The sequence below is a fragment of the Silene latifolia genome, chromosome 11, assembly GCF_048544455.1.
Source record: "Silene latifolia isolate original U9 population chromosome 11, ASM4854445v1, whole genome shotgun sequence".
NCBI classification, from domain to species: domain Eukaryota; kingdom Viridiplantae; phylum Streptophyta; class Magnoliopsida; order Caryophyllales; family Caryophyllaceae; genus Silene; species Silene latifolia.
Window position 1 is genome coordinate 205,972,237 of NC_133536.1, and position 55,999 is coordinate 206,028,235.

A 55,999-nucleotide genomic window follows, 5' to 3' on the forward strand; every position below is an offset into this window, starting at 1 on the left:
CCACATCATCTAGAGGTCGAATCGAGCTCGTATTGTAATTATATTATTTTAACTTTTCCCCTCTTTGAATCTAACTAAATATAAATATTTTTAAAAAACAAATAAAATTATAAAATATTAAAAACAAAATTGTATTATAAATATACATATAAATACCTAAATAACATATAATTTGAAATAAAATTCATACTCAAGTATAAAAATTTTTACAAAAGAAAATATAAACGAGCCCAAACGAGTTTCTGAGCCGAGTCTTGCCGAGTTCGGGCTCGGTTTGACCGAGCCGATTACTCGATGAGCCTGCTCATATAGTCATATCATTTGTAGCCCTACGCATGTTTACTAGGCACATGTTAAGAAAACAAAAAAATGAAAAAATTAAATGATGTTTATACGAGAAATTGCAATATTTTATTACTTTTACTTTTCTTTACAAAAAATACATTTATTTCTATTCTTTTTTGTTTTTTCTTCAACATGTGCGTAGTGGGCATAAGTTCGAAAAATCCTTAATTATTCACACTACTATTATTTTGTCATTTTATGAAATTTATGGTTAAGAAAAATTTAATAACCAAATTATGAGATATATATTCATTACCCTCTCTGATATTACTATTGTTACTTTCACTAGTCATGTTGCTACTAGTGTTACTTACACGGGTGCCTTAACTCCTTTTAAGTTTTTGGAGTTGGTCTTTTTTAGAATGAAATGACTCAAATAACACCTGTTGGTGTATGGGATGAGCTTTTTCTGTTAGTTGTAGTGTCTGGACACTGTTTTTTTTTTAATCTCATCTTGTGTTATACTTAATCAATCGAGGCTTTGTTACAGATATTTTCGACTCCGTGTTAAACCAAAATATGTTTGAATTTAGTTCGTTCAGTTATTAGTCTAAATATATTTTAGCTTTGTATGAAAATCATACTCTTTTCGTCCCGGTCATTTGTTTACCTTTGGTTTTGTCTGAAAGATCAAGTTATGGGGAGTGAACTGATTATTAGATTACACGTAGACCAAATTCAAGGTATCTGTAAAAGACATTCCTAAAATAAAAAGGTAAATAATTGACTAAAATATCCTAAAACGGAATAGGTAAAATAACTGGTTGGGAACGAGGGTATATAATTCATAAAGTTGGCATCCAAGGACACGACACGAAAAACCCGACACGAAATTAATGGGTTTGGGTTGAGGTTTAAATGTTTAATGACTCCTTATGTAAGTGGGTCGACACGAACACGACACGACTTTTATTGGGGTGGGTTTGGATTGAGCACTCTAAATACGAACCCAACACGAATAACCTGTTTACTAAATTAATCTTAATTTTTCTTAATCCTCCGTAATATAACTATAAATAAAATAAAATTTCCAAATATAAACATGACAGAAACCCGGCACGAAATTAATAGGTTATGGTCAAAATTTGATGATTCATTTATATAGGTGAGTCGACATGACGACATGAACACAACACGACATTTAATTGGGTCAGATTTGGTATACCTTTGATACGAACACAAACCGGACATAACCCTATCCATTTGTCAGGTCTATAATAATTCATAAAGTCCCTGCCTCTTTTCTCGCGGGAAGAATTTCAATTAGGGTTTCAAAATCCTAACAACAACATAATTGCCTCAGAAACTAATTTCCAGGTTAATCCTTCAATTCAAATTTTATCAAATCAGTACAACTCTTTTACACTTTTAGCTTTGAACTGTAATAATTGATTGACTTCTCTTCTATTTACTTCACCATCTATCTTAATTTTGCACCAAAACCTGTAATAATTATGCACAAATTCTTATTTGTGACGGAAGGTATCCGTCACAAATAAGAGACGGATACCATATCCCCTCACAAATTACCCATTTGCCTTGAGTGGGGAAGCACATGGGGGGACCCTCCTTTGTCCCCTCTACCCATTTCCTCTCACAAACTACCGATATGATGATACCCCATCCGTCTCAATTATTTGTTTACCTTTTTTATTCGTTGCGACTTGCGAGGAGTATTTTAATCAAAGGTATATACACGATTGAGACGTAGGGAATTTTTAATTGTTTTTGTTAAATATTGATGATTTTTTACTTGTATGAAGTTTACGACCTCAAAATTAGATTATTTGTTTCTTATGTTTCAACATTGGTTAATTAATTTGATAGATAAATGCTCGCAATACGGGTTCGATTCTAGGCAATGTAAATGTCTTATGGTCTATTTCTTTTAGCGTTCATCCTGATGTTGAGATTAGTTTAAGTTCAATTTGCCTTGTTATCGTCTTGTGCTGATATTAAGTATCGTTTTGCTGTAAATGATTACAGATAGTTGTTTAGAAGTGTAATTCAGCTGTGACGGAAGTTCAATTTCCGTGTTATTTGAGTAGGCGCGGTTGAGTATTTACTTGCAAATTGCAATTGCGGAATACAGAACTATAATTTATATACATAATCTTGTACGAGATAGTCTCACATGAATAGTTGGTTGTTCTCATGTGTAAAATTGTCTAGTATAAACGTTTCTGTCTAATTTTTAAGTATCTATCGACCGCGGTATTGACTTATCGCAAGAATGTTGGTTTTAGACATGTTCTTGACTCTGTCAACTTAGTGTATAGCCGCAATGTCACTAATTTTATGGATTTAGTGTGCTTTGTTCGTTGAATAGGGGAATAATCTTTCGTTTCTTTTAATGAATTTCTCTCGTCGTTATGAAAATGCAATGCAATAGGCCGGAAACCAGGTTGTTCTGACTTCTGATGATGAAAAGAGCTTTTATGTTATGTGACATTTTCTTAGAACCCTTTAAAGTAGGTAATGTTAGAAGACGACTGTCGTCATCTGATGGTCAGATAGTTTGTCATAACGAAACTGTAGAGATGTTCGATATGCCACATTCACTGCCCATCAACCGATGGTTACAAGATATGCAGCTCTTGCATTTTCAAATGCTTCAGGCAGAGTTTTGAAGATGTATATCTGTTTCTAAAATTGGTGCTTGTGCCTAAATTATAGAGAGATCTTCATTAGTAAATCCTTGCATTTTTCCTTGAATAAGCACTCCATAGTCTCCATTTGAGCTAAAGCTGTAGCGATGCAGGAAAGTTTAATCACGTATCTGCTGATGTGCGCGTTCTGAAACTTGCTAATGTGTGCTGTACTGCTGTTATCATGCTTTTACTTTCTTTCATTTGTCTTTGCTTGCTTATTTGCTTTTACGGGCTAAACCTGAATTTGGTTTTGGAATAATGATGGTTTGTTGGCCACCGTTTTTTCTTTATTCACTTAAAAATCATCGGTGTCAAAAGGTTACAAAAGTACGACGTGATGCAGAAAAAACCGCTGTTCCAAATTTTGCCTCTAGTGAAGAGTAATTCCCCAGTTTCAATGTTTGTTCAATGTCGAATTTTGTTGATTTTAGATGCTCAACTAAGCTGTTATCAATTCATCTCCGAATCTGTAGAAGTTGCATGTTTGCATGTCATATTTGTGTTCTGTCTTATGACTATTTAACATTTTAACTTGGATATGATTTGGTCAATTCTGAAAGCCAAAAACCAAAAAAATCTCAGGTCGCAACATTCACTCACTTAACATATCGTTTGGATACTAGTTTTGGACGTCATATGGGGTACTGGGGTAGTATACTAAAGTGAATATGATTTGGTGAATTCGGAAGTTGCATGTTTGCATGTCATATGGAGTAGTATACTAAAGTGAATATGTTTTATAGGTGTATAGACCCCGAGCGTCCATATAACTATTGCTCCCTCTCGAAATTCTTTGTGGCAACCTTTGATAGAAATTCGTTGCCATGAAACTAGGAGAGCTGTCAAAGAGTCGCATTACGCTCAGGACTCAGGAGACATGGTCATCTACTCGTCATCCTGATCAAATGATCAATGGATTGTCCATGTTTTCTCCTGTCATCCGCTGTCATGTACTGCTGCACAAACACTGCAAACTTTGATGTAAGGATGAGACGATGAGTTTCTTAGCTACTTATAACAAGGTTTTCCACATTCCTCGCCTGGTGATTTTTTTTGCACATCAGTTGTTTTAGTAGTGTCTTCTAAAGATGAGCATGATTATCTGTGCTTTTCGTAGGTGGTGCACCAAGTAGACTGATCGGCAGGAAGAGGGGGAGCATTGAGCTCAGGGATTACAATTAGGCGGTGCTCAGTGCGCAACGACTCCACTAAGCGCAAATATGTATGTTATTGCTTCACTGAGCTGAGCACAACAAAGATGTATACTGTTGAGAGTCCACTTGAATATTTCTGGTCTCCTCAGAAGTGCTGCAATTTATCTGACCAAACATGTAATGATCAGATATTAACTGGTGAACCCTTTTCTCATTTGGCTTTTTACATGGTTACTCACTTACTCATATATGATCTCGATAAAACATGCTTCCTGCTACCCTTGAATGATCAGAGTCTATATAGTTTAAGACGGTCTCAAATGAGATTCTGTGATAACCTTTATGGGTTATGATGCTGTGACTCTTCCATAGCGGACCTTGATAGTTGATGCATGTCCAGACATCCAAGTGGACCCAGTCAGCTGTTTTTTTATAAAAAAAAAAAAACTTGATATGAATGTTTTTAGTCTAAAATAGAGTATCCAGTGTTTGTACCCAACTCCAATGTCCAGTCCAGGCAGCCATACAAAGTAAAATGGTCGAGAAGTACCGGCAACATAGATTTTAAATGGGTGACCGTTATTCTTCTACGCGACACAACTTCTGACTTGTGAGTTGTGAATATGTGATACTTGATAGTTATATGTGCGCAACAACATAGATTTTAAAACGGATGTTGTATCCCTCCCTTCCCCTCCCCTCCCCTCCCTTTCCCTCCAAATCCCCTCATCCAAACAAGGCCTTGGAGCATACAGGTTGTCTTGATACTTGATAGTTATATGTTAAAGCTTATTTTGCCTTTTCTTGTGTGTCATTTGCCTATATGTTCAAGTGGGAGTCGGGTTAGTATCACAAATTTGTCTAAAATTTCACCATGTCGAGTTAGGAAGCAATTAGCTAGCTAGTAGAGCGTGGTCTACCCCTGCAATCTCGATAAAATGATTTGTTGAAATAATCACTGTTTGGGGTAAGTCTATGAAATGTTTCTGTAAGGTCTACCTGGATTCTTTTTGTGAATGTCTTTTTAACAATTTCTGTACATCTGTTAACAGAACGAGTGCCTGCTCTCTCTGGATATTCTCGCGCAAGCCTTGTTGATAGGTTCATTCTTCGTCCTGCTGGAAGTATCAGGTATCATCTTCACTTGATAATCTGAAAGCTTGTTTTTGTGGTTACTGTCTTACCTCAATTTCATTAGTGTCTGTTTGATTTTAATGGCGAAAGGATATCAAATTTGAGATACATCTAGTTACAGCTTTGTAAAAACAGGTGTTTTGATTAATCAAATCTAACAAAAAATTATCTTGTAACTATCCATATATTTAGACAACTTAATGGTCAAAATTGACATCAATTGACCTAAAATAGGATGAGCATCTTATGCCCCATCTCGGGGTTACTTGGCCTTTGACGACAAAACCTTTCGACTCCATTTTCCGCGCTCAACACTGAGTTGCACAAAGATTATAACAATGCATTCTCCAAATTCACAGATATTCAGACATACAGGAGGAACTTTCCACAAGAAGCGCAAAAACGGTAGCCCTACATTGTTTAAACCAGGTTACAACAGCATGTGTAGGGTTTTGTACTCTGTATAACTTACAGAATTTTTTTCTTTTGTGGTACAATAACTTACAGAAATGTAGAGACAGTGAGAGATAGATACCGAAGCTCAGAGTAAGGATGTTCAACGTAATCTGAATCTTCAGGGATCAGAAACTGAGGTAATGTTTTCTGAATTTTTTAAGAACCTGTAGCCGTTAGCTTAACTGCGCACTGGGTAAGGCATAGTCTCAAGCTCCACAAGATTGCTCTTGGAGGGGCTTATACCTAGACCTCTGGGAATCTTACCAAACCTAGACCTCTTGGAATCTCACGAAGTTTTAATCACTAAACTCCACCATTTGGACAATGTTTTTTGATTGTCTTTGATAATCTTTGATAATTTTTTTTTTGTTAGAGATTGAACAATCCTAGAAGTATTCCATCTTTTTGTCTTTGACAATCTTTGCCACCGATTTCAAGGTTGCCCTCGAAATCTTTCGAATATGTTGTTTGAATTACGCGTCCCGAATAAACTCAAAGATTAAGGAACCCTCTTTTTTTTTTCGCTTGAACGTGGGCCCACATTGAAAAATCTTATAATCAACTCCCAATCAAATTAAGTTTTCACATTGAAAAAACTTTCAATCTACTACCACTCAAATAAATGCGGATTACAATAAATGCGGATTTCATCTTCTACTCTTATACAACAACAACAACATCAGAGCCTTAATCCCAAAATGATTTGGGGTCGGCTGACATGAATCATCCTTTAGAACCGTCCATGGGTGAACGAACGCACACCTCAAAATGCGAATAGAAAAGGGAAAATGGAAAACAAAAGGGAGAGCGAAAATGTAATGGAAAGTCAAGGTAAACTTAGAGGTTTTAAAATCGAATTTCGGATTTCTTTTATAAAAACTTAAAATTTAAATCGAGAGAAAAGATTAAAACGATTTTGAAAATCGAATTAGAATTAAGGATCCGGAATGCCTTAAAAGTAAACCAAGTAAAATATATAAGAAAGTGGTTGGTAAAAAAGTGTAATAAAGGAGAGAAGAACAAATAATTTAATTTTTTAAAAATTAAATAAAAACATTAAATATGTAAAAAAAAAACATTAAATACTAAAAATCCACATGTATCATTTCCCTCCATTGTGCCCTCTCCGTCACCATACTCTCCTCAAGCCCCAGAAATCTCATATCGTGCTTTATCACTCTCAACCATGTCTGCCTCGGTCTTCCTCTACCTCTAGGGACCTTTTCTGTTCTCCAAGTCCATAAGTCTTCTTCTCACATGGCCAAACCATCTTAGTCGGTTTTCCATCATCTTGTCCTCTATTGGCGCCACTTTTACCTTTTCCCTAATCACCTCATTCTTTAATCGATCTTTCCTTGTATGTCCGCACACCCATCTCAACATACACATCTCCGCCAACTCATCTTTTGAATATGACAATGTTTCACGGCCCAACACTCGGAACCGTAAAGTAAAGCAGGCCTAATTGCCGTGCGATAAAATTTTCCCTTTAATCTTTGGGGCATATCTTTATCGCATAAAAACCCTAAAGCACCCTTCCATTTCAACCATCCCGCTTTAATTCTGTGAGCCACATCTCCGTCTAACTCCCCATCTTTTTGAATAATAGATCCTAGATATCTGAAAAAATCTGACCCCTCAAGAACATTCCCATCAAAAATAATACTCCCCGCCTCTGTCGATCTCAACCTCGCCACTTTAGTGAACGGACACCTCAAATACCCAGTCTTACTCCTGCTCAACCTAAACCCACGAGTCTCTAAAGTCTGCCTCCACAATTCCAACTTTCTCTCCACCCCCTCCTTCGTCTCATCAATCAACACAATATCATCAGCAAACATCATACACCAAGGGATATCGTCCTGAATATCCCTCGTCAACTCATCCCTCGTCAATTCATCTTCTACTCTTATAAATATATAAAAATACTTAATATTACATATCTTATCTTAAGTATTATAATAAATAAATACGTTTCTCTATATAATCCACGCAACATCTTGACCAAAATTTTGAAAATAAATAAATAAATATATTAATGTAATTTATAGAGTCACATTATTTATATAATTTGATATTGTAGAATACAAAACGAAACCACAAAGACATAATTACGAAATTATCTCCCTAAAATATCTTACAATAATATTTTATAGTTTGATATTTTAAAATAGAAACAAATACAAACAAAGGATACTGCTTTTTGATTTTATAATAAAAAATAAAATACTTTTCTCTGACCATATCCTATAATATACTAGGAAATTATATACTACGAAATTATCTCCCTAAAAATTGATTGATGAACGTTTTCTTGCGGAATATTATATCTTTCCCAAAAATACAAATTCCTACTGCCAATATATATACATACCACAATCCACCATTAATCTCCATGTAAGTAAAGTAGTAAACTACAAACAACACAGTTAATCCCTATGATGGGGCATATTCTGCACCGCTGACCAAGTCAACACACTGAGCAAGGTCAAAGATATCCACAGCAAGTCAACGACTTAGATAGCCTAGCCGATGCATCCCATCGGCCTGCCACCTGGGTCTCGGCGTGACAACCTGCCAGCCGGGACACACATCCGCGTACTCATATCCAAGACCCCTCGGCGGCGAGTCAACTTTGTCCGCCGGCCTGCCATAGGTCCCTCGGCCGAGGGATAGATCAGTCTTTCCACCTGCTAGCCACTTGGCCACTTGGCCACTACGTGACAAAAGGTGAAAGTCTATAAATACTCCTCAACCTTCATTGAGGAAAGGATCTCACAATTATAACCTAAATACACTATTCATCTGGTAATATCTCCTTCTCTCTCTACAATATATACCTAGCCAAGTTACACAAACTTGATCCTTTAAGTTTCCGACTTGAGCGTCGGAGTGAGTACGCTTGGCACACGCCCAAGCCCTCGGTTCGTTCATTGTTGCAGGGGAGGCCGCGAGGGACGATAGAAGCAAGGAGGATTCAGCTCAAGACATTATTCTATGAGCCACGGGTGGTAACTAATCACTGCTCTGGAATTACACCCGGAACAATTTAAAAAAAAGACGCCGGGGGAGCCCAAAGTGGGCGCGGTAGACCTAAGTCCTTCCCGCACTCGCGGAAGGACAGCGTCCCCGCCACACGAACGAGGCATACCCCAAAGGAGCCAGAGGAGTCCGACTCAGCAGAGTTGGAAAAGGAGTCATAGTCGAAGAAGGAGCCCCTCCCGCTACGAGGGGAGAAGCCCGGATAGGGATGCGAGGAGCCGATCGCCACGTGTCATTCAACACGTGGTCAGGCAACCCCTCAACGCCTACGTCCTAGAAGTCCCGGTGCCAAACAAGCTAAAAGCGCCACCCCTATCATACAAGGGGGATAGCGATCCACCGACCACACGGCGAGGCTTTCGAGTCTTACATGTCGGTATGGGAGCGACCCGACGAGGTCCAGTGCCGAATTTTCCCAACAACCCCGCGTGGGATGGCTCGAGCCGGTACAAAGGGCTTCCCGATGGCTCGGTGTACTACTACGCCGACCTGAAGGGCGCTTTCCTAACCCAAGACTCTGCAATAAGAGAAGGGCCGTAGAGACCTCCGACCTCCTAACTATCGACGGGAGGGGGCGAGTCTCTCCGAAGCTACGTGAAGAGGTTTGATGGAAAGGTCCAGCAGATTCGAGAAATTAATCCCGAGCTGGCGGCCTTCACGCTGATGAAGGGCCTCCCAAGGGGAGCCTTAAAAAACGAGCTCATCAAGAGCGGAGGCCAGCCGGGACGCCGCCGGAAGCCGGCCGACTGTGCCATCAAGGTAGAAGACTATCACAAGACACGGGTAGATCCCGGCAAGCCGAGCACTCGAGAAAAGAGGAGTCACGGCGCAGACGGCCCAGACGAAGAACGCCGCGACAACAACGGTTCGCGGTCCGACGGAAAACGCCGTGAGAATAACAGATCACGGTCGGACAGATCCGACCGGCGGCAAGACTCGGGGCGCGGGTGGAATTCGGGAACGTACCACCGAGGCGGTATAGTGAAAAAACCCCCTCGTCGTATCGCCCGCCGAGGTCTTCGCCCGAGCAAAACGAGGGCCGAAGTGGGAGAGACCCCCAAGCCAAAAAGTGACGGTGACACGAGCGCGATCTTGTGAGTACCACGGCCACACCGGCCATTTAACCAACGACCGCCGCCATCCGAAGAATGCCATGAGGAACCGATCCGGAAGGAAGCCTCGGCAAGTACGTCGCAAAAGGCCAAAAGACCGACACCATAGATTCGGATAAAAAGTCCGTTTCGAACGGATAGGAGTGATTCACGTTGTCATCGGGGCAACGAGAACGGGGTCGCTCATGGGCACAAACGACACCTAAACGAGCCGTATCAGGCCATCAACTTTGTGCCCAACTCGGGGATCCCCTCTGCAAGCATCCCCGACATGACTATTGGAAGAAAGGACTACGAAGGGGTCATCGCCCCTCACGGCCGACCCGCTCGTAGTCAATTTAGACATATCCAACCACTGGTCAAGAGGTGCACGATTGACACGGGCGCATACACGAACATCATGTTTAGAGAATGCTTCCTCGGCCTCGGCCTCGGCTTTGAAGATCAAAGACTTAAGCCCCTCGCACCAACCCGCTATCTGACTTTTCCGGGGGGCACTGGTACCACCGGGGTCAATTAGGCTCCGGTGAGATTCGGCGAAAAGACGTCGGCCCAAGAACGTCCTAGCCGAGTTTGTGGTCATCGACGGCTCGTCCGCATACAACGTCCTCATAGGCCGGGTCACCCTAAGCGAGGCCGACGCAGTGATGTCCATCCGGGCCCTAACACCGATGTACGTCTCGGACGGGGAAGCGCATAAGCTCGTCTCCAAAGACGAGAAGGATGAGGTGATCAACGTCCCCGATATTTGCCCGAGGATGCAACATGCAGTCCCTCAAAGAGGCGAGAAAGTCCGAAAAAGGGAAGAGTCCGTCCTTGCAGCAGGAGGACGACCAAATGGATACAACTAGGGGCCGATCGAGGAAGTGCGCCTGTAATGAGCCAGTAGGGCATCGGTAATCTCGTAAGAATTTATGTAGCCGCGGAGGTGTCCAAAATATCTGTGGACACCCCAACGCATGTTTTCACCTAATGAGAAACCATCAAGCCTTCGATCAAAGCGAAATTTTCCCATCGATTATCTATCAAGATACCGATGCCGCACACACTGTCATACCGACAAGAGCGGCGATCGTTGCGAAGACATTAGCGCGTCGTTAGATCACCCCAAGTAGTAGACGCCACAGCTAGATCACCCCAAGAGGTAGACTCGTCGCGATACTCCAAGTGGTAGACGCCACGTAACACGCTATCAAGATACCGATCCGCTCACTTTGTCATACCGACAAGAGCGGCAATCGTTGCGAAGACATTAGCGTCGCAGATCACCCCAAGTAGTAGACGCCACGGCGAGCCACCCCAAGAGGTAGACTCCGTCGTCGCGATCACTCCAAGTGGTAGACGCCACGTAACACGCTATCAAGATACCGATGCCGGCTCACACTGTCATACCGACAAGAGCGGCGGATCGTTGCGAAGACATTAGCGCCGTCGCATCACCCCAAGTAGTAGACGCCACGGCGATCACCCCAAGAGGTAGACTCGTCAGCACTCCAAGTGGTAGACGCCACGTAACACGCTATCAAGATACCGATGCCGGCTCACACTGTCATACCGACAAGAGCGGCAGTCGTTGCGAAGACATTAGCGCCGTCGCAGTCACCCAAAGTAGTAGACGCCACTAGCAGATCACCCCAAGAGGTAGACTCGTCGCAGCTACCCAAGTGGTAGACGCCACGTAACACGCTATCAAGATACCGATCTTGGCTCACACATGTCATACCGACAAGAGCGGCAATCGTTGCGAAGACATTAGCGCCGTCGCATCACCCCAAGTAGTAGACGCCACTAGCCACCCCAAGAGGTAGACTCCGTCGCAATACCCAAGTGGTAGACGCCACGTAACACGCTATCAAGATACCGATGCCGGCCACACCGTCATACCGACAAGAGCGGCAAATCGTTGCGAAGACATTAGCGCGTCGCAGTCACCCCAAGTAGTAGACGCACACTAGCCACCCCAAGAGGTAGACTCGTCGCAGATACTCCAAGTGGTAGACGCCACGTAACACGCTATCAAGATACCGATCTTGCCACACTTTGTCATACCGATAAGAGCGGCGGTCGTTGCGAAGAACTACGACGCCGTCGATCACTCCAAGTGGTAGACGCCACGTAACACGCTATTAAGAACCAACGCCGCTTCCCAGGTGGCCAATCCAACAAGAGCCATCGCACATTACACTCGCAAAAACATTCAAAGTGTCGTGGAAGCGTTGAAACACAGTTGAGATACGTATTAAAAACGGCCCGCCAAGCCGAGGCGAAAACAAGAAGGGCGCTCAATTAAGAATACAGGAAGACACTTTGATGAGATAAAGACCACGGCCGGGCCGCAGCGAAAGAAACGAATTATTATTAGAAGTTACAAGATTTACAAGTGAGAAGAATACGGACGACGACGGTCGTCCCCATGGGATAATCCGAGACACAACCTACTAAAAGTTGTACAAAAAGCAAAGGCTACGATTATACCAAGAGATAGCGGGAAGGAAGAGCTGGGTAGTTGGCCACTGGACGGTGAAATCGATCGGTAGTAAACTTGTTCTCATCAAGCAAAGACATGTTAGTGAGGAGTCGAAACAGTCTCTTGTGAACTTGCTCTCTTAGGCTCTTCTCGCCGCCATCGATATCGGCGGCCGCATCTTCCCGGTAGGCAACCCAATAGCGACTTCTCTAGCGGCCTCGGCCTTGGCCTCGGCATCCTCATTGCCCTCATCTTTTCGGCCTCCTCCTTAGCCGCTCTAGCCCTCTCAAGAAGAGCCGCTCTCTCCGCGGCCGCCTCCCCCTCCATCTTCGCCTTCGCCGCCTCTTTGGCCGCCTCCACCGCGGCTTCCTCCTTAGCCGCGACTCGTCATCAAGCAAAGACGTCGAACTGTCCCACGGGAAGGAGCCATCAAGAGGGAAAAGCTCCACGATAACTTCCCCGGCAAGCATCTTGGCCAAGTCCGGAACTCGGCGCACGGTTTGGGGAGCATGACGGTTTGGAGCATATCGACGTCCGCCTCCTTTTGCTTGATGATGGCCTCTTTGCCACGAATCGGCTCGGCTGGGCCTTAAACATGCCCCCGTATTGATCCTTCGCTGGAGACAGAGGTCGGCACGCTTCGAGCAAGGCTACATTCCTCCAAAGCGACTTCGCAGCCTTCGGTTGCCGCGGCCTCGGCCTTAGCTCTCTCAAGAAGGACCTCCTTTTCGGCGTCCTCCGGAGCTTTCGCTCGACCAAGAGCGCCTTCTCAAAGCATCTCCCGAGCTTCGCTCATTATGGAGACTCGGCTTCGCCGACGCAGACCACCGCTTAGTGGCATTACACTCGAAACAGCTCGAGCAATGACCCTCTCCGCTCCTTCGAGGCGAGCCCCGGTGGCCACGTTCCACCTCGCCGACTCCCTAATCGGCTTTGTGCCTTCCTCTATAAGCCGGGAGACGGAAGCCTTCCGGGGGGAGGAACGGCGGTGGTACTTTGGCCACCTGACTGCCGGGAGAAGAAACCTTCGGGATGAAGAAGTGACGGCGGCGCCACGATCGCGAGCTGCGCAGAGAAGCCCACCGCCCGCCGCCCAACGTGAGCGATGGCCGATCGCGGGCCGATCCGCAAAAATTCAATTAAAGCATCGCATCAAGCGACTTATCGGGAACACCTAATGGTACGGCTAAGTTTAAACCACGGGATAGACAGATACCATGTCCGGCCTTCTTGGCGGAGAAGGCACTTCCTTGCCGGCGACGAAGCCGTCCTTTTCCTCCTACGGATGAGGGGAGATCCCTCCGCATCGAGTCCCCCTCATCGGGAATATCAACAATCTCCACCTTCTTAGGGGAGAGGACGGGAGTTGAAACCGGTTTCGACGCCGTCTTCCGCGTCCGACGCACTACGCCGCTAATCACCCGGGCCTGCGCCTCCTCCTTGCTCAAGCCCTTCAGCCGCTGTTCCATGAGGTCATTCGGCGACGTCCTGCGATCATGGGCCAGAGCCTTGGGATGCAAGTTAGCAACGGTTTTGTCTTTATGCAGCCCCATTCTCCGAAGAAGATCCTCAGATAGGTCCGGTCCGAAGTGGTCTGCAAAAGAAACAAAGAATCAAGAAGAGGAAATAAATCGAAGTCCGAGAAAACAGGAGCATTGAGAGCGGTGACGGGCCTCACACCGACCCCACTCACCCTGCGCCAGGGCCGGTATGAGGCCGACGTAGCAAAGTGGCTCATCCTGGAGAATGATCTGCGTCGGGGGAATCCATCTTTTCGGCACCCCACTCTTGTCCACCTCGAAGAGCCTCATCGCCAACCTCTCATCCTCCTTCAGATGGACCCTGCTGGCATCCATTTTCAGATGTTTCCGGGTGACCCATCTGTCATGCTCCGCCCTAGTCTCACACCGCAAGTTAACCTGGTGCTGGAAGGAGCGGGGCAGCGGATAGTCGTCCGGTACCTTAACGTACACCCACCGACCCCGGTCCTTGCTAGAAGAGAGCTTGTCAACAGAGACGTAACCTTGCTCCGTTTGCACGCTGTACCACCCGACACGGCCAGAGATTGATGGTTTCAGATAATGAAGTCGACGGAATAAATTCACCGTCGGAGCCTCTCCCTTGAAGAGACAAAGCCAGACGAAACCGATTATGGTTCTCATGGCCAACGGGTGCAGTTGGGCAACGGCAACGTTCATAGCCTTAATTATGGCCATAACATACCCATTCGGAGGAAACCAGGAGACCATACTCCAAATGCCGCATGTACACACCGGTGTGGCATGGCGGAGGACAACAGACGGACCGACCCTCCCGGGGATGACAATTTCGTATCCACTACCGAAGAAAAAATGGCCCTCGAAAAGTTTCTCACCAGAACAACCGGCAAGCTTATGGGACCAAACACGGTCAAGGCGAACCTTACAGGCATCACCGTGATCCATGACGTACTGCCTCTCATTAGGACGAGGCCTTTCCTCCTCCTCACCAAAATCATCACCAAAATCACCACAAGAATCTTCATCCTCCCATTCCTCCGAATCCGAGGATCAACCTCCGGAGAAGGAGACCTAGGACCCTCCGACACGGGCCCACTAGGTCCAAAGATCGGCAGAAGACATGTTCACAACAAATTACTAGCAAAGAAAAGAAAAATTCGTTTGTTTACCTTCAAAGGAAAAAGTGCTAGCCGGATCAAAAACTCTAAAGATTGGAAGAAAAAAGAAGCCCTTGATTGAGCAAGATGAAATTTTGAAGAAAATTTGAGAAAATGAAATTAGTGACCAAAATCACGGAAAAAGCGCCTATTTATAGGGAAAAAGCCCATAATAAAGGGCCAATCGAGCACGACCCATGAAGCAACAAACAATCAACGAGCAAACACGTGGCGAGCATGCAACCACGGAATGTCAATCGTCGCAACAGTTAAACGTCAATCAATGCAACAGTGACCAAGCGTCTTCAACACGCCCGTTCACATCCCTTCAACTATTCATTTTCCTCAATAAATTCCTAGGTATCGGTCTCCGCCGCCACCCGATCAACCAAGCTAGGAAGCAGCGGGGGGCAATCAAAATCAACCAAGCACTCTCGGCCTTGGTCACGGCCGGCGTCATATTCTTTTCCACATCGAGTGCCCTTTACGCATCCATGTGGAGGGGGGATATGGTATACGGCACGGCCTAGGATATGGTATACGGCACGGCCTAGCAAGAGCCACGCCGATGCACAAGAAGAAGCCGATGCAGAAAATTTCTAAAAATTACTTGTGCAGAATACATGCTCAACGTACATCGGAGCCCATACCACGGCATAGACTACGCTGGGGGCAAATTGATGGGGCATATTCTCGCACCGCCGACCAAGTCAACACACCGAGCAAGGTCAAAGATATCCACAAAGAAGTCAACGACTTAGATAGCCTAGCCGATGCATCCCATCGGCTCGCCACACTCGGGTCTCGGCGTGACAACCCGCCAAACCGGGACACATCCGCGTACTCATATCCAAGACCCCTCGGCGGCGAGTCAACTTTGTCCGCCGGCCTGCCATAGGTCCCTCGGCCGAGGGATAGATCAGTCTTTCCACCTGCTAGCCACTTGGCCACTTGGCCACTACGTGACAAAAGGTGAAAGTCTATAAATACTCCTCAACCTTCATTGAGGAAAGGATCTCACAATTATAACCTAAATACACTATTCATCTGGTAATATCTCCCTTCTCTCTCTACAATATATACCTAGCCAAGTTACACAGCTTGATCCTTTAAGTTTACTGACTTGAGCGTCGGAGTGAGTACGCTTGGCACACAGCCAAGCCCTCAGTTCGTTCATTGTTGCAGGGGAGGCCGCGAGGGACGATAGAAGCAAGGAGGATTCAGCTCAAGACATTATTCTATGAGCCACGGGTGGTAACTAATCACTGCTCTGGAATTACACCCGGAACACCCTATCTTATACTCAATGACATCATCTTAATCCCGACAGTTTAATTTCATACGTGATCTTGATAGCACCAAGGAAACGTGTGGAGACTAAAAGTAAGAGTGATAAGACTATATTCAGTTCCATCATGGATTAATAAAAATGAGACGAGACGAATCGAGATGTTATTTCTTGATGAAAAGGTAATATATAGTACTTAAGCACTACACATTTTATAGTATTGTAATCTAATGTCTGACGTAGTAATTTTTATATTCGGATATTGTACATTTTCAACTTTTTTTAAGACAAAAAAATTAAAAATTACTATGTTACACATTAGATTAGAGTATTATAAAATGTGTAGATATTACCTTTTCATCGAGAAATACCATCTCGATTTGACTCGTCTCATTTTTATTAATCCATGATGGAACTGAACATAGTCTTATCACTCTCACTTTTAGTCTCCATATTTCCTTGGTGCTATCAAGATCACGTATGAAATTGAATCGTCGGGATTGAGATGCTGCCATTGGATAACTGTGTTTGTTGTTTACATCAATGGAGTTTAATGTGGATTGTGATATGTATATATATTGGCAGTAGGAATTTGTATTTTTGGAAATGATATAATATCACGTAAAAAACGTTTATCAATCAATTTTTAGGGAGATAATTTCATAGTATATTATAGAATATAATCAAAGAATAAAATCTCAAATTAGTATCCTTAATTTTTGTTTTTGTTTCTATTTTAAAATATCAAGCTATAAAATGTTATTATAAAATATTTTAGGGAGATAATATCGTGGTGGGTGTTAGATTATTTGATGGTGGCGAGGAGGAAGCGGGGTTCAACAACAAGCTACTGTGTTGGCGTTTTCAGCTTAGGAGTCACGGTGGTGACTTGATGAGTGATGGTGTGGTGGTCGGATATGTAGGTGAGTTGTAGGGAAAAGAAATCTCATTCCCTTGGGAGGTGAGATCTTCAGGGTAAGAGCATCCACATTGAAGAGAATGAACAATTCTTTTATCATTCTCTTTCATCTAAAAAGATGTCTTATTCAATGTAGAAGCATCCTAGCATCTTCTTTGAAGAGGAAGATGAAGACCTTCTTCATACCCAGCTAGTCTTGCTTGTGACGGGCTAATCCCGTCACAAGCTTGTGACCTCTCACAAAAAGGGAGAGGAGACAAGGTGGGGCACCCCCATGTGCTTCCCACTCACCTCTCAATGAGTATTTTGTGAGAGGAAACGGTATCCGTCACAAGCTTGTGACGGATATCACCCGTCTTCAATGAGATTTTGTGTTTCATTTATAGAGGATGTCCTTCTATTGGACCTTGTGCCAAATAAGAGATAAAAAGAGTAGTGGGGTCTAGTAAAAGGTGAAAAAAAAGTGACCATCTTCTTTGATGTAGCGAACAATAGAGGAAGAGGATGATGAAAATGAAAAGTGGGGTAGATAAAAGAGAGCTTAATGTGTCAACAATTTAGAGGGAAAGAGAAGATATAAGAGGATGAAACCATCCTATAAAGGGAGAGAATTCCATTCCCTTTGGTTGCGTCAAGCCGTCAACCAAACATAAAGAAAGGGAATCATGAACTTTGATTTACTTAAAGCATGTACATTGAAGGTGATGATTTTATCATCTTATTTCCTCTCTTTTATCCTATATTTTTGTCATATCATACCCTCTTTCATCTACCCCACTTTTCACCATCTTCTTCCTCTCCCTCTCTTTTTACCTACATCAAAGAGGATGCTATTTTCCTCTTCTCTTTCACCTTTAAAGTAGACCCTACTACAATTTTTATCTCTTATTTGGGTACAAGGTTCAAGAGAAGGATATCCTCCATAAATAAGGGAGGTCTTCCTATTCAAAGAGGATTATAAGGGGGTGTACTCACATTGAAAAGGACATCCACTTAGATATAAGAGAGTGCTAAGAGGCCCTCTCTTGAATACCCCGAACCAAACATCCCCAAGTATTTTTATATTTTTATAAGAGTAGAAGATGTAATCCGCATTTATTCAGTATAAGAATCTTCCACTTTCACTAAATGTCTAGTAATCTGCATTTATTTGATTCGCATTGGATGGAAATAGTTTTTTAATTAGAAAGCTTAATTTGATTGGCAGTTAATTGAAAGAATTTTCAATGTGGACCAACTTTGTTTATCAATCAATTGAGCGGAAAAAAAAAGAAGGTTGCTTAATTTTTAGTTTATTTTAGATTGTTTTTTAGTTTAAAGGAGACATAAAAACCATTTTAATGTTAATGAGATTTGAACCGAGATCATGAACACTACTTTTCATGACTTTATCAACTACGAGTTGTCATTCCGCAGGTGAATGATTGTAATATGCAAAACCATCGATCGTTCCCCTAGTCACCTGTATGTGCTGTTATTATACTGAAATTTATGAATCATTTGTTTATGTTCAAAAGATGCAACTCGTGACTCTCTCTCTCTAGCTTTCTCTCCTCCATCTCTCTAAACAAAACAAAACCCTAATTTTATTTTTGATCCGCCGCCACCGCATTCCACACACTACCTCCCTTCTCCTTCCCCAACCTTTCGCCGGAGATGGGCTCTTCCTGGGCTTATCTCCGGCGGATTCGGCGCTCCATTTTCTTCTTCCTCCGTGGTTCTCTTTCCTTCGAGTTTTTTTGTTGATCGGCCTTGTTGACTGCCCGATTGGCTGTGAAGTTCAGCCTTGTTGATCCACATTTATCCTCTTCTTCCGGTTCTCCGCCTTGTCTGCGCCAGTCTTACATGCATCCTTGGTCAGGGGGTGTTTCCCCTACCCCTCGCCCCTTTCCCCACCCCCTGGTAAGGCCTCAGTTGTCCTTGGTTTTTTTATGTCTTGGTGGTCGGCTGATGTCAGGCCGTTTTTAATGTTTTGTCGATGTGCTTTACTTTTCGGATCTGTTTTGGGACCGATTGATGATCCCCCCATTTCCCCCCCAATCGGTCCGTTGTCTGGGGTGTCAGTTGCAGTTTGGGACCAATTGGTGATCCCCCCATTTCCCCCACCTATCGGTTCTCTGCATTGTTGTCACTTGTCTGGTTTTCGGTTGTTGTTTGTCGGGTTTATGGTCAGTTTCTTCATTGGACTTTGTTGGTCTTGTTGCATGTGAGGCTGCGGTCTCGGGAGGCTTTTTTGAAAATCGCTTTTGTTTTGGGTTTATTGTGGTCTCTGACCGATCAGTTTCGGTAGTCGTGTTGTGGTCGTTGGGTCCGTCTTTTCGTTTGGAATGAGTATACGGTTGAAGGTTTTTGGGTTTATGAAGTGTCACGGTTGGGTTGAGTTGGGGTATGGTATCTGTGTTGGTTTGGTCGGCTGCGGTGGTCTCTTTTACAAGCTTATGGTGTTTAAAATTTTTGTCAGTCTTTTTATGTTATTCCGAATAATTCTAGCCGTCCATTCAAGGATGTTTTGGGTGTCCTGTCCCTGTATCCTTGGGGTTTTGGCTACCGCTGCCTCTTCATGGAAGTTCGTTGTTTTACATCCGGGGGTGTGTGTTGTGTCCATCTTCCTCTGTCCTGTTGCTATGTTGGTTTTGGTTTGGGGGCTGATTATGTGGTTCTTTCTGTTGCTCCCTATCTTTTTTCTCTCTTTTCTTGGCTACGAGTTTCTTATCCGTAGTGAGTGCTGTTATTCAAAGTGTAGGAGATTTATCTCCTCTGGAGGTAGGCTTTTATGGTCTACATTCCGCCTTTCCTTTCTACGTCCTTGTGATGTAAGTACACTTTGTTCATTCTCGATGGGTCAAGGGTCTCGTTGGTTGGTTAAGATGAGGAAGGTTTGGTTCGATCGTTTGGTCATCTATGTTCGTCGCTCCAAGATTGCTCAGGATGTTGAAGTTGCTTCCCGAATTCAGTCATCTGTTCGCTATCAACACATTTATGTTACCCGATGTAGTTTCCTTGTTCCAGTTTATAGTATTAGTAAAATAAGTACATTTGACCAAATGAGTCAAATGCCATCTGTATAAAACTCGTTTTTAGCGCTGCCAAAAAAAAAAAAAAAAAAAAAAAAAGTGAACTGAGGATAACCTTTCTTTAATTTTTAACGGTCAATAAATGACAAAAACGTATGAATAAGGTCAATAGAGCCGTTTTAGATTACAAGTGAGATCATTAAAAACAAGACGATGAGATATTAAAGGAAACAAAGGATTGGCTGCCGTGTTTCACGTCAACATTTGACGGCATATTTAATTACTTGTTGGTCTTCTGAAGTAATAAGCCTAAATTTTGTAATCATTTTACAGTTTAATGTGATCACTATTGAAAAACAAGTCACCATATGGGCCTGAGGTGGAGGCCTTGTATTGTGTGGTTGGAGATGGGAATGGACGGACTCAAATGGCCTTCTAATCCGTCTCTTGTATGGTGACTTTTTCTTTTTGATATAAACTTACATTTTATCAAAAAAAAAAAAAAAAGCTATACCATTGTGTTTACATTTCATCATAAAATACGAAAAATGGTCGTTTGAAACAAGAATTTGTGTTTGAATAGATGTTAAAGGTTTAGTGGTTAAGACGAAGGTATTGTGGATAATATGTCTAAGGTTCGAAGTTCCCTTCCTTCTATTATAATGCGACTAACTACCGACTAAGTACGCGTTTCGTTAGTTTTAAGCGTGTAGTAATAAAAATCTCACCATAAAATACGACACGACATGCTATGGTCATGCGTTCAAGTACGACACGACATGCTATGGTCATGCGTTGGCTGCCATTTCTATTTTAAAGGCACGACACAACACGAAACCCACCTTCCGTGCTTGGGCCGTGCCAATTTCTCTTCTAGGAATGGTGGTCAGCACGAGGGAGTGTTTGGCACGACCCACTTCCATAACAATTAATCCACATACTCACATGAACTATTCACCGTTTCATAAATATGGGTGACATTAGTAATTTCGGAGTGACGTTTTGCCTTCCCTTTATAGGTATACAATAAGTAGTAATGTATACACTCAATTAATACAGAAATGTTTTTTCCATTAATGAGGATCATATCTTATGTGATATATTGATATGCCTAAGTATGGTAGATATTCAAAAATTAATGCAATAAACTCAATATTGGTAGATATTGGAAAATTAATGCAATAAACTCAATATTGATATATTATTAACATATGGCAGTAATAATAGTACTGAAGATGTCTTAGTCTAGTGGTTAAGATGAACCTATTGTGGATAATAGGTCATAGGTTCGAATCCTCTCTCCCCTCTATTGTAATGCGACTAAATGTACGTTTCGTTAAATAAAAAAACATATATCTTTCCATCCACATCACATGCAGAAGTACATGGACCCACTTTTCTCCTCACAAAAAGTGGGTGGTATTCTACCATTGTGTATATGGATGGAGTAGTAGTAATAATAGTATAATAATCACATAGTCTAATGTTACTCCGATGGTACCATAATAATCACATAATCTAATGTTACTCCAATGGTACCAATCCCGGTATCATCAGATTACATTTTTTTCATAAAATGACCATTTTACGTCCGTTGTAACTTACAACCGTCGCAAAAGAGACCGAGTGTTTCCACTAAGATCTAAAGAACCCACATTATTGTCCTTTAGAAACTTTACTCAAAATTCCAGCATAGAAAGCACTTGGAATAATACTAGCCTCATGTATTACTCATCTCTTTAGATTTCTTTACTCAATTTTCTTCATGGCAACACGGTCATAACGCTACGCCACACAAAATTAGTCAAGTACTTTGTACGTGTGGACCCCACACACTTTCCACTTTATTACCACTGAATATTGAGCTAGTCTTAATATCGAGCTAGTCTTTCCTAAGACGGATATATAGAACAAATCTTTTCCCTTTTCCTATATATTATGCTTTTGTCATTCATCCCATGTGATCTCAATCAATGGGATTCTATACAACGCATAAAATAAAAATTGCAAACGACAACTTTTCTTAAAGACAACTAGATTCATTTACTTACGTTGCTTCTTCCCTGTTTCCCTCTCAACCTTCCTTATCTTTAAGATATAATAATATAACACCACTCTTATTTATACCCGTTATTATTATTACTTGTGTTACAACATTAGCATAACTCGATAATAAATAAATATATAAATAAATTTAGAGGTTTCCGAACTCTCTAACGTTCAAAATAATAATGGGGGCGATAAGGAAAAACCGAGCCCCCCCTTGTAACATCATGTTGTTATTGTTATTAGTCTACATTGTGTCGATATTTCGTGTTGGGTCTGCATGGGGCATAGGCGTTAATTATGGTACGTTGGGCGATAATCTTCCCCCACCGGCTCAAGTAGCGGAATTCCTACGGACTAAGACGTCTATTGATCGGATTAAGTTGTTTGACGCGAACCCTGATATTGTTAGAGCATTTGGTAATAGTGGCATTGCTGTGACTATAACTGTGCCTAATGGTGAGATACCGGGTTTAGTTCAGCTTCCTGGTGCACAACAATGGGTTGCGGCTCATGTTTCGCCGTTTGTTCCTCAGACTAAGATTATTCGAGTTTTGGTTGGTAATGAGGTGCTTCATTGGGGTCCACAGAACCTTATTGATAACCTTGTTCCTGCTATGCGTACACTTTACCTGGCCCTGCAGCAGGCTGGTCACAGGAACATTCAGGTATCACAAATTTCATGTTTTTGTGATTAGTTATTCAGCTAGTCTTTCTTAAGACGGAGGTATCCGTCTTAATACTAAAACGGGTCAAATATCATCCAATATGTGGATATAAGACAAATCTTTTACTTTTCCTTGTGCATTCTGCTTTTGGCTAGATTTCAGCTAGTGTGATTTATGTGTATGAGCTAAATTGTTGTCGGTTTTGGTAAGGGTAGTTGATTGTAGGAGAGGGGGATTCGAATCTGGGACCTAACACAAACAATGCTCGAAATTCTCAATATTAACCATGAGGGTGAGACCCCATTTGTGGATCTAGGATGTGAGAAACCAAATTTAATGATTCTGGATTATGATAACTCAATCAATATTCTCAACGTAATTTTCATTATGGGTCATTTGGAAAGAATCTCTGAATGTTATCAATTCAGAGGCAGAGGGTGTACTGCAGTTACATACTCCCCTGTCACGGTCATTTGTTGTCCTTTTCTATTTTGGGTGTCTCACTCAATTGTTGTCCTTTCTATTTTAAGAATGAGTTTGATAAGCAATTTGATCATTCACCCTCAATTTGTTCCACTTGTTATTTAGTAATTGGTCTCCTCCTCTTTCCTTGGTCTTTGTGCCAAAACTAAAGGACAACAATTGACCGGGACGGAGGGAGTACATCTGATCCCGCTATTTGTTGGTGACTTGGAGCCCTCGAGGCACTTAAGTAATGTTGTCGTTGGATGTAATTTCGATTACCTCTTCGAAGTCTATTACTCTCATAATTGTCAGTCAGACACATTGTTAGACTCCTTTTATTCAATGCAATAGAATTAGTTATGTAATATTCACCACAAGATGAGAATTTTGGGACTTTAATAGAGTTGCATCAGCAGAGTCGGTATTCCTTAGCTTAAATGAATGAGAATTTGTTTTAACATTCGATATTATTTGGTTTCCTAGTTTACGGAGATGTAGGGGTATATACATTGCTTCGTCTGCTATTCAATTTTCTAAGACAGTTGATTCATGAATCTTTGTTACGCTTTGTTATGCAGGTCTCAACTCCTCACTCCTTGGGGATTCTAGGCAGGTCACAGCCCCCAAGCACAGGCCGGTTTAGACCTGGATGGGATGTGGGTGTATTAAAGCCAATGCTCCAATTCCATCGCGAAACTAAGTCACCCTTTGTTGTCAACCCTTACCCATACTTTGACACCGGTCCCAAGAACGTCAACTTCTGCATCTTTAAGATGAACAGAGGAAGGCTTGACAGATGGACAAAGAAGATGTACTTCAATATGTTTGAATCACAAATGGATGCAGTTTTCTCTGCCATGAAGGCATTGGGCTACCCCGATGTGGACATTGTGGTTGGAGAGACAGGATGGCCTACTGTAGCCGAGTCTTTCCAGACTTGGGTCACCCCCGAAACAGCCCAGACTTATAACTCGAGGTTGGTTATGGCGGTTAACTCAGGCAAAGGGACACCATTGATGCCTGGGAGGAAGTTTGAGACTTACATCTTTGGACTGTTTACCGAGAACCAGAAGCCTGGACCTATTGCTGAGCGGAACTTCGGGCTGTTTAGGCCTGACTTCTCGCCCGTTTATGATATTGGCGTTATGAGAAATGGGCCAAGGGTAAGTGACTTAATAGTAGTTATTATGTCAATTTACTGGTTTGCATTTGCATACACGACTTTACGTCTGCAAAACTGCATTGTGCTGTAATCATACCTTTTCTTGCGCGTTCAATCAAAGTTAGTTATGCCAATTGATTAACACTTTGTTACTTCCCTGTTTTCAGCCTCGCCCACAGCCCCATCCTCAGCCTCGCCCTCAGCCAGGCCACGGGAGAAATTGGTGTGTGCCAAAACCAGAGGCCACTGATGCCCAATTACAGGCCAATATCAACTATGTTTGTAGCCAAGGAGTTGATTGTCGCCCCATTCAAGCCGGTGGTGCATGTTTCAACCCCAACAACGTACGGTCCCATGCAGCTTATGCAATGAACTCTTATTATCAGACAAAGGGTCGCCAACCCTTCCAATGTGACTTCTCCCACACCGCCTTCCTTAGCAATCGGGACCCAAGTAAGTCCGTTTAATCTTCTTTTCTCAATATTTTGTACTCTATGTGCAGCTGTACGTTGAGAATGAAGAACTGGTTTTAAGACGGAAATTGCTTTGAGCTTATGAAGTAGACTTTCTGATCTCTTTGTGAATGCGGTCCAGATTTACGTCATGGATTTAACCTTAGCCTCCTCTGATCTTGTTCATAGTTCTAACCTTGTTTTTCTTTCATTGTGTAGGCACCGGAAATTGTAGATATATCTAAAAGGGCGCTCAAAGCGGAGACAAGATTTGGTCGCTGTGGATTAGGATTGGCTTAGAACACTAATATTCATAACCATTAACAAAATCGTCGTAGTTAAATCATCTTCTTCATTAGTTATATGTTAATGGTTCAAATTTGGCGAATTATGCGGCGCATTGTATAAGAATGAGGAGATCTAGGATCAGAGAAACCCTGTTAGTTGATTAAGGGCGATAATGTTGTGATACATGTTACATGTATTTTGCCTTAGACTTGTAAGTTTTTGTCATTCTGATATTTATACAGTCCTTTTTGTTCTCCAATCATCATCGTACTGTGATCTCAAGGTACATGAGTAGCTAAGAGTAAAATTTACGTCTCATATAAAGGCGATCTGTAAATTCTGTGATAAATTCTCAAAAACTGTTGAACATACTGGTGAAGAGTGATACCTTATTTTCAAAACAAATTAGTCTCTTATAATACGAATAAAAAATCATCCAACAATTACAACTTTACACATGCGTTAATCACTAGTTTTGTTTTTCTTTTGGATATTTGAGTCAAAGAACAAGAGTTTTACGAGAGTATTTTCGTAAATCACTTTTAGCGGCTATTGGTAATTCTGAATCATAGTATTGACTTGCCACCTGAAGCGTTATTAAACTAATTTGACCTACTAAAATCTCGAATGTAACCTTTAACACTAATTTGTTAGGAGATAAGCTGAATTGAACTTAATTTAATGGAGCTAAACTGAAGGAACGGTTAATTTGTAAGGAGCTAAACTGAAGGAACGGTTAATTTGTAAAGAGTTGATGTGAACTGAACTGAATGAAAATGAACTGAACTAAACAAAACTGCATACAATCAAACTGAACTGAACTGAAATAAGCTGAAATTAAGTCCAAAAAACTGATCTTCATAACACTAATTTAAAACCCGTCAAGATTCAACTCGCCCGAAAAAACAAAGAAAAAGAGTCAATGTTAAGATACATAGGCGTGCTAACTAGGAACAGAAAGAGATAGAAGGTGGGCTGGTGGTGCGAAAAAATGGGAGAACTATGGACACTCTTCGAATTCTTGATCGCCACACTTTTGCTTCTCTTCATCGCCATTGTTACTCTCATCTTCTTCGAAGTTTATCGACGCCGATTTGATAACTCGTATGTTTATTTTCTAGCTCAATTGTGCAAATCATTGATTCAATTCAATTTCTTTGATTTTACGTGAAATTCCTTAATTTGCTGATGATTTCATTGTTTTTTGATGTGCAGTGATGTTAAAGATGGAGCGAAATTCGAAGATCCGAATTCTATTAAGCCGGTAATACATTTCGGATTATTACTCTTTTTCTCGGTTAATTTATGTATCGATTGATTTAGGATTTGTTAATTATTGTATATGATGATTGATTTTAGGGATTATATGTTTCGGAAATTGTACTGTGAGCAATAATGTCGTTTATGTGAGCACGTTGACTGTAATCTTGCGAAATATAGTACCGAGATCATGTTGTACATTCAGTGATTCAATGCGATAGGGCTTGGCTGCTGTTATCGTATCGATTTTGTTTTAAAATGTTGTTGATTGACTTGTGAGTTTACTTGGATTAGCTTTTGTGATGATATTAAGTTTGTGTAAGAATGTTGTTAATAGAATAGTGAAATTAATTAATTAGCTTGGCTGCTGACTGCTGTGATCGTATTAAGTTTGTTTACGGATGTTGTTGATACACCTGTGAGATAACTTTGCTTGGCTTGTGTGATAATGTCGCGTTTGTTTAAGAATGTTGTTTATAAATTTGTGAGATTCAGGCATTTCGCTTGTGTGATCGTATCAAGTTTGTTTGAGAATGTTGTTTATAGATTTGTGTGATTTAGCTTGTGTGATTATAAGTTTGTTTAAGAATTTTGGTAATAGACTATGTGAGATAACTTGGCTCGGCTTTGCTGGATCATATCGAGTTTGTTTAAGAATGTTGTTAATAGACTTGTGAGTTAACTTGGTTTGTCTCCTGTGTGATAATTTTGAGTTTGCCTAAGAATGCTGTGAAAGATTTGTGGTTTATTTAGTACGGTAACTACATCTTATTGGATGAATGACTTGGTAAACTTAAACAAGCCACGACTCTACATTTTACAATTGAGGTAGAGCTGTATAAAATAACAGCATTTTAAAATAGGTTAATTGGCTTAATTTGGAAAAAAGGATGATGAAGAAATTGAATTAGCACCTTGGTAGTTGCTAAACCTTTTCAAGCTTTTTGCATATTTCGAGTAGCCAATGCTACAGTCACTACCAGCTCATATGAGACCGTCTCACATACCATCTCATATGCTCTATATAATTAGACGAGGAATGTATACACAAATGAGAAATGTACAAGGACTTGGGTTCGTCTCACACGTGAGACTACTGTATCTGCTTGTGAACTGTATTAATTCAATAGCCGAGCTTTTGCAGCTCATGGATAAGTGAGGTTAGTAGTCTTTAAGATTATAGGTTGAGCGACGAGCCCATATAGGCAGCATTGCACACTAACGACTTCTGCCTTTAACAATACTTCTCTTGGCTTCTGCCACTGACATCCACAACCTTGGTTATCCTAAACAAGCTGTAAATTTTATATTGGCCAATTTGAATTCATGAAAGCCTCTGTTGTTGAATGTTTTTCGTTTTTTTACTGGCTTTTGTGATAACATCTGCTCAAGCATGTTTGACAGAATGAGCTTCTGTGTCAATTATTAAGTTATGTCGTGAGTAGAAGTTGTTAACAAGAACCAACTTTTTCAGGTTCCATGCCCATCCATATTTGATCCCGCAGAGAAGTACATATCTTTGATAATTCCTGCATTCAATGAGGAGCTACGAATGCCCAGTGCACTTGATGAAACAATGAAGTGAGTTGATGTAGATCACGGTGATATCTGAACTCTTTTTGATGGGTTGACCCATTTGCACTTTGCAGCATCTGGGTTCTTAAAGCTGTCATGTATTAGATGCCATCTGAATATATGTTATGTTGTGAATCTTTTGTTAGTTTTCCGTATCAGCCTTTGCTTTGGTTATTTGTCTTTCAGATAGTCCATATATGTTGGCTATTGGCTAAATTATTCACTTGCATATAAAATCTTAAAATTTTCGAGGATACTATATTATTTTGAAAGGAAGGTTGATTTTTTATATTACTCACCTTGTTCAACAAATAAAAACATAATAGTTGGAATCGCAGTAAACGCTGGGAGGGGCAGTGATGTATTGGATAATTTTTGTCACAACGAGTGGACCTTTAAAGTAAGACGGTGTTACCCTACACTTTAGGTGTATGCTAGCTTGTCACAATAAGGGGTTTCATTCTACTTACAGCTCTTCTGATACTTCATTCATGCCCTAATGCATCGTCTATTGTGCAGATATTTGCATCAGCGCAGTGAGAAGAATAAATCATTTACCTATGAGGTATAAACCTATAATTATTCGCTGCATTTCTTCTGGGACACATGGTCCATTTGAATACTTGTACTGAATAATTAGGGTCTTATTTTTATTTGAAAAGGGTTGTTTATATATTGATAATAAGGTCAATCACACAGTGGCTTTATAGTTTTGAGTGAGCAGTTGGTCTGGCATTATGCCAGAAAAACAAATGGTGGTCTTCCTAGAAAAAATATGCATTTGTGAAGTTTGGATAAGTCATCTCGATAATGTAATTGTCTGATATGAGCATGTGATATTTATCAAATGACAGCAAATGCAATATAGTGGTGCAAGAATAATTGCTTCATGAACATTGATAGAGTCTCTTAACTGTATATCGTTTTAGATGAAATCAACAGTCTTCACATTTCCCCATATGAACTGATTAGTGCCATAGATGAGCTTGGTTGCAGGAGAAACCTGAAGAGTAGGTTATCTTTCTTGAGGCCACACAACTCTGTACCTTGTTTTTTAAGTTCCGCAGGCTCATATTGTAGTCCTCCCAATTAGTGATTATTAACGACAGCAGTATTTAGTTGATTTGAGGCCTCATATCCCAGAATGACCTTCCTATTTTCTGGTTACCCCAGTTGACTGTCGTCTTCAAATCATATACTTGGAGTTTGGACCAGCTTCACTTTTTCGTTAGTGAATCGCTTTGTTTGTGCAAATTCACCGAGGGCTGTTATTTTTGGACGTAGTGATTATACACGTCCCCAAATCATTTTGGGATTAAGGCTCTAATGTTGTTGTTGTTGTTGTTGTAGTGTTTATACATATGTATAGATGGTGAAGTTTACCCAAGTCATGCAATTATCTTCCATCCCAACTGACGTTCTTTTTATAGGTGGTGATTGTGGATGATGGTAGTGTGGATGGGACAAAAAATGTAGCCTTAGAATTTGTCAAAACGTACAAGGTGGACAATGTCCGGGTACTTCTTCTTGGAAGAAATTGTGGCAAGGGTGAAGCTATAAGAAAAGTGAGTCAACTCAGGCTAGTTATAAACTTATTCTGAAACTGTGTAAGAAAGTCTGCCTTGTGCGTGGCAATTACTGATTAAGCTCTTTGCTTTTGTGAAAGCATTGTAAAACAGGGAATGCTTCATTCACGAGGTGATTTACTTCTCATGCTGGATGCAGATGGAGCAACCAAGGTTGATGACCTAGAGAAACTGGAAACTCAGGTTGGTGCTGTTTATTGTATATCCCATTCCCTTCATTCTATCGATATTATTCTCATCTGACGCGAGTTCATATATAAGATTAGTGATGATTATCATTATTACCCCTTGACTTAAAAGTATTTGCACATAGAGATATCACATTACCCTTGTCATTATGTCACTCCTACTTAATAGGGGACAATATAGGTTAACATCTTCATTTTACTAGATATTAAAAGGGTCCAATTATTTAGGTGGGCCAAATAGTAAACGGAAGCAATATAAATGGGATGGAGGGAGTACATTATGTTATTGGGCGATTATGACTTGTGAGTAATATATGCATACTTACACTTGCGTTATGAGTTATGGCTGATGTTCTACATATCAGATTCGTGCAGTTGTTGAAAAGGAGTTGCATATGGACAATGCTGCTGATGGTAATTCACGTTTGGGGATGTCCGACGTTTCTGTTGTTGCGTTTGGTTCTCGTGCTCATCTCGAGGAGAAGGCTCTTGCCACAGTTCTGTTCTGCAAATTACTCTTTTCAGTTTTTCTTATATATACTGAATTATACTAATTCTAATTATTTTCTATGTCGTGTTGTTGTTCAGAGAAAATGGTACCGTAACTTTTTGATGAAGGGTTTCCATCTTGTGGTTCTCTTGGCTGCTGGTCCTGGCATTCGAGATACCCAGGTAATCTTTTGTGGCAAGACTTGTCTGTTTTCCATTCTTTCTTTCTTTCTTTCTTTCTTTCTTTCTTTCTCAAGGTCTTTAACTTTAGGAAGTAAGCTTGAAATATGTCTTATGTCTTACCATGTTTATTGTATGCCTACAGTGTGGTTTCAAGATGTTCACTAGGGCTGCAGCACGGAAACTTTTCAGCAATGTTCGCTTGAAAAGGTACACATATTATTTTTCTATGCTCTCTTATACTGTTGCTACACCTGCTGCATACAGAATTAGAGTACATATGCTCACTTGGAGCATCCTCTGTTAAGGAGCTTACTGAGTATCTACTCTGTCCGGTTCACCTATACTTTCTGTATTCATTAATGAGTAGTAGTGTACGTGTTCATTTTTTTTTTGTTTTTTTTTGCTGTTTTCGCACCTCAAGAAGAAATATATTTTATTTTGTTCTTGAGGTAGGGGGGAAAAAAAATTATTTAATCGTACTTGTGAATTCTTATATAAATAATTAAATATGAATGTGGAAGGTATTATGACTCGGAGGGAGTATATGTTTTGCCTCTTGGAAACTACTCCCTCTGTCCCGGTCATTTGTTGTCCTATTCCATTTTGGGGTGTCACTGTCAATTGTTGTCCTTTCTATTTTAAGAATGAACTTGATGAGCAATTTCATCATTCACACTCAATTTGTTCCACTTGTCATTTAATAATTGCCCCCCTCCCCGTTCTTGGTCTTTGTACCAAAACCAAAGGACAACAATTGACCGGGACGTAGGGAGTACTATTCTTAATAGATACAGTATCTTGACTCCTGAGACACTAGAAAATATCCGTACAGTAATCAGCTTGTCATTCTTCGTTCTTCTTATGCTCCCCGACTCCCCGTTTACCTTCTGTATGCTGTCTGATCTTTGATATGCTAGTATTTGGTTGGTCTAAGAAATGTGAATTGTATGACTCTGTTGGTGCTAATGCCCATCTAATGCTGGCAACAAGGCAATCCAGTTTATCCCTAGTATATGTATTGCCATTAGAGAACGTCATTAATCTACAGAATAGCTAAGGTTCTGCATTTATGTCATGATATTCAATAGCTTATATGCCTGGGGTGTGTGGCTAGCTTAGTGGGAGGCTGAGAGCTGCCTCGTCTTCTCCTCTAGTGTGTCACTTTATATTGTTCTCTTCAGTCACATCCTCCTAATACTTGGGCCATGGTCCACTAGGCTGACATGGTACACTGGGTCTAGGGCTGGGTTGCTGGGCCAAATTTTTAATTCATAGCACGACCCAGTATGACCAGGCATAAAATTGAGATAAAACCTTCTTTTTGTGAGTTTTTGCTCATCAAATAACTTTTGCGTGGTCGTAGCCCTTCTTTTAAATATAAAATGAAAGAGATTAAAGAGTATGACCTCATCTGTAAATTATAAACAACTGCTGCCCACGAATCCTTTATGGTCTTACTGACATGTTTACTGTAGTGAATTGTCATTGCTCAACTTATTGCTGAAAATGCTTTGTTTTAGCATGTTTCTGAAATACATATATCATTGATAATTGCTTGCTGCTATTCTGAAGTACTCCGTATTTCATTGGTGATTGCGTATGTTAACCTCCATCACCAACGGGGTTTTCACCATGTATTATCATAGTTGTACTCTTTAGAACAAACTTAAACATCTATGTCTGTGATTTATGGGTCTACGTTCACTATTACTGGTCTCCTGCTTTCAACATTTGTTCTATGCTACTACCCGTATATAGCAGCTGAGGATACCTTTTCTGCTTCCAAACTCGGAGAATCATCAGATTGCAGAGTTATTTAATGATCTAATGGTAATTGTTTCACAGGTGGTGTTTTGATGTTGAGCTAGTTTACCTCTGCAAGTGGTTTAGGATCCCGATGCTTGAGATATCGGTAACATGGTCTGAGATTCCGGGATCAAAAGTGAATCTTCTCAGCATACCTTACATGCTTTGGGAGCTTGCGCTCATGGGGTTTGGTTATAGAACAGGTATGTGGAAGATAATTAGCTAGGATTGTTTGGTGCAGCTAGTTAGGAGACCTAAACAAGCTTCCTTTCCTACAAGAAGATATTCACAACTTTTGCACCCGAAAAGGATGACTAGCTTAAAATTTCCGTCTTCTTCGGTCAACATACAGTAAACAAAATGAGAGTGAAAGTAGATGTACCAAACCCAAATATTATATTTAACTTGGTAGATGTAATGACTTGCAAAAAGCTTAGAGGTGAAGTTTACATGATCTTGGTATAATTTATATAGTATACTTCACTTTAAAGTTTAGCCAACATCGTTGACTTTTATGTCGACAGTAATTTCTTTTCGGAGTACATATTGAAATGCTACATATTCGCATAAATAGTTATTTTGAACTCGATTTTGGAATGCACAATTGTCATGTGTGGTTCATAGATTATTGTCTTCATACACTATGAAGTCATCTTGAGCATAGATTATTGTCTTCAATTTCGACATTTCAGCCACTTTTGACTAATACAGACCTTGAGATTACTTGTGTGGTGTGTCCACAGTAACTGTAGCAATGTTTTGATCTACAGTGCTCGCGCTATGGAAAATATGAATTATAGTTCAATATTAGTTGATTCTTGAGTATAGATTACTAGATTAGCATCAACACGAATGATGTTAAGCCGTAGGACGCATCGACACAGTTATTAATTGATTCTTAAATTGTGCCCTCATGCAATCATCCTATCATATTTTAACCTTAATATTCTGCTGCTTGAGACCATCCCACGTAAACTTATAAAACGTGTAAATGTGTTCAGTGTAAAAGTTCTCGATGTACTATAGAATGACGCGTGGTACTTGGGTGAACGATTTCATGATCTAGTGTGGTTCGATCCAGTGTCCATAGAACATGGATTTTTTTTTTTATTTTTTTTTGCCAAGTAGAACAAGGATTATTGAAATGGCTTGATGTACGATTTATTGTTTAATCTTATTTCAATTGTTGTCAACGCATCGAGTGCACTCTACATTTGATAATAGTCAATCGATCCCTTCAGCATGTATAGCTGTCAAAGTTCAGATTCCGCTTGTAAAGCCATCGCGGAGAAGCAAAATTTCATGTAAGACCGTCTTATAGTACAAGGATAAAAAAAGTGACCAGTTTATTATTAAAGTGACCACTTTATTACATGGTCAATTTTTATAATACAACGATCAGTTTTCCCCATTGCACCATACGGTTGCAATTGATCTAAACCAAGAACATATTTGTTCTTTGTTTGACGGTTCCTATCATAAAAAGCAAGCGTCTATGAGTGTAGAGTACAACTTTAAACAGCTACGAAATGAAATGAATCGGACATCAATAGAGTCCATGACTTCAGAAAATGAATAGAATTGTTCACTAAAAGAACTCAATAATTTTCTTAAACCACTCGACTTCTCATGGCTATCATTACAATGTAAGAATCAACATTAAAGTAAACGAAAAAAACAAAAATTGAACGAATGGCCTTTCTTCCGCTTTTTAACAGCTTATAACGGGCCTTCCACCTGGAAGAAGACAATCTGCAACACCTGAACCCAATTTTCCGAAAACTTAGAAGCATTTTCTGTGAACAATTGATGGTCCTGACTCGTCATACTCGGCCTTTGCAATCCACATCTACAGTCAATTAACGAATTTGCGTTAGGTTGCTGATCAGAAGTCAGAACATACGAAATTTGATTACATAAAAAGCGTAAAATACGAGGATAATCCTTGTATGTAGTTAACAAGCGCGTACCTGTTGAAATGTACTGAGGGATGCCAAGATGGAGCCTCCGATCCAGACACTGTATTTTCTTTCCGGTGGTGCCACCACTTTAATCTTCATGCTACTGGGGGCTAAGGCGGTAATTTCCTTGCTCATTCGGTCAGCAATTCCCGGGAACATAGTTGTACCACCACTGAGGACAATGTTACCGTACAGGTCCTTCCTAATATCCACATCACACTTCATGATGGAGTTATATGTAGTTTCATGAATACCGGCAGCTTCCATACCGATGAGTGATGGTTGGAAGAGGACCTCAGGGCAACGGAAACGCTCTGCTCCAATGGTGATGACCTGTCCATCAGGAAGTTCATAGCTTTTCTCAGCTGAAGAGCTAGTGTTTGAGGTTTCCAATTCCTGCTCATAGTCGAGGGCAATGTAGGAAAGCTTCTCCTTCATATCCCGGACAATTTCACGCTCTGCTGAGGTGGTGAAAGAATACCCACGCTCTGTGAGGATTTTCATCAGGTAGTCAGTCAGGTCACGTCCTGCAAGGTCGAGACGGAGGATAGCATGTGGAAGCGCGTACCCTTCGTAGATGGGGACAGTGTGGCTGACACCATCACCAGAGTCCAAGACAATACCTGTAATATCACATACAAACACATCCAATAAATATCAATTGTTTTAAGAGAGCATAAAATTATCCGGAACGCAATCATATATAGACAGAAATTTCCCATCTTACAACAACAACATTACCCTCAATGGCTCCCGCAAATTGCGGGGTAAGGGGGGTTGGATGTACGCAGCCTTACCCTTGTGTTAGCAACACAAAGAGGCTGTTTCCGAATGACCCAAGATGAAAATTGCGTCGAGAACTGCATCGAAAGACCGCTACTTCACAAAAGAAAGAAGCGCATCCACTTTAGTGAGTCATTTTGATTTATCCCATTATAATTCATAACCAAAGAGTAAGGAGTCGTTGGCTCCATTGGAAATATGGAAAAAAAAAAAGCAATTTTAATATCTCAGTTTTCGCAAACTCACCAGTTGTACGACCACTGGCATAGAGGGAAAGAACGGCCTGAATGGCAACATACATTGCAGGGGTATTAAAAGTTTCAAACATGATCTGGGTCATTTTTTCACGGTTAGCCTTAGGATTGAGAGGTGCTTCAGTCAGAAGAACTGGGTGTTCTTCTGGAGCAACACGGAGTTCATTGTAGAAGGTGTGATGCCATATCTTCTCCATGTCATCCCAGTTGCTAACAATACCATGTTCAATAGGATACTTCAAAGTGAGAATACCACGCTTGGATTGAGCTTCGTCTCCAACATAAGCATCTTTCTGACCCATACCAACCATGACACCAGTGTGACGAGGGCGACCAACAATACTAGGGAAGACGGCTCTAGGGGCATCATCTCCGGCAAATCCAGCCTAAAAAACACAAGCCATGAGTTGAACATAACTAAACAAAGTAATCTGTTGACTGCGAAATTATATAAAGGAAGCATAGCCATTGCTAGATCGTTACCTTAACCATTCCAGTTCCATTGTCGCAGACAAGTGGTTGGATATCCTCACCTTCGGCCATCTTTTATAGAACGCTAAAACCTAGCCATCAGTCACATGAGAAGAAGCTAATAAGATACCAGTTAAATGGTAACAAATCAATATTAAATCTTAAGTGTACAGCTCTGATCAAAAGACACTAGAACTCAAAAGCGTTGTTTCAACTTTCAAGGGCCATACAATCCCGCTACAAAGGTTTAAATCTTGACTTTAACACAAGGTACAAGGCAATGTTAAAATCAAAATTCAGTCAGAAAACCTCAATAGACAATCTTAATTTGAAGAGGTGCAGAGCGCACCAAGGCGCTAAGGGACCAAAGCGACGAGGCGCAAAGCCAAGACGCACAACAGGCTCAACATAGAGCAAACCAATGGAAAGTGATGAAGCTATACATATACTCCCATTATTTATATTGTCCTCATTTGACTTTAGTAATTCAACAATGTCAACTTTAATAAATGTTTTCCCACAATCTATAATACTTGCAACATTTTAGAAATGACAATGTGCAAATAATTGTTTTGATAAATTAAAAATGACAAAGTTTACGTTCCATACAAGTTTTTCCTAATCAACGCCACTCGGATTAGAAGATGGATATATCCACATTGGCCTCCCAATATCCGCTTTTCAGCCGAGTCAATGTTAATGTTATTCTTAAAAGAAAAGATCTAATAAAAGATCACAAATATCCACATTGATCTCCTAGTATCCGCTTTTCAATCTATTCAATGCTAAGATTGCTCTTAAACGAACAGTTTTAATCTGATGCCGATAATTAATAAAATTCAAAATTCAAATTCAGACAATACTAAATATTTTTAAAAATTGATTTCATGCCAGAAGTGAAAAACATTACAAATAGACGGAATTTCATACATTTGGATAAAAATGCACGTCAACAAAATTCGCTCAAAAACAGCAAATGATAAAACTAATCCGATTTCAAAATCAAAAACGAATCAAAATGCAGATCACTAAACACACAACACATAAATGATAAAAGATCATATAAATCCACATTGATCTCCAAATATTCGTGTTTCAATCTATTCAATGATATCACTCAAACGAACAAAACTAATCCGATTTCAAAATTTGAACAAAATTCAAAATTCAAAAACTTAAATCCGCACGATACGAATTTATTCAATAAAAACACAATTATACAGCGATTTCATGTGAAAAAACAAAAACCTCTCAAAATACACAATTATAATCGATGAATAAAGCGGAAATTTGAAGAAAATGTAATCATCAAGACATCAAATAAAACACCAGAAAATAATTCATCAACGACGACAAATGCGAACATAATTAACGAAAAATTAAACATTAACCAAAACACCTGCAAATTAATCAAATTACGCATCATTAACTAAACCTTTTACGCACATTATCATCGATATATAAAATAATCGGTTAAAAAAGAGAACTGAGAACATAAATAACGGAAAATTATAGATTAACAAAATTACCAGCGAATTAATCAAAATGCACATCATTTTACAGAAATTTCAACACAGATTTTCATCAATACATCAAATAATCGATCAACTTACGTGAAATTAGAACGAATAGCGGAATTCTAGAGAGATAAAGTAGCGATACCTTGAGAAAAAGTTAGAGAGAGAAAGAACGAAGAACAGAGGGAAGAAGTGAGAGAAAGCTTGTAAAAAAATGAGGAAGGATATTAATGGAGTCGAAGAGGTATTTATTTAGACTGAGATTAAATAACGACCGTTAGATTGTACAGGCTGGATATACGGAGATGATGACACGTAAGCAGTATTTGATGAGTGTGAGTGGCCCCGCGAATTTCCAGTCGATGCTGTCGTTTTACTCTTTTCGCCCCCACATTCCATTTACACATCTCTTTGCCACTTTTGTAAGGCTTTTACTTCATTTCCCTCTTTTCTATTTTGAAATTTTTAGATTTTTCACAAGGACATATTTGTCGATTATCGTAAAGTTTATGAGGGGTTAAATATCATCCATATGAACATAGAGAATAACAATCTATTTTGTCTTATCTATCACAAAAAAAAATTACAGTAAATTTTTAGGTTTTTAAAATTTACTATCTACTACCTCCATTCAACTCCACTCTACCTATTTCATTTTTGTACACTATTCACGAGTGAGTATTCAGTTTCAATTTTCTCTGGATACGTAAGTGAAAATATATTCATGTGGGGTTTTGTTTTATTCGTCGTTACGAATACATTAAAAATATCTAATTTTTATATTTTTTGCAAATACGTAGCTAACGATATTTAGCGCGTAAAAGACGCGTTAGCAAACGTGAAAAAGGAAAGTGGTAGAGTGGAGTTGAATGGAGGAAGTACATGATTATATGTATAAAATGTGTAAATTATTAATATTGTATGATGATGATGATTGAATATTTGAATCAAATCACGCATGCTGGATAAATCCAACAGTATATGTGAGAGTTAGTAAATAACGTACACCTAGTCGCCCACCATTATTAGAGGGGTGGCAAACTCGAAGTCTAGAAAGCATAACCTCGGGTTATATAACCCTCACAATATTGCTCTTGGTGACACTTGAATCTGAGACTCTTGGAAATTCTTTAATTTTAACCGCTTGCGAACAATGGTACGATTTGTATTGTACATGTTTATGCCTACAAGAGTTGCTAATCGAGTCAGGTGTGCATCGAGATAGTTCAGGCAGGGTACTTTGGTTATTCCAGATGCAAGAATCCAGGGTGGATCGCTATTGTTAGGTTATTTCAGGTTATGGTAATTTCGAATGTGTTGCTATCAATATAGTTACGGATAATGGTTAATAGAAACACTTAGATAAGAGAGAATGGGGTCGAATCCAGTTCAAATTTAATCATTTGTTTGGATGCGATTCAGGAATGACGTCGAGATAGTTTTCTCAACTCTACTTATGTCTCTTATGCTCATTCTGTATAGTGAATAACTCACATTTTGCATTTTTAGTATGTCTCTACGAATACTATCTTTTTATTTTTTTTACATATTCATTTTGTATCGTGAAAGGTGGTTGTTGCTACTAAACCCTATAATATGTGGTTGTTACTACCTTGGGATTAATATTGATCTTATGCATAATTCAGTTAATAGGTTATACCACCAGTTGTTCATAAAATATCGCTTTTGCTTTATTCATACTACTTGACTCGTCTTAAAACTTAAACGGATATATCTCTTGACATTAAGCCTAAATAAAATATTTAAAAAATTAAATAAATGTAAAGACACATCAAAATTCACATGGCTTGGAGACTACTTCCTAGACAAATGGACCAAACAAAGATTCTGTATCTCCTCCCTTGAAAAAGACTACCCTATGTGCAACATTAGTGCGATCCATTATCCAGCTTCCCTTAGCCTGTAACTTAATTTATAGTTTATTCTTTGATTAACCCACAAAAGAATGCTTTTATCATTGTTTTCTTTGTGATTATTACAGTTTAAGCTCCCACATTCTTCTTAGCTGTAGAATCCCTTTGAATAATCTGTCAAAAGAAAAAGAAATCTAGTGACGGAGCCAAGGGGGGACCAGCATGGGTGCTCGTCTCCTCGGATGATACAAAATTTGAAAAGTTTCAGGTTTACATTATCGTATTACTCATTTATAGTGACGCAACTAAAAACATTTCCCTTTCCAACAATTTCATCGTAAAATGACGGTTTTTGTTTGAATTCCTAACGATTCATGATAACCGATCAAAAGTCTGTTCTGAAAATGATGACTTTCATAATCCAGATACAGTAAAGTACAAATGTGTGCAGAAGTGCAAAACAGAAATGTTGAGTTTGATGAGGTAAGAGACAGAGATGATGATATAAAATGCAATTATACCATGAAAGGGGAGCATCCTAGGAAATTAATTCGGAGTATAATTAAAGTTTACACAAATCATACTAAAGGATCTGAAGTAGAATTGCAGTAACTAAAACTTGATTAAATTTGGGGGCTTGAACATGAAGCCAAAATAATAGCAGAATTATGACGACATTCCCGATATGGTGCGTGTAAAGGAGTCACCAATAATGTGAATCAGATTTGAGTTTACCCCTCGGGTTTACAGGAATGGAGGCAATATCACCCATCTTCGTGGATACTTAGGCTTCCCATCCTTTCCGTCAAATAACTGCAAGTAATATGAGATATGTTGACCGTGGTTAGATCAGCTGCTATACAGAACAGACAAAAGTAAACCTATGAACAATCCAGTGACTGTTACTCTCAAGTGGCTAAGCAAATCAGCGATTTGTTCCATAAATACAAGACCGAGCCTACTTGGAGTTCATGGACCCATTCTCGATAATTTGATCCTTTTTTTTTCTCAAGCATCAAAGCAAAAAAAAAATGTTCACAAAGACAAGTGTTGTGCTGAAGCGCTAGAGAATTACTGCTGAAAGTTGTTACTCTGCCTATTTCTCTGGACTTTGGAGGCAGAACCAACACGATAAGGTTCATAATATCAGTATTAGCTATTCGGTCGTCTAAATGTTCCGACTAGATAAATGGGAGACCTAAATTGCTGGTTATACGGTAATTGCCAGTCAAGAGTCTGTATTCTGTGCTGCTGCAAAATTATATTGGGTTGGAAGTTTCGAGCAAACTATCAACTTGCAGTCAAAATATGACCCGGCACTACAACTGTACAAGCATACTGACCCATTTTCAATAATTTATTTCAGCCAAAACTCATTAGTCATTATTACTTCAAGTATCAGAAAAAAAAAATGTTCACAAAGATAAGTGTCGTTCTAAAGGGCTAGAAAATTACTGCTGAAAGTTGTGACTGCGCCAATTTCTGTAAGGTTTGGACTTTGGAGGCGGCGTCAGAACAATAAGGTTCATAATATCATTATTAGGTCGTCGTTTTTTCTCGACTAAATCAAAGGGAGACCGAAGTGGTCGTTATAAGGTAATTGTCAGTAATGGTCTGTATTGCTGCAAAGTTATCTTTTGTTCAAACTCTCATCTTGCAGTCAATCTGACCTGATATTACGCGCATGCTGACCCTAACCCGTATTGTACCTACCCGTACTTCGACCAAATGCCAAAAAAACAAATAGGGCCAACCCGTATTGACCTGAACGTTACCAACCCGCTTAACAAGCTTTTGAAACACCATCACATTAGGGCCTAACACGAGGTTCATTCCTATCTCAACCTGAAGTTGACCCTGACATAGACCCTGACTATCTAAGCACAAAGCAATAGCATATATCATCACATGGAGAAAAGACAGGTTACTTAACACCAGAATGGACAGGTATAATGAAATTACCTTCTTCAAACGACGGTGCTTTGCAAGTGCCCAATTAGTCATGATAGAGGCAGCAACTACGGCAAAGACATAACCAGCCACAGTTTGGGTTGCAACATTGAAGCCCATCCATTGATAAATCTCCGTGGTGTAATTGGCACAAGTCACAATATTGAACAAGAATCCCCTTGGAATCTGATACCCACCACCTCCGTCAGGACTCCTAAGATTCTTCAGCAAGATATGACAGTAGAAGTTCGAAAGTTGGCACAACAAGCCAAAACCAAAACCTATCTTCCATTGGAGGTCACTGACTGGGGTGTAAAGTGGATGATTCACATAGTAAGCAATGTAAGCTCCAAAAGACCAATAGTATGCACAATTCCGGAAAACATTGGATATTGGAGAAGTTGCATGACTAAAGCGATGGACAAAAAAGGTTTCCATAATACGCTTGAAATAGTGAAAGCACCAGTAATAACAGGCGTATGTTTGAACTGGAAGTTTGGCATGTTCACCTTTGTACCCAAAGAACTCATAAACAGGGAAGTAGTAGAATATTGGGTAGATGATCAAAGGACCCAAGTACTCGAAAAAGAATAGAGTACGGTAAGAGACCTGGGGCCCAAGGTCCTTAAATACTACGGTAATGGTGTTGGAATTACCATCAGAATACTCCACGAGGCTTTTCCTACTGTTAAGGACAGTTGGTCTTTGTTTTGACCCGGGTTGGACGGGAAGTGTCAGTCGTTGCCTTGAAGGATAAAATTTCTTGGCTACAAATGAAAATAAGATAGTTAGCAGGGATCGAAACCATTTGGAATTATGTACATAATAATACTATGATAAAAGATGAAGGAATGTAAGAAGAGTAAATCTATAATCTACTTTCTTTACTTTTTGATCCCCCGATAAAGAAGACGACTTGCAAAAAATAAAACGACCATTGGCTCCATGCAAATCATCATAGTAGAAGTTTTAAACAGTATATTACACATTCCATATAAAATCGAACAGGTCAGAAAGCTAAGAAATTAACCAAGGCATTGGTCCAGTTGCTGTTATAGGTAGCTCTAACAATTTACTACATTCATTCTTAATCTTCTAAAGAAGGTAACTAATGTTTTCACTGGATGCAACAGTCTACTGCAATCATCCTGGCACCCCCCACAAAATGAATCACAATTACAAGGAAGAGGAAGAGAAGATAAAGTGCACACTGGAAGAATGCCCCATGATAAACCCAAATCTAAGCCATAGGACGAGACCACATCAAACTGAAATGAAGATAGGGATGGCTGACAAATCCTAAAAACGGTGTAAGAGCTGAGCATTAACTGACATGTTTACCACGGAAATATGGATTACTAAATCATCTGAAAAAAAAAAAAGTCACATTGTCCTCTGTGATGAGGTTATCTATTTGCACAGTAGTCAAAGAAGAAAGATATTCAAATTAATCTCACATCAATAAAGTAAGAATGATCATCATTTTAAAAATCCTCGTCGAGACCTCTCGGGTCCTCACTCTTCAATAGCAGATTTCTATGTAGTTTGCTCCCAAGAGAGAGAAAAATGTACCCTTTTTTGCTCTATGTTTTAGACCTAAGAAAACTGATTTAAAATGAAACTTCTCAACACCAAATACAGGAATTGCTTACATAGCATTTCCGCACTGCCTAAATTTAGAGTGCCGCCAAAGATTGTATTATGACTATTGAAAGCACTACTCCATGAAGCCTAAAAAAATATACCCCATAGATAGTCTTGTGTAAGACCATTAAACGCATACAACGGTTTCATCTGAGCTAGTGTACATATATTATACTTAATCTCACACTACAATGCTATTGGCAGCAAACACCATCATAGCATAAGATATGTTAACTGTCCACACAAAAAACACACTTTTTTCTTCTACAATTAAGAACGCCCACATTAATATGGATGGCTGGAAAGTCAGTTTTGAGATTTTACCCTTGATCTATATAGATTATAATCTTTGTTACAAAAGAGATGATCAGTGTAGACTACAACCCATATTTGGAGCTAAAAGAGTGATCGCTTCATCATCACTCCCAAAATAATTGACAATGCAATGTATGTTACTACGACACTTTACTTTGGCAATGTGATGCCTGTTCAACACACACGAGACCTCGACAGTTAATTTTAGACCAAATATATGAAACTTCACAAAATATGGGTTGCAAACTTGAGAGTGTCAAGACCAACATTTGCGACCAAATCAGAGTAACATAGCATGTAAACCTACATCTTTCGAATTTCAAAGATATCCTACTCCTACATAGTTAAGAATCACTTTTAAAGTCCATTGGAATATATGGAGTATATGACATCCAACCAACACTACGTTTTTCCTCAACAAGGAATAAACATATTAGACTACATGTTGAAAGTGTGTCAACTATACTGACATAGACCCATTTGTCCTTATAAGTTCCGAAATCCGGACAAGAAGAAGAAAAAAAGTCCACACATCACCAAAAGATGATGCATAACCCCAACTGAGAACATCTATTCGGCCGCGTTCAACAAGATAACATTGGATCACTTCATCTTTATAACAAATATATGTAGCTTCCTAAGCACAACTTAGATGCAGATTTCATGACTACATATTTTTTAATGTGAAGTCAACACCAGACCAAAACACGCCAATATCACAACTCAATCACACTTCAGCTCACTGCTATAGCTTACTTACATTCAATTCACAGATTAATACTTGTTCCAATATAAGATCATAACCCGAAAACTACAAATCCTACTTAAATATCAAAACTCTTACAAAATAATCAGCTCATTAATTGAATTAACAGAAAAGAAATCAACTTTAGTAAATTTAGAGCACAAATGCTTATTTAAGACGGGCATATCTATCTTAAACTTAAAACGAATCAAATAAGGGTGTTATTTGACCCGTTTAAATCTAAGACGGATATGCCCGTTTTACGAGAGACCAACTGCAGAGAACAAAGAACTTACTTCTCTTATAGATTGCATCTTGTAGATCAGCAACAGTAGCCTATATCAAAACCAACAATACAATCTGATTAAAAAAACTTCTAAATCATCCAAAACTCATCAAATTATAAACAAACAAGAACATTAATCAGCTAATTATGAAATTAAACAGCAATATTATCCAAAAAACAAGAATTAAAGAAAGAACATACAGATTCATTAAGCTGAATTCCTCCTTTAATGAGCTCTCTACCACTTCGAGTAACAATTGAAACATTCATTTCTGAGTAAATTAAGAGATACCCAGTTCAGCAAATGCAAATTAGAGTAAACCCTTTTGATATTCTGAGCTAATTTTGCGTAAGACTTTTATGGGTAGGAGAGTTAATTCTCGATCATATCGAAAGAATTAGTTATGGAGGAAATGAAGGATTGGTGCAATTATTTATGAGCAAACACACAATCTTTATTAGTAAGGCGGGTAGTTGGTTGGAAGTAGGATATCTAATTTTGGCCCGACTTGGGTATTGATTGGCCACCTTTTATGTACTTTGACAAGTTTGAATGAATTCCTATGATAGGACTTAGAACTAGATCTGGTAAATGGGCCATTTGGGTTGGGTTTGGGTCGGATCATTTTGGATCGGGATATTCACGGGTCAATATGTTATTGAGTCACTTTCGGATCGGGTTATTTTGAATCGGGTTGTTCTGGATCATTTGGGTCATTTCGAGTCATGATTTTGCATTAATTGAGTCATTTTGGATCAATATGGTCATTTTGGGTCACTCAAGTCGGGTCACTTTCCGGTCGGGGCAATTTTGTCAGATCTACTTAGATCTAGTAAACGGGTTAATCGGGCTGGGTTTGGAACATAACTATTCGAGTCTTGTTATTTTCGGGTTTTAACAGTATTCAGGTCGAATCGGGTCAGAACCAGATCATTCCTGTTCAGATGAGATTCTTGGGTCAATTATTATCAGGTTATTTAGGGACAACGGTCAGTTTCCAAGAATAAACATTCGGGCCATTGTATTGGGTAGGTTCAATTCGGATTCGGGTGAAGTTCGGTGTTGGCTCGGGTCGGGTCAATTTTAACAAGATTAATCTTAGGTCGGTTGAGTCTACGATGTTTTTTAGATAATGGTTAAGATAGATCATAATGGTTATTAGTGAATCTCCACTTCCATGTGTGATACCTAGGGATGGCAGTGGGTCGGGGACCCGACCCAGACCCTGAGGGTCGGACCCTAATGGGTCGGGTATGAGTCTCATTTTTTCAGACCCAATGGGTATGGGTCGGGTATGGGTCTTAAGAAAATATTTCGGGTCCGGGTCCGGGTCTATGTTATGAGACCCATACCCGACCCTTAGACCCTTTATTAAAGAAAAAAAAATCAAAATTACAACTTTTATGAATTCATACGGGTAGAAACCCAACTAAAGTCTCTTTCTTTTCCCTCATCCCATAAAGTGATAAAACCCAACCAAACTCTTCTGATAATACCACCACTCCACCACTGACACAAGAAAACCACCACCACAAAGATCGATACGCGACCCGCAACCACCTCTAATAATAGCGACCGACAACCACCATTAACGGCAGATTAATAAACTCATAATGTTAAAGTAGTATGATTTTTTTTTTTTTAATATTATAGACCCCATAGTTGTTAATCTTATTCTTAAAGTGCATACTAAACTCGGACCCACGGGTAGACCCAAACCCTACCTTTACCCATAGGGTCCGGGTATGGGTCCTCAAATTTTAGACCCTTGCGGGTCTGGGTCGGGTACGGGTCCAAAGGAAAAATCTCGGGTCGGGTCCGGGTCTAGGCGGACCCTACCCAGACCCTACCCATTGCCATCCCTAGTGATACCATTGTGGTTCATTTGAAAAAAGAACAAGTTGGTTGTATAATAATGTCGATGGGCCAAGTCATGAGAAGGGGCGCTCACGCAAAGACTTCGGCCTCCTCTCAAACAACCCGGCCTTTAAGCTTTTCGCATGACCATTTACTTTGTAATGGAGTTGTGTCTTACGGCGGCCTTATATGTGGCCAAGTAAATGAAGACGGATTAGCAAACAGAGACGGGAAATGAGTGATGTTTCACATATATTTAAATGAGACCAACGAACTAGCAATATAATTAAAGAAGCTTCTGTTCGAACAGTCATCTCCAAGTGTTTCAAGCTGGATTGCCAAATTTGCTAGTCATGTACTGATGTACCCAATTGCGAATTGATTCGCACAACTTACATATTCGAATTACAACGAAGTATGGTGTCTAGTTATGATTACACCATATTATACTCTATTTTGAACGGATCATGTATTCGTATTACGAATTTGAATCGTTCATATTATGAATCTGATAATCGTGGTTTCAACATCATGTAAGTAGACCAGGGAAGATTATAATCATGGTATAAAAGCTAGCTGGTCACTGATTCTCAGAAGCTATCGTACTCGGCAAAACCGGTTATTATAAAAAAGAAGAAAGGTTTCAACAATCACCACGTCATATAAATTCATACGACCGAATAGTTCAGGCAACAACAAAACCGACGTCTCCTTCAAACAGGACCAGAGGGTTCAATTACTGAATAGTACAGAAGAATAGAGACAAACCATATAACCATGGGATGCCTTCAGAAATGCAGTTTGTCTTGTTAATCACATTTTATCTTGTTAATATAAATAGGACGCAAATTCATCAATCGTTGTTCGTGGAGCTTCACTGTGGGTCGCTAAACCATTTGTTGATACCTGGCATGATCTCAGTACTCTTTGTGCGCACAAATTTCCTGACAACATGCTGGGAGTATTGCTCTCCCTCTGCATGATTGTCCAGTATACCAGCAGCTCGCCTTTCCTTATTCACTCTGAGTATTACGAGAACAATGTTAGCAACATGGCAGGCATTGAAAGAACAATACATCCATTAAATATCATGAACATACTAGTCCATTCTTCTGCAAACTTAATAAAAAACAAAGCAGCAACATAAACATGCAGTCTTTAGCAAGACGAAGCATCACAGGTAGAACTGGCAAAATAAGCCTGATTTGACTTGAGTAACTCGACTTAAAACCCATATTTGACTCAAATATGACTTCAAAGCATGGTTCAAAATCTCGGTATCGGTCATAGTCGCGGTAGCGGTATAATCGGTCGTTGCAGACGGCTAGCAGTGAATCTCAATGATTTCTCGGGCGATATCTCGTAACGGTAGTGAAAAACCGATACAACTCGGCCGAGATTGAGCCATGCTTCAAAGTTAAACAACAAAACTAGAATTGGCCCTATCTGAAACAAACCCACTGAAAATGAGCTAAACTGATCCAAAATGACTAGTGTGATATTGAACTGAAGTTGATCACATACCAAACTACGCCGGCATGGAAATGACGACCAGATAATAACACATGAAAACAGACTCGAACGCGAAATAACCCAGGTCAGAATGCGTAACTTCACCACAACAAAATACTACTACTAGAAAAATACAATATTATCCCAACTTTGTATGATCATTAACTCTAGCCCGGTAAGATTAATGCTGGGTTGTGTTCACAATTCACAGTAGTATAGCATAATACCAGAAGTAAACAGAATCAGTCAACTGCAGAAATCCACTTATTCACAATATTTACTAGACTTGGAACAATTTTGCAAGAATTAACAAGTCAACTGATAGAAGATTAGAAGCCATGAAGATACTACGCCTGTTTGCAATTCTAGGGCTTTACCACACTGGAACATATTCAGAGCAGGACAGTTAGATTTTCTCATCAAACCCCGACTCCACTTCAGGATTTCAAAGGCTCGTCAATACTCCCAAGTCCCAGCTTTACTTTCTAGTTTAACCACTACTATCATCCTCATCGATTAGGCTATGGTTTTAAATGGCAACCACATGTTCACATACAATGAATACTTCTGCGCAACCGACTTAACCAATTCTTCATGCTAAAACCTTTTTACAAAAGGTCACAAGTATATTGGGTGAACCCTTTTATCATCAACAAATATCCTTAAACTTTGGCAATCTTTTTATATTCATCAAATCATCTTTAATCATCCTGACTTTTACAATAAGATTGTTAAATCGCTTTCAAAGAGACGGCTTATATGATTTCATTATTTCACAAACTTAAAGTGAAAAAAAAGGAGTTTGAATAGCAATCTAGAATTCATAGTTTTATCAAGTTTAACGGTAAAACCCATTGAAATCAAGAATCCTAGATTGCCATTTATAAATATATGGGTCTATATAAATTCATTTCCACATAAATAAACGCAACATCTATGATCAAAACCAAAATAATCACATTATTCGTATACAAATACTTTATTTGTCAATTAATTTCTTAGGTTTGACTAAAATACCCCTCATAAATGAACAATAATGTAAAGAACCAAAATGAGACGGTGAGATTCGTATAAAAATACTTTATTTGCCAATTAATTTTTTAGGTTTGATTAAAATACCCCTCATAAATGAACAATAATGTAAAGAACCAAAATGAGACGGTGAGTTGTCTAATTTCACATGACGTACATATAATGACATGTTTGGGACCCTAAATTGAAATTAAATTCCGTAATTGAGGCATCATTTCAATTGTTTGGAAAACCTAGAATTTGGAATTGGAATTGGGCTCAATTAATTTTCATTTCCAACCTAATTAAAATTTGGTCAAATTCCTCAATTTCCATTTAGTAGTTATTTTAATCTCATCATTATCCAATCTCCTATCATAGACTTGAAAATAAATCCCTCGTCTAATTACAATTCCAATTCCGCGGGTTTCCAATAAATCATTGAGAAGTTGAATTCCAGGCAATCTCATATGTAATTGAATTCGAATATTTTAAATTTCGACAACATAAATCATGAAAATAAAATCAATTATGCGTTACCAAAACCCAAATCAACCCGCAAAATATAAAAATAAATAAAAATTAGTGACGAAAAAAAAAAAGAAAAAAGGAGAGAAAAATTCAGACCTAACTTCAGGATTAGTGGTAATATTGCGGATCAACTGAAGCCCACAAATTCCGACGGCTACACCAATAGTCACAAACAATGGATACACCTACCAACAATAATTTTGATTTAATTTAATTAATTCTAACAAGATCGATTACTCGGTAAATAAATGATTGAGACGGAGTGAATAATACATAAATCAGATCTAATCGAAAAACAACATGATTGACTACATAGTTCAATAAAATAGATCGGTCTCTCTCGTGTATAGGAGACCGATCGATTTTAAAACAAGACCGTCTCATACGAGAATTAGATAAAGAGTAGAGAGGTATACCTCGGGTCTAAGCCAACGGTTGACGGCTGGAGCACCACCCATTGTTGAGGAAAAAATGGAGGAGAGATGAAAAGTTTAGATGAGTTTTTTTTGTTGGAGTCAAATTGAGGTTGCGGATACAACTTACAAGTATACAAGCAGGACGTTATTTTATGCGTATGAGTAGACCTACTACCTCTCTTTTATTGTGTGAAAAAAAATTGAAAAAAAAAAAAAGAATATTTTTATTTTACAAGTTGGATTATTATTGGTTCGAGGGGATTGACAGGGCACAATTTTTTTTTTGGGGATATTCTAGAGGTGGTGGTGTTACCGTGTTAGCATGGTATGGACGGAAGCGTCAGTCCACTTGTATGTCAAATAACGAGGGTAGTAAAGCCCGCAAACTAAACTACGTATACCAGTCGAGAGTTTTGAAGGCATAGATTAGGGTCATAAATACGTCATATAAACAAGATTGCTCTTGGAAAGACTTGAACATGAGTCTCTCAAGTTTTAACCACTAAACTTTACCCTTATAGATAGCGTACAAGTTTGAATTTCACAATTTTCAAGTATTTTCAAAAAAATAACTAAATGAGTTTGGTGTTATGGTTGTTCACCTCATCCTTTAACCATGTGATCAGGGTTCAATTCTTGCTCATGGAAATGGAGTAAACTCTTTGGCCAGCCATTTACCTCTTTGTGAGAGCACCCGTAACAAGGGGATTATACACTGCTGTCGACGATGAATACCCTGGTTTACACAAAAAAAGTATTTTCTAAAAAATCACCATAATTGCTAGTTTGCTACACGATGGAGTTATCCTAGACTTAGCTACACGTTGGGTTAGGGTCGAATCGGGTCAATGTATTTGGACGAGTTAGACTCTCAAATCTGAGCCATGAATCGACTCAAGCCAACACAATTGCACAACCAATGGAAGTAGGGCCCGACGAATCGAGTTGGTTGGGCCGACTTGTGCTACTGGCCATGTCAACAATGGACGACAAACTTAAATTAGGTTAAGCAAATAATGCAATTTGAAAATACACAAATTGTTTAATAGGACGGTCTCTTAGCATAAGACCAGCCTGTTATCTAAAAGCCCAAATCGCAAAAGAAGAATCACATAAAAATTAAAAAGTAAATGAAACGGAAGGGAGTATGGAGCAATGGAGCATGTTATAACTGACAGCACCTCTCTCAAACTCTCTAGCTACGCCTCTAATCCAGTCACTTACAAACAAGGACCTCAACTACAACACCAGATGTCGACTTCGTTCCTCGCACAAACCTTCCATTTACTTGTCAAAGTTTAGGACTTCTCGCACAATCCCTCCATTAACTCAAAGATTAAGGGCCATAACTTGTCTTTCAATCATTCAGTTTTCAAATTATAATTGACAGTTATTAATCTTAAAAGTTAAAACTATCCTTGACCAAAAAAACTATAGCATTTAACACACTAAACTTGAATTGATTCTATTAACCCACCGGCGGGATTTGATCGACAATATTTACCTTCATGATTTAAAAAAAAAACAAAAAAATGCATTTTTTGGTGTTTATCTTTTCCCTAATACTTCATATTATTGTGTTTCTATTCCATTCCCTTTTGAATCTCTCATGTTCAAAGGAGGTGAATAAAGTGTGGTCTCTTCTTAATTATTGGCGATTTACACGAAATTTGGTCTGGCGAGTCCTATACGCATCGATTGGCGAGTTACGCACCGATATTTGTTAAATTCAACAACGAAGGCCCAAGAGGGTTCCACTCTAAAACCAATTGGCGATAGAGGGAGTAGCCCCTTACCTTATAAAGTGGTAATTCTTCTCCTCTTTTATCAATGTGGGACAGCCCTCACATGTGGAACTTTGGGTTTCTTCACACTCCCCCGCACATGTGAGGCCCACTTTTCACACAGACTGGACAATTTAACTGAGCAATTTTTTGCTCGTCCGACTGCAAACTTTGGCCCATGAAACCTAGGTCTTTAGCCATGTGCTCTGATACCATGTTAAATTCAACAACGGGCCTGGGCCGCACCCTAACGGAGGAGAAAGAGTCCACAACGAAGGCCCAAGAGGGTTCCACTCTAAAACCAATTGGCGATAGAGGGAGTAGCCCCTTGCCTTATAAAGTGGTAATTCTTCTCCTCTTTTATCAATGTGGGACAGCCCTCACATGTGGAACTTTGGGTTTCTTCACAATATTTGTCAAGTTCGAAAAAATGCGACGTTCTTGACAACGAAATTTCAACGATTTGGTGGGTTTGAAAAACGACGACGTTCCCGCCCGACGAAACCGATTTGAAAAGAGAGCCGTTTCTCTTTGTCTACCCTGCAAACCCATGGAAATTTAGACAAATTACCATGGGTTGGGGGGGGATGTTGGAGATATTATGGTATATTGTAATATACCGGAATCATAATAATATCGGTATTAGAATAAGTTATACTCCGTATTATATTGCGATATTATTTGATACTTCCTCCATTCAACTCCACTCTACCACTTTCTTTTTTCACGTTTGCCAACGCGTGTTTTACGCGTTAAATATCGTTAGCTACGTATTTGCAAAAATTATAAAAGTTAGATATTTTTAATGTACTCGTAAAGACGAATCAAACAAGATCACACATGAATATATTTCCACTTACGTATCGAGAGAAAATCGAAATTGAATACACAATTGTGAATAGTGTACAAAAGTGAAATAGGTAGAGTGGTGTTGAATGGAGGAAGTATGTTCTAGATACTCTTAGTACTATAAATATGGTACCATTGTAATCATACGAATCAGGAACGAATATCAATAATACGACAATTACTCTTATGTTATCCCCCCTCTTCGATTCTAATAATTGAAAAGAAAGAAAAAAGAAAGAAAACTAAAACTTGAGTTTTCAAACTAAAACTTTGAGTTTTGAAGTTACAACTTTTAGATGTTTAATTTATGTGTATGTGCCAGTTAGAACAATGAGTTAATTTAAGTTCATTTGTAGCCCATAATTTTCAACTTAAAACTCAAAGTTCTCAATATAAAAACATGAGCATTCAACTTAAAAAACAATTAACTAGACTTTAAAAGTGTGAAATATTAATTTTGAAATCTGAAACATTCAGGATTGAATTACAAACCTAGATAGTCGATTATCGACATTCTTCATCTTTTACATTAAAAAATTGATTGATGGAAGGATATAAAGACGGAATAATGGTTATGAGAACGGCAATCGAGAAGTTGGAGAAGTTGTGGATTTTGAAGCGATGAAGTAGGTCGCGGCGAGGGGCGTGGACTACAGAGGGGCGGAGGAGGTGGCGGTGATAACTCTAATAAGTTAATGGCAGTTGCAGTGGGGGGTTTGGTAGTGGCAGGGAAGAAGATGGGTTTTTACATTTCTTTTGTTTTACATTTATTTAATCTCCTTTTATTGGGCCTATTATCTTCTATTGGACTTGTCCTATGTTACAGGACGGTCCTATAAAAAAGTTACTATTGTTTTATAGATATCTTTTTCCAAAAGATAATGTTTTCTCCAAAATACTTCAAATTCTAATATATGTAAAAATAGCTAACAAATTAGTACTTAATTTACAAAGCAATATTTTCATATTTATCTCCTAGCAGTTAGTATTGCTGAAGACGGGTCGAAGCACGTGACGGGTAATGTCACTTACAAAACGGATAAGGGAGACAAGGTGGGGCACCCCCATGTGCTTCCCTCTCTCCTCTATTTGGGTCATTTGTGAGAGAAAATGGTATCCGTCACTCCAAAGTGACGGATACGTGCCGTCTTCAATGAGATTTTGTGATCTCCTAGATAGACCTCCCACACTTGTACCAACTGGGCCATGGGAAAATTAGCATGTAACTTTTTAGTTTTAAAGCTATTTGAATAAATTATTGGGATTTTCTACAAGGTAACCCCATATTTTTTCAAATTCTAGGAAATAACCCTGCCCTTTTATTCAACACACATGGTAACCGTGTATTCCATATTATCTTATTAGCGTGACCTCTACTTTGCATTCCGTCAAATTGTGACGTTAAATTAATGATTTGGCAAAATTTTCATGTTAACATAGAAATTACTGGACAATTATTTATGAATAAGCAATGATAGAGAAATTCAAATAGAAAAAAAAAAAAAAAAACTTAACCACTCCCTTTCATTACGATCAAAACACTAAAAGCAAGTCCAATGGCAAGCAGATACCTTCTAGCTTAACAAATCCACATCATATATTAAGCTACAATCAATTTAAGCAGCTAAACTATTCCAATGGTTTAGTTACCTTTTATATTAGCTTGACATAAATCATAAATTCCAATAAAACAAAAATTAAAAATAAATCAAACCTAATTTATGGAACTAATTTTCCTATTGGTTGTTTTGTATAATGGCCAATTTAAGCAACTAGCTTAATGAAGCTAGTTGCTTGAGGCAAGCCATCCTAGAAGGTCTTCTTCAATTGGTTGTTTTGTATAATGGCCAATTTAAGCAACTAGCTTAATGAAGCTAGTTGCTTGAGGCAAGCCATCCCAGAAGGTCTTCTTCAATGGTGTGGCAAACTAGCTTACAATTTTAAGAATTTGCAAGCAAGTCCCTAAGCTACACCATTGGACTTGCTCTAATGACAACTCTATCTCTCCAAAATCCTCTCTTACTTCTCTCATATCTAAAAAAAATCATCTTTCATAGAAAATGTGTTGCTTCTATCCTTATTCTATTAGGCATTAATCATTATTCTATTTTTAATTTTGTTTCCAATTAATAGTGTATTGATTAATACGTATTAGTTTGATTTTATTCCTTGTTAATTGTTGTTATACTTGGCCAAGATGAGAACTTTTAACTCAAAATATGTTAATAAATTTCATAATTTATAATTAAAATTTAAATTTTAATTGAATTTTTTGTAATAAAACATGTTATTAAACCTCTTCATATTACTAAACACTCACCATTATTAACATTTTCCTATTTAATTCTTTGTTTTAAATTTTTTGTAATAAAACCTATTAATAAATTAATTAAATCTCTTCATATTACTGAACACCCACCATTATTAACATTTTTCTATTTATTTTTTTTTAATTAAACATGGTAATAAATTGATTAAAACTCTTCATAATACTTAACACAATCCAAATTAATTAAAAGTTTGTCCTATTTAATTTTTTTTTTTAATATAATATGTTAATAATTTTATTAGAACTCCTTATATTACTCAACACCGATAATTTTCATTAATATTTGTTCATATTTAATTCATCTCTTGAGGTCCTCGACAATCAATTATCTAATTTAATAATACCACAAAATAAATTAAAAATTAAAGTTAAATTAAAATATGAGAATTTATGGTTGTGTAATGACTATAAAACCTACAATACCTATAATAGTTTCTATTAACTTTATTTATTTAAAATATGCCCATTTTTTATGAGTTTTTAAGTTGTGGATTGTATTTTATGGTTTAATTTATTTATTTGATTATATTGAGTATATTGAGTATTACTATCGAGTATTAGTGTTGAGTATTTTTGTTGTTGTTGTTGTTGTTGTTGTTGTTGTTGTTGTTGTTGTTGTTGTTGTTGTTGTTGTTGTTGTTGTTGTTGTTGTGTCCAATGAAGTATATGTTAATTTGTTATATTGTTGGTTTTATGAATCATTTGCTTTATATTTGAATTCATGTTTTCCAGTTGGTTTAATTTAAGTAACTTACATGTGACAATGTTTTGATTCGTTTTTTAAGTTTTAGCCAGGTTGATGTTTTATCTTTTGGTCAATGTATTTTTTATATAATTTTAAAGCACTATGAAACGTATCTGAATGCAAATAAGGCAAACCATCACGTGGGTAATTTGAAGAGGGAAGAAATACAAAAGGCACGAAACTGAGGTAAAATTAAAGGTAAAAAAACGTAAGGTAGAAACTGATAAGTAATGGATGATTGTTGATTTCAAAATAGAAGTCTTATAATAATTCTTTTAATTTGTTATTAAACGTATATTGTGGTGTAATTTTACTATTATATTTCACGATCAACCTATTTGAATTTGTATTTTTGTATTCACGAGTATAATCATCTCTACATATATTTTTCTTTTTCATTTTATATGAACTATTATCAAGGCATGTAATAAAAGGAAGTGAAAGTGAACCTTCGGGTAAATATTAAATAGTATTATTTCTAAATTCTATTTCGTATGTTTTTAAGTTTATGTGTTTTTTTGTCAAAACAGGAATAATACATAAACTTACTCTCATAATTTCCTAAAAAAAAAAACTACTCTCATAATTAATGGTAAAAAAATAAGTACAAATAATTTAATGAATAATCTTTAAAATTTCACATTTTACTTTTTGAACCATCATGACAATAATTAATCATTTTAATTATGTCATTTCCTCTTCCAATTTAAGTTTTCTCCAACTCCCACCTTTTGATTGTTTTTCTATAAAAATTACTT

General features: G+C 38.9%; 5 protein-coding genes across 5 annotated transcripts; 2 read left to right on the forward strand and 3 right to left on the reverse strand.

Moving 5' to 3' along the window:
* Positions 1–22,204: 22,204 nt before the first annotated feature.
* LOC141612444 (glucan endo-1,3-beta-glucosidase) lies at positions 22,205–25,578 on the forward strand. The gene is made up of 4 exons (XM_074431221.1): positions 22,205–22,952; positions 23,996–24,580; positions 24,747–25,032; positions 25,251–25,578. Exons 1-4 carry the CDS (start codon positions 22,470–22,472, stop codon positions 25,274–25,276), a joined length of 1,380 nt encoding a protein of 459 aa, XP_074287322.1. The 5' UTR covers positions 22,205–22,469; the 3' UTR covers positions 25,277–25,578.
* Positions 25,579–26,220: 642 nt separating this feature from the next.
* On the forward strand, positions 26,221–33,028 carry LOC141612446 (uncharacterized). Its single transcript, XM_074431223.1, has 10 exons — positions 26,221–26,423; positions 26,535–26,583; positions 28,054–28,160; positions 28,674–28,719; positions 29,585–29,719; positions 29,834–29,923; positions 30,294–30,425; positions 30,517–30,600; positions 30,743–30,807; positions 32,446–33,028. Exons 1-10 carry the CDS (start codon positions 26,311–26,313, stop codon positions 32,630–32,632), a joined length of 1,008 nt encoding a protein of 335 aa, XP_074287324.1. The 5' UTR covers positions 26,221–26,310; the 3' UTR covers positions 32,633–33,028.
* Positions 33,029–33,936: 908 nt separating this feature from the next.
* On the reverse strand, positions 33,937–37,619 carry LOC141612445 (actin-11-like). The gene is made up of 5 exons (XM_074431222.1): positions 37,538–37,619; positions 35,888–35,967; positions 35,397–35,790; positions 34,377–34,990; positions 33,937–34,255 (listed from the first exon to the last, which is right to left on the reverse strand). The coding sequence occupies exons 2-5, from the start codon at positions 35,945–35,947 to the stop codon at positions 34,190–34,192; spliced, it is 1,134 nt and encodes a 377-aa protein (XP_074287323.1). The 5' UTR covers positions 35,948–35,967; positions 37,538–37,619; the 3' UTR covers positions 33,937–34,189.
* Positions 37,620–39,763: 2,144 nt separating this feature from the next.
* LOC141612447 (very-long-chain enoyl-CoA reductase) lies at positions 39,764–44,712 on the reverse strand. Its single transcript, XM_074431224.1, has 4 exons — positions 44,408–44,712; positions 44,217–44,256; positions 41,229–41,983; positions 39,764–40,079 (listed from the first exon to the last, which is right to left on the reverse strand). Exons 1-4 carry the CDS (start codon positions 44,474–44,476, stop codon positions 40,011–40,013), a joined length of 933 nt encoding a protein of 310 aa, XP_074287325.1. The 5' UTR covers positions 44,477–44,712; the 3' UTR covers positions 39,764–40,010.
* A 1,955-nt stretch (positions 44,713–46,667) lies between these two features.
* LOC141612449 (uncharacterized) lies at positions 46,668–49,690 on the reverse strand. Its single transcript, XM_074431225.1, has 3 exons — positions 49,535–49,690; positions 49,215–49,303; positions 46,668–47,086 (listed from the first exon to the last, which is right to left on the reverse strand). The coding sequence occupies exons 1-3, from the start codon at positions 49,574–49,576 to the stop codon at positions 46,939–46,941; spliced, it is 279 nt and encodes a 92-aa protein (XP_074287326.1). The 5' UTR covers positions 49,577–49,690; the 3' UTR covers positions 46,668–46,938.
* Between the last annotated feature and the right edge of the window lie 6,309 nt (positions 49,691–55,999).

Excerpts from the sequence above, each read along its gene's own strand:
- LOC141612447 (XM_074431224.1), bottom strand. The coding sequence starts at position 44,476 with ATGAATGTTTCAATTGTTACTCGAAGTGGTAGAGAGCTCATTAAAGGA. Across the intron at positions 44,257-44,407 it reads GAATTCAGCTTAATGAATCT|GCTACTGTTGCTGATCTACA; the intron begins GTATGTTCTTTC and ends GTTTTGATATAG. Across the intron at positions 41,984-44,216 it reads AGATGCAATCTATAAGAGAA|CCAAGAAATTTTATCCTTCA; the intron begins GTAAGTTCTTTG and ends TTTCATTTGTAG.
- LOC141612445 (XM_074431222.1), bottom strand. The coding sequence starts at position 35,947 with ATGGCCGAAGGTGAGGATATCCAACCACTTGTCTGCGACAATGGAACT. Across the intron at positions 34,991-35,396 it reads TGCCAGTGGTCGTACAACTG|GTATTGTCTTGGACTCTGGT; the intron begins GTGAGTTTGCGA and ends GTGATATTACAG. Across the intron at positions 34,256-34,376 it reads CCCTCAGTACATTTCAACAG|ATGTGGATTGCAAAGGCCGA; the intron begins GTACGCGCTTGT and ends AATTGACTGTAG.
- LOC141612449 (XM_074431225.1), bottom strand. The coding sequence starts at position 49,576 with ATGGGTGGTGCTCCAGCCGTCAACCGTTGGCTTAGACCCGAG. Across the intron at positions 49,304-49,534 it reads ACCGTTGGCTTAGACCCGAG|GTGTATCCATTGTTTGTGAC; the intron begins GTATACCTCTCT and ends TATTGTTGGTAG. Across the intron at positions 47,087-49,214 it reads ACCACTAATCCTGAAGTTAG|AGTGAATAAGGAAAGGCGAG; the intron begins GTCTGAATTTTT and ends CGTAATACTCAG.
- LOC141612446 (XM_074431223.1), top strand. The coding sequence starts at position 26,311 with ATGGGAGAACTATGGACACTCTTCGAATTCTTGATCGCCACACTTTTG. Across the intron at positions 26,584-28,053 it reads ATCCGAATTCTATTAAGCCG|GTTCCATGCCCATCCATATT; the intron begins GTAATACATTTC and ends CAACTTTTTCAG. Across the intron at positions 30,601-30,742 it reads CTGGCATTCGAGATACCCAG|TGTGGTTTCAAGATGTTCAC; the intron begins GTAATCTTTTGT and ends GTATGCCTACAG.
- LOC141612444 (XM_074431221.1), top strand. The coding sequence starts at position 22,470 with ATGGGGGCGATAAGGAAAAACCGAGCCCCCCCTTGTAACATCATGTTG. Across the intron at positions 22,953-23,995 it reads CTGGTCACAGGAACATTCAG|GTCTCAACTCCTCACTCCTT; the intron begins GTATCACAAATT and ends TTTGTTATGCAG. Across the intron at positions 25,033-25,250 it reads CCTTAGCAATCGGGACCCAA|GCACCGGAAATTGTAGATAT; the intron begins GTAAGTCCGTTT and ends TTCATTGTGTAG.